This window comes from Mustela lutreola, chromosome 18 (assembly GCF_030435805.1).
Source record: "Mustela lutreola isolate mMusLut2 chromosome 18, mMusLut2.pri, whole genome shotgun sequence".
NCBI classification, from domain to species: domain Eukaryota; kingdom Metazoa; phylum Chordata; class Mammalia; order Carnivora; family Mustelidae; genus Mustela; species Mustela lutreola.
In genome coordinates, this window is record NC_081307.1 from 23,911,827 (window position 1) to 23,982,717 (window position 70,891).

Below are 70,891 nucleotides of genomic sequence, written 5' to 3' on the forward strand. Positions count from 1 at the left end.
ATAAAGCAAAACTCCAAAACCCAATTACGTTGAGCCCTGAATTCAGAGTGATTAATGCTATTTGCCCAACGGAAAATGTGCAGTCTTTATGGAAAAGGTCAACAACCCATGGAGACGAAGGGTGGCAAGTATCCTGTATAGTCCCCCCTGATGGAAATGGGGTGGGACTATGTTACCCACTCGGATTTTGCCAATAGTGAATATAAGAAATTGCCCTGTCTGGGAAAATGTCTTTTAAAAAAACCAAAAACCAAAAAACATCCCTGCTATCGGGGACATTATCCAATGTCTTTAAACAAGGAAACCCTTGACAAATTCCCTTCAGCACCACACATTGGGAAAAGGCCTGTTCCTCATGACGAACTAAACTGCCTCCTACCATCCCACAAAGAATTCCGCAAGCAGCGGTTTTCTGCTTTTTCTGGGTTGGCTGACAGCTCAGAAGTAGGTTCGATCTTTGTTACCATTCTTCTCAATTGGACTTTATCACGATAATTACTTCTCAGCTTTACCTTTGGATTCATTTTGGTTTTAAAACCTTTTCCACGATGTCAAAAATTTTTTCCTGAAGTGGGTGGCATATCCAAAAGATGTCATTGACTCAGAGATCAAAATGTGCCTCCTGAGACGTGCGTTTCCAAGAGGCACTGCATTCCCTTGGCAGAATGTTTGCTTCTTCCCTCCCCACTGTTTATTTCCTTGAAGTGAGAAAAGACGAGAAAGCAAAGACAGCAAATGAAGGGCGGAGAGTGTGCCTGGAAAATTCCCAGGAATAAACCACTGACAAAATATTGCCTCCAAAACAGATAGGTCCTATGAAGAATAATGATTTTCATATCCGAAGGCTCTTTTTGTTGTCTAAATAGAGTTGGAACCTGGCCTATTCAGTTCTTTCCTCAATGCTCAGGCGACAGCCGACAAGTGTACAGGTACTGTCTTCATGGCTGTCACAGGGAAATGGGGGCATACTTACCTGTAGTCTGAAAGGAGTGAAATTAACATGCAGAAGAGGACCTGTGAGATTTCCCTGTCCTGGTTGCTAACCACATCCCTAGATTTCTAGGACATCCGTTAAGATCTTTGCATTTGTTTTACAACTGTCCATAGTTATTAACAAGGTTTTAAGAAATTAATTAGCTCGCAAGGTGGAAGATTACCCTTTAGGTAGAAATCCGAGGGTCTTGGGGCTTTCTCCCTTCAAATGAGTAATTAGTAACATTTTGTATGTCTAGTTTGTGGAGGAAAGATCTGAAGCTAATTTTCTCCATGTGCTTTAAAGGTACAGTGACAAATACTGACTGCAGTAGGGAGTGGGAGCCAGTAAGTGTGTTGAATACAGGAGTTTTATAGATGGAAACTGAGTGGAGCTTAGGACAGCAGGGAGACTACTATCTGGAAGTCTGGAAGCAGGGACACCTCTGTTTTATTCTGGCACCTCTGTTCTCTATCACAGTCAAGGGAAGAGGCAGCATGCTGCCTGCCCCGTGTCCCCAGCCCAGCCTTCCCATTCCCTTCCTGGCGGAGGCCATTCCCACCAACTCCATCCGTGACCCCCTCCCCACCTTGGGCTTGACCTGGGGATGACAGGTCGGAAAGGGAGGGTGAATAGCTAGTTCTCCCACCTCAGCCCCTGCTTCTGCCTCATTTTTTCCTTTTTGTTCTTAACCCTGCCCATGCCTTTCTAAGTGGCCCCGTTAGAGTTTCTTCACTTGAACCATCTGGGGTGGATTCCAATTCAGCCAGGGCTCTGACCCATACAAAGGACAACGCCTTTAGCACACTGGAAACAGATCTGGAGCAGTGGGGTTGAGTTCTGGACCTCTGCTGGGCTCACAGCTGAGTCCGGATTCTTTCCAAGAGACTGCTGGGTGAGGAGGGGAGCAGGGAAGGTTACGTGGTGCCCACACGCCTGGGGGCATGTGGCCTGCCACAGCAGAGTGGCCTGCCTCTATATCTCAGTAGAAGTGTGAGATATGGACACCTCAAGTGCTCTTGAAGCCACTGCTCAGAGGCTTAGATGCAATGTAACCCACCAAGATATTAATGCATCGGTGCCCTTGGCAATAAAAGAGCTTTGCTAATGACTCCATTCCCCATTTTTTTCAAAATGTTTTTTGTTATTTTTTTTTTTTTTAAATAGCCATTTGATTAGAGAGTGAAGCGATCCCATGATGAGGCAGCCGAGCCAGAGTACAGGCTCTGCTCTGTTGGCAGAACCGTCCCCAGGCCCTGGTCCTGAGCCAGAAGTGGCCATAATTGTAGGAGGAAACTGGGGGGAAACGGAGAGGCTAGAGTGGGCAATGAAGGACAGCTGCTGTTTTTCGGATTTAGGTATTTTATATATATATTACATCCAAGTCTGACAGTCGTCGGTACCATTTCCTGGGGGACAGGCAGGTGTGTCCAAGGCAAGGTGGGGCGTTGGGGGAGGGTGGTCTGGGGTCAGGGAAGTGGGCAGCCCAAGGGCGGGGCTGGGGGCTGCGCTCACAGAAGCTGCAGGAGCTTCAGCGACTGTAGGAGGGCCCCTGGCTCGGCGGACGCCAGATACTGGCAGCACAGCCAGTCCTCCAGCTCCACGCCGCGCCTGCGGTCCACCGCCCTCTCGGCAAACTTCATCATCATCAGCGCGCGCTTCATGTCGATCCAGTTGTGCAGCGTGGCGCACAGCAGCTCCTCCGACGCGCCCGGCGGCTCCACCAGCTCCCGCCGCGGCCCCCACAGCAGGCACTGCAGCACCCGCTTGGCCTCGCCGATGCGGATGCGCTTGATGGGGTCGGCCTCCAGCAGCAGGTGCGCGAGCTGCTGCAGGCCTGGCGAGTAGAGGGACAGGGCGGGCAGCGGGGGCAGGTCTTCCTGCCGGTAGTCCTGCTCCCGCAGCTGCGCGCGCACCTCGAAGGGGTTGGGCTGGTGCAGCAGCTCGTAAATGAGGATGCCGGTCTGGAACTCGTCGAACTTGCGGTACTGGGAGGCAGACACGATCTCGGGCGCCAGCCGGGCCTGGCTCTTTTTCTGCTGCAGGTTGGCGCTGCCACCTGGCTTCTGCTTGGCCTTCAGGAAGTTGCTGATGATGAGCCGGGGCAAGCACTTCTCACCGGGCCCGTCCTGGCAGGCGGGGGCCACCGAGAGGCTGGGAGTGCCACTGATGGGGGGAGCGGCAGCCGGGCAAGGGGAGGGAGCGGCAGCAGGGGAAGGGGTTGCGGCGGGGGTGGGGGCACTGGAGGTGGCTGCGGAGACAGGGGGCGTGGGGGTGGCCGTGGCGGGGCGGGGGGAGGCCTGCGGGGAGCAATGCACCAGCAGCAGGTTCTCCAGGCACAGGTCCCGGTGGATGATGCCGTGCTCCTTCAGATGCTCCAGCCCATTGCAGAGCTGCAGGAGCAGGAAGCACACGCGCCTCTCGTAAGCCTCGGGTTCCGACTGATGGCTGGTGGCCGAATTCCGCACAAAGTCAGAGGCGGTCTGGTGGGGCACCTCTGGGGTGATGACCACCACGCAGTCCTGCTCCTGGGCAGGGGGGTGTGAGGGCGGTGCAGGCAGAGGGTCCTTGAGTGCGTCTGGACTGGTGAGCATGCTGGAGGGCACGGAGGCGACAAAGTGGCCACAGTCCTGCTGGATGTTGAAATGCACGGGCACAGAAGGGCTGCAGTAGGAGGCTGTCTTGGGCTCAGGGGTTTTGCAGATCTGCAAGGAAAAGGCAAAGTCAGGTCAGGAGGGGACTCCATCATCCTGTTCAACAAATGGTGTTGGGACATTTGGGGGATCGTTTTGCAAAAAGGTGAACTGAAACCCTTACTCTGTACATGCAATGGATCACGATGACTTAGGCGTATGAGCTCAAAATGCGCATTTTCAAAGAAAACACAGGGATCTTTGATACTCTGGGCTGGGCAAAGAGTTGTCAGATACCACACCAAAAGCATGGTCCACAAAAGAAAAAAAGTAGAAAATGATCAAAATTCTTCTTTTGTGCTTCTAGAGATACCATTAAGGAAAGGAAAAGAGAAGTCACAGGCTGGAGAAAGTCACAGCTACAAAATATGTAGCTGATAAATGATTTCCTTGGTAAAACTGAACAAAACACTCTGACAGCTCAACAATTAGTTGATAAGCTACCCAATCAAAAGGGAGCAAAAGATATTAATGGGCATTTTACCAAAGACATGTATAAATGGCCACAGGCATTTAGAAGATGCTCAGTATCAGTATTCATTAGGGAGATGCAAGTCAAATCCACAGTGAGCTTCTAGTTGACGCCCGCTAGAACGTCTACAATAAGAATGACAGAAAGTAACAAGTGTCTGTAAGGATGTAGAGAAATGGGAGCCCTCCTGCATTGAGGATGGAGTGGAAAAGGGTGCCATCACTTTGGAACACAGTTTGGCAATCTCTTTAGGGGGCGCCTGGGTGGCTCAATCCGTTAAGTGGGTGACTCTTAATTTCAGCTCAGGATGTGATCTCAGGGTTCTGGGATCTAGCCCCAAGCCCCAAGTTGGGCTCCGTGCTCAGCAGGGAGTCTGCTTGCAATGCTTCCTCTCCCCTCCGCTCACCCTCCCCCGCACCCACCTCTTCCCCTGCTTGCTCATCCTCTCTCTAAACTAAATTAATCTCTTGAAAAAAAATTAAACATGAAATTCATAAACAACCCAGCAGGAGTGGGGTTCCTCAGTAGGAAGACATCTGTCTGCTCACAGTGTGACCTGGACAAGTTCTCAGGAAGCCAGACAGGACCATGTGAGGCTGTGAGCCTGACTCCCCATCCCTCGTGCCCGATGGCAGCTACCTGACTGCGAGTATGTCTGACCATGGCGGTGCTCCCTTCTTAGGGAATCTCAGAGACAGAAGCAGACCCCCCCGAGGATGTGGCCTAGGTCCCTCGGGCTGCCCCGGTTTCTCTAGCCAGGTAAATATGCCAGGCCTGCGAGCTGCCATGGCCTGCGGGGCCAGCCGATTTTATTGGCACTGCTCTACGGAAGCTGCACACTATAGCCTCTGAGGCTGAGTCTCAGAGCCCAAAGAAAACAGAAAGCTCTCCAGGGTTAGGGATGCCAACATGCCCAAGGCACCCTCGAAACTGAAGGTAGGAATAAACAAGCAGGTGATCTCGAGCTCCTCTGGGGAACCCCACGAGCGCCTCTCCCCTGCCTCTCAAACATCGTCCAATACTGATGACAGCACCAGCCACCCGAGCATCTCGGGCAACGCTCATTCTCCTCCGGCTGCCACAACCGGAGGGTCTCGAGCCAGACATCATAGCCCTTGTTCAGGCCTCAATGTCCTGTAATGACACGAAAGGGGCAGAAGATGGTCTGCGGTCCCCTCTCCCAAAGGATACGCTGCAGCCTCGGCCACGCTTTATGGCCAGGGTGACGATCGGTGTGCAGGCTCACAGAGAGAGGCCCCTCGCCTCTACCTGTAACGTATTGTCCTGCAGACGACCCAGGATAGCCCCTTGGGCTGCTGCGTTGCCGCACACGAGGGATCACAGGAGTGTCTGTGAAGCGCCACCTGCTTAAGGGGGAGGGACACCTTCAGGAGTCCTGCTGCAAGCATCTTCTCCCAGAGACTTACTGGGACTGCGGCTGTCCACACCTTCTCAGCGTAACAGAGTCCAGCCTCTGAGGAAACTTTTAGAAATGGTCATGGGGAGAGGGGAAGGAGGCAGGGGACGCCCTCAGGTCGTCCTCTCTCTCTCACAGAAGTAAAACGGAAATCAAATGGCAGCACGTTTTTCTCTCAGACGCTGCTTCCTGTTACACTAACAGAAATGATTCTGGAACACCTATCTGAGGGGCCCTGTTGCTGATTCTTCATTTTAGCCCACCTAACTGTATTTGGTTTTTAAATGGAAGTCTTCTGAAACATTATTAAGCAGGGGGGCACCGCGTGGCTCAGTTGCTGGAACATCTGCCGTCGGCTCAGGTCATGATGCCGGGGTCCTGGGATCGAGCCCCTTGTCCCTCTCCCTCTGCCCCTCCCCACTGCTTGTTTTCTCTCTCTCTTCCTCTCAGATAAATACATTTTTAAAACTCTTCCCCCCCCCCAAAAAAAAACCCCCACAAAACACAAAAAACGAAAGGGAATTTACAGTTCTCAAAAAGTGGTCTCACATCTTGATCCCAACTACAGTGCACGGACCTGTTGAGGTCACTCTCCTGTGAGAGCTTCTCGGCCACCAGACAGCAGCCTCATGCTCGCATGTGTGAGGCCCTGTGCCCGCCAAGCATTTCTCACACAGTGTCTCATTACATCTCAACAACCTGAAGAGGAAAGAGGAGGCAGATGCTGCTTCGGAAGAGGAAACAGAGGCTCCGAGGGGTGAAATGATTTGCCCAAGACTGTACAAGTGAGCTGTGTTCCGGCGGCGGGAGTGAAAAAGACCTGGGCTCACCTCCGAGCTCTGCAAACACTGGCAGTGATTCAAGTAGCCACAAACACCATTCCAGTGAACACCGACCCAGTGCTCTGAAGCGAAACAGAAGGCAAAGTTCTGACAAGCGTCCGGTCATGGGATTTTTGCCAACTTGCCAGTACGGAACCTCATTTTGTGGGTGTTTCTGTTTAAAGACTCTTTAGCAGCTGGTAGTGCTGATTCACTAACCGAGAACTCACGGCAAAAAGCACCTAACTCAGTCCCAAACGAAGCTTCTCTAACATTCTCCCAGGGCCCACACCACAGCCCTCTGGCACCCAGGAACTCCAGACAGGACTGCAGCGCCTAGCTTGGTCATTTTCAACAGTGAAATCATCAACCCAAAACACAGACGTGGGAGGAACAAGGCCATCGAGAGACCACAGCAAGGACCCCTAGTTAACAGGTGGGCACTGAGACAGGAAGCCAGGACCTTGCCTTGTCACACCCGGGCCAGGAATTCATCCATTGGGTCACTCAAATCTCCCCCTACTCTGCGCGTGCAGCCACCACAGAAAAGGGTTTAGGGTTATAAATAAATTCTAGAGAGTGGATGCAAAAATACAGAATCCACAAGTAATGAGGACCAACCTGGTGTGTCTCAGTCTGGTTTCTCCTCGGCACTCAGGGCCGTGATAGGTCCCTTTTCCCCGGGGGGGCCACCGTGAGCGGTCCGTGACACAAGGCAGGTGTGGCTCCCAGCACAATGCCTGGCCCGAGGTGATCGCTCACTGGAAAAGGTTGTCATGGTGATTGCTCTGCAGGTCTGGCGGGAGCCACAGGGTGAGGCGACCCAGAGCTGGATGGGGGGGTTACTGTACAGACCTGGAGGGTGCAGCTGGCCAGGGCCTGGGAACTGTTTCCAAGGAGACCTTTTCTCAAGGCTATCAAAGGCCGGCGGGGCCCAGCAAACACGCCGACAGCTTGCACAGACATGTAAATGAAGGAGCAGGGTAAATGGCTAAGGGGCTGGATGCATTTCACAATCTGTGAGCTGGGCCGCTGCTAGGACCCTTGGCTTCCTCGCGGCCCACATCGGCGAGGCGTCAGCACAGTGCAAAGGTGGGGGGGCCTGGGCGGGCGTCCCCCGAGATGGCTTTCACAGCACTGCATGGTGGGGGTGGGAAAAGGAAGGGGCGCGGGGGCGGGGAGGCTTCCTCCCCACCCTCCACCCCCCCCCCACCTCATCTTCAGGGAGTTTATGCTTGGGTTTTGGTGCAAGACCACACAAACCTTTGGTTCAGCTCCAATTTCAAACGTTCTGCTGAGCCAAGTCTCGCTTTTAACTTCGGAGCCACAGCCCGATTCGCGGTTAAAAATCTGGGCGAAGTCACGTTTGTTAAATAAAGAAGGCCCAGCTGGCTTAACACAGGTCCCTAATTACCGAACCGGAGTTAGAGCTGACTGAGGAATAAAGCAGCTCCAGGAACTCGCACACAGCTGATGATTTTTTTTTTCTTTTTCCCCTACCGCATATTCCCGGAGCAGGGCTCCGAGAGCTGGCTTTAATCTCCTTGCTGCTGCAGGGCGCTGAGCCCACAAACAGGGGGCCCGGCGTCTCGTGGGAGCAGGTGCAAGCCTGCTTTTGCTCATGGGGACTCGGCACCAGGCTCCTGCTTCCCAGCCACAGATGAAGTGAGCTGTGGACAGGGAGGCAGCGGCCCAAGAGGGGGCCCACTCCGGCCCCCCGCGTCCAGATGACTGAGTTCCGTCTAGACTGCGGCGTTAATGAAGTAGAACAGCTGCACGTGGGAAAGGATGTTCCAAAAGCCCCCACCCCACAATTACCCAGCCCGGCGTGCTTGCAAATTGATGCCGTTGTTCCCTAGACTCTGAATATTTGAAGCTGTTCTCTGAATTTCCTTCTGGTACATGACCGAGATAGTCCTTGAGCTGCCGAGTCTCTGGCAAAGTCAGATCAGACACCCGGGGCACGGCCTTCCTTAGAGGGCGGGGGCCTATCTTCTGTCTCCTTATGGCTTACATTTCTAATGAGATAAGGAGGAAGGCTTGTTTTTCACCTCCTCTGGGAAAGGGGGTGTTATGCATTGTCCTTCAGAGAATGGGGCTAACTGCATTACTATAGGAGGGCCCAGATATCCCAGCTCTCAGAAATACAAAGCCACCTGGGTGGCTCAGTGGGTTAAGCCTCTGCCTTCAGCTCAGGTCATGATCTCAGGGTCCTGGGATCGAGCCCTGCATGGAAGGTGGGGGGAGGAGGTTCTCTGCTCAGCGGGGAGCCTGCTTCCCCTTCTCTCTCTCTGCCTGCCTCTCTGTCTGCTCGTGATCTCTGTTAAATAAATAAATAAAATCTTAAGAAAAAAAAAGGAAAGAAAGAAATACAAAAACCATGGGGCACCTGGGTGGCTCAGTCAGTGAAGTGTCTGCCTTCGGTTCAGGTTGAACCCAGGGTCCTGGGATCGAGTCCCGCATAGGGCTTTCTGCTCAGCGGGGAGCCTGCTTCTCCTTCTCCCTTTCCTTGCTGCTCCCCCTGCTTGTGCTCTCTTTCTCCTTCGCAACAGCCCTGATCCGGTGGCAAAGATTCAAGAGCTGTGTTACCTTGGGCTAGTCTCTTAACTTCTCGGAACTTCCTTTTTCTTAACTGACAGGATGGTAACAGAGGTGTTGCAGGCAAAACAAAGTACGATTCGCAGCCACCTCAGCTGCTGGCTAGCTGTGGGCAGATTACTTAATCATTTTGTGCCTCCCATCCCCCATCTGTAAAGCCTATTTGCATTGTGACGCTGTGCAGTCATGGAGTGAATACACCCGAGAGGCTTATTGCTGAGCTGTTGCTGAGCGAATGCTTAATTGATACAATTACTCTTATTGCTCAAGATGGTGCTTAGGCCTGGCTCTCTCCAGCTCTAACACGTGCAGAACAGTATCTTCAGTGGCTGTCTCCCTTCCTGAATTACAAGCTCCAGAGGAACCTTATGTTCCCCTCTGTCTACTCAGACCTTTACAAAACACCTGGCACACGACTGGCACTCCGTAAAAATCTGATGAATAAGTGAATCCAATGAACTCTCTGCTGCCTTAAAAAGACAACTTGTCTCCCTAATCCAACTAGACCACATGGGCTCACTCCCAAACGCAGAGGAGGAATTCCACGTTCACACTACAAATCTTCCCACACAGTGCCCCGGGCCGGGCTGAGCGAGAAATCAGCGAGCACTCCGTGTTAGCAAGAACTCTGGCTTTGAGCCTGCTCCGGCGGCCTGGACTGTGAGAGGACTCGCCCGAGCTGCAGCCCTGTCGCAGCCGGGGCCAGATGGCTGCAGTGCAGAATGGAAGGAGGGGGGTGGGTTGGTACCTACTTTCACAGCATAGGTGCTGCCGGGGTCCTCAGAGCAGGTGGCACAGTAGTAGATGGCATCCCCCGAGTCACAACAGGGCTTGTTACAGGTCAGTTTGAAGAGCGACCAGTTATTCTCGTTGAAGTGCAGCTCCTTTTTCTGGCCGCCCATGAAGAGGTCCTCGCACTTGGCCGCAAGGCGGACCAGGGACTGGGCGTAGAGCCCCCCGAGCTTGGCATAGGTGCCCTCCTTGCTGCTGATGCTGCTCAGCAGGCTGTGCAAGTGGAGCTGGGTGCTGCTGGCAGACGCCTGGCTGGACACACTCAGCTGGGAGGAGGTGGCCGAGGGGACCCCTCTGCACCGGAGGCTGGGGCTCCCGCAGCTGCTCTTGCTCCCCGCCAGCCCTGGCACTGGCACCCAGTGGCCGTTGCTTCTGAATGTTTTCTCCAGGGGCTCAGAAGAGGAGAAGATTGGATGATGGCGGCTCCCAGGGCTTGAGGAGTAGCTGAAGTGGGGATCTTCGTGAGCACAGACATTGGTTTCTGAGTGGCTGAGGTTCAGCTTGGGACTTGCCGTTCTTGGCTTGGGGGACCCTTGGGTCCAGAAGAAGCCATCAGGGGAAGAGGCGGCCCGGCTCACTAACTTCTTCTGGGGGAGAGGCGGGGGCTGGAGGGGGCCGCTGGGGGACACATCCTCAGTGGAGCCTGAAGGGAAGGGAACAGGAGCAAAGAGCTTCTTCCCACTGCTGGTGGGTGAGTGCGCCGGCTCAGACGAAGGGCCTGAAACAGAGAAACAGCAACGATCAGGCTAGAGGCCAATGACACTCAGTGAGGGGGCCCGCCAGTCAAAGCAATTTATTTTATTTGTACCTATTTCTTAGAGACAACAGATGCACACCGAACAAAATTCACAATGCAAGAAAGGTATACAGTGCCAGTGGAGTCTTCCCCCTCACCTGTCCCTTAGTACCCAGGCTCCCTCATCAGAGGAAACCACTGCTGGCAACCTCCAGGGATCCTTCCGGAGATCTGCCAAATGACCCAAACAAATGCACAGCACACATTTACTCAAAGAAGGTATTTCACACCAGATGTACAGATCTACCCTAATTCTTTTTAACAGTGACCCATAATATATCATCCTATGCAAGTATCATAATTTAGCTAACCGATCCCCTCATGATGGACACTTAGGTTGTTTCCAACATTTTGCAAGCAGTAATGACAACAGCAAACCTTAATGCTTGCTTTGAATGGACTTATTTTTTTTTTTAAAGTCAGGTTATTAGAGGGTAAATTTACCTACAGCAAAATTCTCCCTTTTTGGTGTGTACTTCTACGAGTTTTGACAAACACCTTGGTGCCTTGAGGGGCAGGGTGGACCCAGAAATATCTTAGAAGGTGGAGGTACGTGATTTGATAAATGACGAAACAGATCTCAAGGGAAAGCGAGTCTTTCCTAGACCCCCAGTTCCCAGAGTGGGGCACACAGGATGCTGACCCTGATGGGGGGCAGGGTGGGGGACTCCATCACGGCCTCAGCCCCTTTGCCCAACCACAAAGCATGGGGATGTTCAGAAGCATCATGAGGAGCTGGAGGGCCAGTCTAGACAGGACGAAAACTGGACTTCACTCTTCATATCAGCGTAGACAATGGAGTTTTCCCAATGAAACAAGAGTTCAGGTAAAAATAGGCAGGAAAAAAGGCATTGCCACTGGGCACGGAAAGGGGCAAACTGAAATAGTCCTCCTTTCCTTCACTCTCAGAACCGACTGGAGGATGTCCCCACTCTTCTGATAGCAGCTTTGAGGGCAGTAACAGAAGCACTCACTGTATTCACAGGTCGTAAAATGCCTCCCAGGATCCCGAAGGTTAAAATGTGGGAGCAATCTGGGTCTTACATTCAAGGACATGGCACGGGGACATGCGCCCCTGCTGGAGTTCCCCAAGCCGTGTCATCCCAAGGGCAGGGCAAGCGGTGTCCCTCTGCACCTCTCCCCACCTCAGCAGCATGACCGGTTCCCAAGAGCTGCAACAAACATGTGGGCCCCGGCGCGCAGGGAAAGGCCCCCAAGGAAGCAAACTAGGAGCTCTGCGTCGACACGCACCATCTTTCCAGGGCTGCTCCCGCAGTGTCAACACCTTTCTCTGCCCACGCTGAGTCTCCCTCTGCTTTCTCCAACCAAAGTGGGGACAGCAGGGGCCCCGAGGGACAAGCACAGGCGCCAGGCTCTTCCGATCAACATGGGGTCTCCTTACTCGGGACACTCCATAGGAAGAGGGTCCCTCTCGGAGCAAGGGGCACACGCACATCCTCGGGGCTCCCCTGGCCCTGGGCAGCGCAGGCACTGACACTGATGCTGCAGCTTCGCCAATAACAGCACAGTCAGGGAGCCAGCCGTGGGGGCCTCCTGTCTGGGACAACCCCAGATGCAAAGCTCACTGCAGGGTAAGGTAGATGCAGGCAGCTTGATGAACACAGGAGCCAGGAACCAACAGGCTCATGGGGAGAGAAGCCCACATAGCACAGCGAGGCCATCAGGCTCCACATCAGCACCTTCCCTGGCTCTGCTGTCTCTCCTCCCAGACCCCAGGGAAAGCACAGTGCTTCTCACGCTCCCACATCTGCACAAGGCAAGCACTCATGCTGCCCAGTGGCTTATCAAGATCACAGTCATTTTCCTTCCCACCTCACCCTGCGTTGCTAATGACAGGTGGGGCCCCGGGCCAGCAAGGCTGCATGACTGATTTATATCCTTGCAGGAGGCCAGGTTGGTGATAAACTAAGCAGCCGTGGCACTTGGTCAGGCCAGTCAATTCTACACACCCGTACCTCCCCTCACAGCCAGAAGTGGGGCAAGCGAGAGCCGGGCAGCCAGAGGACCCGAGACCCTGAGCGCAGTTGATCTCAGCAGGTTCTGAATCCCTGGGTTCTGTGTGTCCCCTACCCCACACTCTCAGAAATTTCTCCTCTCAAGGGTGCAGCCAGCAGTGAAGGCAGCAGAAGGCACTCACTTCCTCCCTCTAGCAGAGGCCGAGAGAGCCGGGGGAGGATCCCTCGCTAGCTCCTGGGCTGAAGAATGGAAGAGCAAGACCCCTCACATATGTGGCTCTCAAAGGACACTAAGCCTTAGCCATCAGGTTCCCAGGTGATGAGCAGGAGGGCAGCCAGGAAGAAAACAGGTCCATCTTCTGCCCTTTCTGCTTTCTGGACAGCAGAATGGGTCTAAGTGTCAGATTCTCCATTTGTTATCAACAGACGCGGGGGTAGGCGGATGTGGGGAGGCAGGGAGCATGTGATCAGAGTCTCCGGTCAATGCTCGAATCAGTGTCTCCAGGGACAGGGACAGCCTGCCTATGGAGAGGACTCCTCCTGGTCCCCAGTCCTGCTGGCCGGGATGTGTCTGACAAATCAACTTCTGGGCTCGCTGCCTCTTTAAGGCCTGTGCTATTTCCCCATCCTTGCCTCCCTGTACAGCTCTCCGGGACACCCCCACCACCGCCTTTTCTGCCTCGACTGCAGTCTGAGGGCGGACAGCAGGACCAGCCCCGAACTCACTGTTGCCCTCACTGGACTGAGTTCCCTCATTTAAAAACTGACTGAATGGCCTCACAGTGGAGGTCCCTTCCAGCAGGGAATAGTCTATAATTTTGGCCGCTTGCTCCATTTTCAACCCCTCCCAACAAGCGTTTTGTCTCAAAGCTGCCCTGGAAATAAAATACCGCTAGACAGAGGGCTCTCTCCCTTCCAAGTTTTCTCTATCTCTAGCTCCCTCAGCTGCCCCTGGGGTCAACTTTTCAATCTGTAGGGATAGCAGGAATCGTAAAAAAATAAAATAAAATAAAATCTGTAACACTTCTTATTCCCTAGATTACCAAAGAGAATCGAGAAGTTCTGCTTCCACACCAAAAATAACTTGTGTGTTCAGGCAGTGGGAAGGAAGTGATTTTCTCCCTTACCCTCTGGGTGTTCCCTTGCTCTCCTGTGTGGCTTTGATCAGATCTATAGGTAAATCCGGAAGGAGGACTGGGTATGAGGTGGAGAACGGTTCATTTTTCCTTGGTTCTTAGATGTTATGTGTCTGTCACCCAACAAAGCATGTACTAGTGGATGGCACTGCCTCTGAGTGACCCCCGACCACACACGTCCCCAGCAGGGCAGGGCTGCCGTCACCCAAACCTCATCCAGGGAAGGGAGGCTTACCCGAAATGTGCACCTCACCCATATAATTGGGGATTTTGTACACATATGGTGATTTTGAGGTTACAAAAAAAAAATTGCCTAATTCTATAACAGGCACAACCACCTTCTAACAAGAGGCATCCTTCTTAAGGTCTTTTCTTTTCTTTCTTTCCTTTCTTCTTTCTTTCTTTTCTCTTCCTCCCCCCTCCCTCTTCCTTTCTTTCTTCCTTCCTACCTTCCCTTCTTCCTTCCCTTCCCTTCCTTCCGGTTTCTGGAAGTTTTCCTCCAGCTTTGGAACCACAACGAGTGAGAAGCCCATCCTTCACTCTGAGAGCCCTGGGCACCCAGGTCCACATAACAGCTCAGCTGGTGGTATCCTGGGGCTACTCCGAAAGAGATGTCAACGTGAGGCCCTTCTCAATGAAACTGCAATTCCTCCACCATGAAACAAGCAGTACCTATTTGCTATGGGGCCAGAGGGCACCCCTAAAGACCCACTCTGATTCCACCAATTTCTTCAGTCTCTCACAGGGGACCCTCCTCATGAACGTGGCTGTAGGCAACATAGCAGCTACATTCTTACTGCAGCAGACCCTTGAGCAACACGGGGTCAGAATGAATGGGTCCACTTATATGTGTTTTCTTTTTTTTAACAAATACAGTGCTGTACTGTACATGTATTTTCTTTTCCTTATGATTTTCCTTTCTCCAGCTTCCTGTACTGTAAGAATGCAGTATATAACACCTACAACATACAACATACGTTTGAGTTGACTCTTCACGTTATCAGGCTTCTGGTCAACAGTAGGCTTATTACTAGTTAACATTTCTGGGGAGGCAGAAGTTATATGTGGATTTTTGACTGTGCGGGGGTTGGTGTTCTAACCCCTATGTTTTGCCAGGGTCCATCCACTGTATTTGCAACAGCTACCACACTCTGCGTTCAGGAGAGCCAGAAAAAAGAGGGGACAGATATGCCTTGATACCTAAAATAGATACAGAAATCACAGGCAAAACACTGGTTCAGGAAAATGTGACTAAAAAAAAAAAGGAAAAAAAAAAACCCAACCCTAAACTCCTGAAAAAACTTTGGCCAAAGCCCACATTCTCAGGACTCAGCTTCAACAGCAATGAGAAGAATTCAAATATATCCTGGTTTTATGCTGGTGCTAGATCACCCTGTTTCCAAATTCTGGCTTACAGTGAAGAGTGTAAAAAGAGGTGAAAATGGAAAATACTTTTCTGGGAAGTTTGCCTTCATCATAGTTACATCACCGGTAGGTTTTGAAATGACTTTTCATACTAATTGGGCCAAAGAGCTCCAAAAGTTCTTCTTCCCATTTCTAACTCTATGTATAAAGCCAGTAGCCAACTATAGAGTAGAACATGTCTGTATCTCTATAGGGTGCGCATTTCAGGGAAGAAAAAAGTGTTTCTGGTGGAAAAGTTACATATCACATACGGGACACCGGGAGGGATCCTAAAAAGACCAAGGGGAAGCAATACGAGTTTGGTGCCATTGTATTTAGAAAGCAGAGAAGAAATCAGGATTTTAGTGGTTGGGATAAACAGCTTAAAGCCAAGGCAGAAAGGGAGGCCAGAAGTTCAAACGTAGTACTGGGATGTTTTCTTTTATTATAGAGTCCTCTCTTCTTGCTGGGTTTTAATAGGTACCTTCATTGTTCTCTTCAGCCAAAATGAGAGGCAGGCTTAAGGAGGAAGTGATCAGTCCAGTTTTGAGCTGTGTGAATGAACCCGTCTGTCTTCCTCGGTGCACAGCTCTGCCTTCTGACAGCAGCTGCCCAGGACAACTGTGGAGGCCGAGCGCAGACTCAGGGCCAGGAGCACCCAAGCTCCAAATTCTTAGCTTTTGGGTCTGGCTATTCTCCAACTGCAGGTAAGGTGAAGCAAATGGAATTTTCTTTTATTTGAAAAACTTGGGAGTGTTCCATGGATTTTTTTTTTTTTTTAATGAGGATATGGACTGTTCAGCTGGAAATGGCTGTAGAGATGTACCTGTTCATTCAATGTTTCCTGAGCACCTACTAAATGCAAGGCACAGGGCAAAAAGCAGATGGATCAAACCTCTCCTACAGCCCATGGCCTCATTCAGAGAAAGCCATCTATGCGGGCCCCTTGCCCATGGCATGCAGAAATGGCACTCTTGATGGTTTCTACTAAAGCCTCTCTTCCTGGCCCTTGATACATGAAGTGGATGGCAGAGGGAATGGTCTAGCCTCACATGTAGCTTTTCCTCCAGGGAAAAACTGTGCAAACTCTTCGGTCCCATAATCAGAAAGACTCAACTCTAAATGTTAAAAAAAAAAAAAGCAGTCAAGTATCCCTTCAAAAAGAACGCTTGCTTTCTCAAGAAGGTAAACGTGGTCTGAAAATGGAAGCACGTTATTAACATTTTACAACTGGCAGGGAGATGTGGCATTGGTGAGGAGTCTCTCCAGAACACTTAATCATCCCAAGAAACAATCATGGAGACGTGAATGCAATTTACATGCAAAAGAGGAGGTCTCAGTTTGGAAACAGGCACATAGCAAACATTCCATGCCCACCGCCCCAGTGCGGCCCTGGACTCCTGGGCTCCCCATCTCCTGTGAGAACACAGTATCATTTAGGGGTCTTCTTCCAAATTAACAGTAAGATTAACAATTAGTTTGAAGCCCTTTCCCATGCTGTTGATGGAAGTGTAAATGGACATTTTACAAGAAAATTTGGAAATGTCTATTTAAAATGTGTCTGTTTTGACATACCGATTCCACTTCTTCTAAGAATTTATCTTACAGATATGCTCACCAAATTATCTTAAGGTGTGTCCCAGGATCTTACCGGAGACTGGTAATGAAGATCACCTAACCGTGCATTGTTTAAGAGAGGGGTTTAACCGCTTTGCACAATGACAAAATACGCAGCATTAACAAAAATGAGATTCTGATTCAAATGAGGTTCAAATCAGAGGTTCTGATTTGAAAGACTTCAAGATATATTAAGTGTAAGAATGTGTCCTATTGAGGTTTATGACATTTTAAATATGGATAAAAGGGGAGACTGCATGGCTCCGTCAGTTAAGTGTCTGCCTTCGGCTCAGCTCATGATCCCAGGGTCCTGGGATGCAGCCCCATATCCAGCTCTATGCTCGGCAGGCAGCCTGCTTCTCCCTCTGCCTCTGCCTGCCACTCCCCCTGCTTGTGCTCTCTCTGTGTGAATAAATAAAATCTTCTTAAAAATTTAAAAAAAAAAAAGTATGGATAGGAATTTCTGATAAGATATAGAAAAATATCCTCAAAATTTCAAAGGTGGGAGCTCATTTAGAGGTTATCTGATGACTCTGACTTTTCCTGTCATATCTTTCCCCATCAAGTGAATTGTTATTCAGAGACACGTACTGACTTTACTAAAGTGATAAAATATATTTTAAAATTCAGTTTAAAGGGAATAGTTTAAGCTAAGGTAAAGCTTCACTTTGGTGATATTGTAAGGGCTCAGGCCACAGACATTCTTAGAAATGACTATCTTTTCCTTTGGGATATCTTCTTCCTCCTTCACTAATCAATCTCCCAGAACAGATCCCATGACTCAGTGTGTCTCCACAGGGGTGGGGGAGGAGGTGGGTCTCATCCCTGTTAGAGCAAAACACCAAATGGAATCTATTAGACCAAACCCGCCAATTTAGGATCAAGCGCTCTGAGGGCCTGTTTGACAGTCAGAACACACTATTTTCAGCCAGGGAGTCTCTGAAAAAGGCCCTGAAAAAGGGCCGCCTTTTCTTCTTACGGAGTCTCAGGTAACAGCCCGAGTCGAGGAGCAAATAAATGCTCAGGGAAGGTCAGGTTGTCACTCCCAACTGATGTCTGATCTGTGTGGACTGACTGTCTCTCCTCTTGACAGATCCGCCCACCCCTTCCCGCCCACTTCCTGGCTTGATTCTTCATAGCATTCACTGCCATCCGACACACTGGCTGTTTTACTTTAGCCCTTTATCTTTCTCCTTGTCCATCTCTCCCCACTGGAATCGGAGAGAAGGAACTGGGCCTTTTTTGTCACTGCTCTACATTCAACATCTAAAATCGTATCCAGCACGAGGTCTGGATTCTACAAGTATCTATCAAGTCAATGACTGAACTAATGCATACATTTAAAAAATCCTCTTGGGGGGCAGGGTGTCTGGGTGGCTCAGTGGGTTCAATGGCTGCCTTCAGCTCAGGTCATGATCCCGGGGAACTGGGATCGAGCCCTGCGTTGGGCTCCCTGCTCAGCGGGGAGCGGGCTTGTCCCTTTCCCTCTGCCCCCTGACCCTGCTCGTGTGTGCTCTCTCTTTTCAATAAATAAGTAAAATCTTAAAAAACAAAACAAAACAAAACAAAACAAAACCCCTTGGCATAACTAATGAGGAAAAGAAGCGGACTACCGTGAGGATATTTCATTAACCTGGCTATATTTCTGGTCTGCTAGCTATAAAAACACGAACACTGACCTTCATGTGAATTCACACCTAAATTCACTGTGTGGCCAGACCTCTTACCTGTTGCTGGTGCCAACAGCTTCGGTTCCACAGAGCACTTTCTAATCTGCCGGACTGTGGGAACCTGGCGTCAGGGATGTGTGTTAAACTGTGGCACTGAATTTTAACGTTACCCTAAATCGAAGAGGAAAATGATCTCCATGGGGCATTAGGTTCACCTATTTGAAAGGAACCATTTACAGCATGAGAGTCTTCTGATGACCATTTGTGGTGATCATTTAGCTGACCTCTGTGCCTCCCGGCTATTCCCCACAGGTCACCTCTCGGCGGCGTGCATGGATCTGTCCTGACACGTGCGGTCTGTCCCTCCAAGCCAAGCACCAACCAAACTGCTTTCATGGATTTTTTTCCTTCCACTGAGTAGACTCACTGTTCAGCTGACTTGCACATCATGGACAGATGGGATAACAGATGTGCTCTGAGGGGTGTGACATGGGGTACAAGCCTGAAGAAGTGACGTGAACAGTGACATAAAGATGACACTTTGTAAAGCTAAAATTTAGACACATCAGTTTTTAAAATTCAACAAAGTAATATATTCCAATTATGTTTGTTTTTCTTATAAAATTTTTTAGAAAGATTTCTTTATTTGAGAAAGAGGGAGAGTACGCTAATGCATGGGAGAAGTGGGGGAGGGGAAGACGGAAGGGGAAAAGAGAGAACCTCAAGCAGACTCCCCGCTGAGCGCAGGGCCCAATGCGGGGCTCCGTCTCATGACCCTGAAGTCAGGACCTGAGCTGAAACCAAGAGTTGGACACTTAACCGGCTGCGCCACCCAGGTGCACCCCCCATTTTAAATGAAATTTAAAACTTTTTTTTTTTTTGTCACAAAACCCAAATAGTAGAAAACTAACTTTAACCACTAACCCTGACAAGCTTCCAAGAAATTTACACAAACTATTATGATACACTCTGGAGTGACCTTGTCCTCAGCTCACTCAGGTCCGTCTTTACTGCAGATACAAAAAGTCTGGAAAATGTGTCTTTTTTCACTAGTGAATTCTTACTGACAAAACAAATAGTCTAATGATATCTTTTGATTTAATATTAAAGAAGACATTACATTCTGGTCTCCAGGAACTTGAGCTTGAACTAACTCTATCTCCCTTCAGATCCACTCTCTCAGCTTCAGGGCTAGATACAGTCACAAAAGGTATGATGGGTAAATAGTTCAATATTCTTTCTATGAGGTAAAAGCGAGTAAGGATTCATGGGATTGAAAGGTAACTGTTTAGGAATAGACCGGAAGCAAGCCACCTTGATTAACGATGAGAAGCAGACTGAAGGCTTCTTCACTTTTCATGACCAGTGTGGTTCTAGACGGTCTCTAGACTGATGTTTAATAGCTATGACAAAGGGAGAGTGGGGAAAGGAAGCATGGTCTAGGGTGTAGAGCCATAAGCAGGTGCCATAAGCAGGAGAAAGCATAAGCGTTCATAAGCAGAATAAAATCTTTCATTCTAAGGGCCCAAATTCTAGTAACAAGGCATACACTTTTTGTTGATCTAGGAATGCCCATTTTGAAGTCCATTCCCATTGAATAACTGGCACATGATAAAGCCAGAACCATGAAAAGGGGAAAATCTGCAGAGTAAAAAAGCCCTCTTTCGCCACATCCTACCCCAATCCAAACTAAGCGATTTGCCGTTTTAAAGTCTGAGCTATCAGAAGTTTCCCAGAAGAACACACCACAGACTGACACAACATATGCTCTAGACTTTGCAGTACTCATCTTTCCAATAGAAATATGTTGGTGACTGCGACTTTACGATGGAAGTCTTGACTCCAAAATTGCCTACTGGGAAGAAATATTTCCACTGGAGTGAGAGAGGTCATGTTAGCACATGTCGAAAACTAACATGCTAAAGCGAGTTTAAGAGAAAAGCAGAAGAAACACACAGATGCACACACACATGCAAAGAATGTTGAAACGGTGAGAGGTGTTAACACTACCCATTACGACTACAGAAACACAAGAGTTCCTTCTCAGGAATGTGCCCAATCAGGACATACCCACATAGTACACCTTAGAGCTTTCTCCACGGAGTGGGATGGCTGGTAGTCTCATGAAGCCTCCATGCTTTAATTCAACAAACATATACGTAAGCACCTGCCGTTTCCAAGTGAGTGTGTGCACGTGTGCATGGGGGTGTGCCCTCATGCACATGAAGGAGTGAAGAAGATAGCGGAGAGGGAGAGAGAGAAACGTGGAGGGTAAAAGCTTGTGGTTGGTGGTACTAATCCCCCAAGAACACATCCCGAGGACAGAAATGGAAGACAGACCTATACATAGATAGCTCATCACCCCAGGAGCCAGTGGACGCACTGTGTGTCCGTAGAAAAAGCAGGGCAGCATGAGGTGCCTCGTCACGTATCCAAAAGGGAATTAATGGCAACTGCCCCTCTCGGTGGAGTCTACCTCAGGGTCAAAGTAGGACCAAGATGGTAGGTCTAGCTCAGCCATTCCAAATCCTAGCAGTGAGACCATGGCTGGCCTTCCAGACTTGGGAGAATCTAAGCCTCTTCGTCAAGGTCAAGTCTGTTACCTCCATCACTGCAGGTCCTGGAGTCTGAGGCCAGGCTGTCCGTGGAGCCCGTGTTGAAGCTGACGTGGACGCCCCTGCAGGGAGGACTGAGGCTCTCTGCAGAGCCCTGGCTTACTTTTTCCAAATCAGAGCTGCTCTTGTTCATTTTTAAAAGGTGCCTGGAAAATGCAAGAACAAACAAGAAAAGTGATTAATTTGGGTTCAGTTCAAAAGCCAGGCAATGGGTCATGAACCTACTATGCTCTGGAAACCTGAAGCACCAGCTAAGTTTTGAAAAAAAGATGATCCTGGGAAGAGAGAACGGGCACACTTTTGAAACCTTATGCACGTGAATGGTAGGAGATTTGTCAAGTACGGTTAGGACGGGTGAGTCTATGAAATTTTGACAAATCCAAAATCATGATTTAGGAGGAACCGCCTTCATATTCTAACCCTGTTGGCCAAAACATATGTCCCCTATTGTAGACTGTACAACATCTCTATGAAGAAAAACACGAACGTTATCATACGAGTCGATTACAGAGATATACGGAGATTGGGTAGCTTCTGCAGGATCACAGGGCAAATGAATTGCAAATTAGGCCTAAAAAGGTGGGATTTCCTCTTGTCTGGTACTCTCTTAACAGAGTTTCAAAGGGTCTAGGTTATTCCTTGGAATTAACGAAAACTTTCTATCAATTTAACCAGACTGCTAGTACAATGCTCAGAAATATGTTAACATAACCCTTCTTCCTGAAGCATAGAATCTGCCCTTAGGCTTTCTATGAAATCTTTTGTTGCATCTCTAAGACACCATTACCAACATATCATGACCGGAATACCAAGTTCAAGAGATAAATAACTTGCCTTGGAGAAAACACTGCCTGTTATCAGGTAAAGCAGTTAGCTTATTGATTTCTCCTTCCCTTTTCCCAAGGACTACATGAATATTCAATCTGACCTGACATTTTTGCCACCAAGTGAGGCAGACCACAATCAATCTAGCTCTCTCCCTGTTGGTGGTAACCCAGATTTGTCCAAACTGGTATTTCCTGATGACAGTCCTGTTCCCACTACAGCAGATCTATATCTCAATATCGGCTGTAGGAAATATACAATGCAGTATTGATCTGGCATCAGAGCTGCCTTATTTAATGCACATGACCTTACAGTCAAGAATGTATCGACTGTTCTTTGTGTTCAACATTGCCAGACCCTCTATTGGTCTTTGCGGTCGTGGGGATGCTGTACTGATCACCAGAAAAGTTTAGAGAAAGTTTGTTAGCTCCCATGAAAATACTCTTCAGGGACACGTCCTTCTCCTCACCCCCAATTCTTAGAACCCACATTGAGAAATAGCTTACAGCTGTCAAGTGTAAGCTGTGACAGTGATGGCCAGGTCACGACCAATAGTATGCCTTACATTTTAATGTCACTGTAGGGCTCTAGGAAATATCAGATCCTCAGGAAGTGCTCTGGCAGTAGATTATTTTACCCTCTGGCAAAATAAAATCATGGAAAGTTTTGTAAAATATTTTTATTCTCATCTGATCTATCAATCATGGCTTTTGCAGATAAAGCCTAGGTATGCAGCTGTGAGTAATGACAACTCCTGGGTCTAGGACAGAAGTCAGCTCTGTGGCAATGCAATGACCCAGCCCCTCCAAAGTGGCCTTTGGAGTCTCTTGCTCCTCAGGCCCAGAAAATTGCCAAGGGAGAAATTCCAGCACCAGAGCTGCTGAGCTGGCAAAGCTCCCCAGTCCATAAACCTAGAAAAACACTGAATGGAATGTATACAAACAGATAAAACTAAAAAAATATGTAAATGTGTGTCTGTGAAGACACACATACATACACACACACACACACACCCCTTGGATAGATGTCCTTGAGAAATGTTATTCAAATCACTAGTAGTGAATGTGCAGCCCAGTCAATTTAGTGAGTCATGGCAATTTACCAGCAGTTTAACAAAATAGGCTCCTATGGGACCAGAAAACACGAAAATATTTCAGTAAGGATTTTTGAAACATTGTTTTGTGAAACTTTCGTTTCAGGTGTGTGCCTACTGGGTCATGATAGCCAACACATTTCTTATTGTGGGTCATTGTTAAAAAATGGCTAAAGATCACTGCTTTAGAATAGGGGTCAACAAGCATTTCCTTAAAAGGCCAGATGGGTGATATTTTAGGATTATGGATCATATGGTCTCTGTTACAACTACTCAACTCTGCTATGGCAACAGGAAAGCAATCATCAACTCTATGTAAATGAATGGACATGTTTTCCAATAAAACTTTATTTACAAACACAGATTACCATACTGTAGATGGTAATTACTGGCCCTGATCTAGACCAGCCTTGTCCAAAAAAATTACAGTGCAAATCATATATATAATCTTAAACTTTTTAGTAGCCAAATAACAGGTGAAATTATTTTAATAATATCTTTTATTTAAACAAAATATATAAAAATACTGTCAACTTAATAGGTAATGAGTATAAAAATCATTAATGAGATATTTTACTTTTTTTTTCATTCTAAATCTTCAAATTCTGGTGTGTATTTTATACACACAGCACAATGCAATTTAGAGTAGCTGCATTTTAAGCTACTGACTATTGTACCAATCAGTGCAGATCTAAAGAAAATCTCATACATGGACAGGTTCTTCATGGTGTTACTAAGAGTAAAAATAATCATAAACAGTCCAGTGTCCATCAATAAAATAATGGATACATTGTGGTATAATCTTATAATGGAAAATGACATATAACTAAAAAACAAATGAACTTGACTTAATGTACTAATACTGAAATGATTCTTAAATGTTGAATGTTAAAAGCAGCTTGGGGAAAATCAAAATTGCAATGAGATAATGACCTCACACCAGTCTGAATAGCTAGTATGAAAAACGTAAGAAATAACAAGTGTTGGCGAGGATGTGGAGAAAAGGGAACCTCGTGCATTGTTGGTGGGAATGCCAACTGGTACAGCCTCTGTGGAAAACAGTGCGGAGGTTCCTCAAAATATTAAAAATAGAAATAACATATGACCCAGTAATTTTACATCTGGGTATTTACCTGAAAAAAAAAAAAAAAAAAAAAAAAGAAAACCCACTAATTTGAAAAGACCGAGGCACCCCTATGTTTACTGTAGTGTAATTTACAACAACCAAGATACGGAAGCAACCAAAGTGTCCACTGCTGGATGAACAGATAAAGAAGAAGTCATAGGTATATACAATGATATCACTCTGTCATAAAAAAGAACGCTCACCATTTCTAACAACCTGGATGCATCTAGAAGGCATCAGACTAAGTGAAATCAGTCAGAGAAAGACAAAAATACCCTAGGAGCCCACATACATGTGGGATCTAAAAAACAAAATGAGCAAATGAACAAAAAAACAGAAAAAGAGACTCATAAAAACAAAGAACAAACTAGTGGTGGCCAGAGGGGAAGAAAGGGGGGAACGGTTGAAATAAGGGAATGGGATTAAGAGGTACAAACTTCCAGTTATAAAATAAGTAAGTCACAAGGATGAAAAGTATAGCACAGGGATTATAGTCAATCATATTATAGTAACTTCACAGGGTAACAGATGGTAACTAGGCATCGTGGTGAGCATTTCATTACGTATGGAATTGTTGCATCACTATGTATACCCGAAACTAATATGATATTGTATGCCAACTATATAGTTCAATTAAAAAAAGAAAGTAATTTGCAACAGGTCTCAAGTACAGTGGGATGCCATTTTAATATATTTTTAAAAATACATAATGATGCTGCAATTTTTTTGTTTATCCTATATATGCAGTCAAATGGAAATAATACTCACCACCTTCAAGTTAGTGAACACTCTGGGTAACAGTGGGAAATGGAAGCAGAAACTAGATATGAAGTCCTTTTCCCCTGAACCTGTAACGTTTTCGTTTTCAAAATCTAAAATGACTAATAACACTTGAAAAATCTTTGGAGGACACATGACAGCTAAGTTATTCTTTGAACTTCCCTGTATGCTTAACATATTTGATAAATGGAGAATGAACATTTCTAGGAGGACAGAAAGTCAGGAGGGCCTGTATGAACCTATGGGTGGCTGTTCTCGTTGACCTGATGCTGAGCCCCAGAAAGGCGACGGACAGAGAGGAGGACCCAACAGGGTTCCCACCAGGCCCCATGGTGGGACGGGCAGATTCAGAGAAGGTTAGTAATACCACAGAAGAGCGTTATAGATGGAAAACGTTATTTTTCGGACCTAAGCAACTCTTCTGAGACTTCAAAAATCAGTTCTTCTGCGTCTAGTCACTAGCAGGGAGAAGTCACAGTTTTGAACTCATCACGTGGATGCAGACAAAGTTATTCTCGGGGTTGCAGGATAAATTTTCGGCAGCATGTGTGTACATGTAGGGACATGGGGAGCCTCAAAATTAGACTTGGGAAATCTCAGTACCTACGCACAGGGGGAATTTTCATGTTTTCATGGCTTCTGGGAAGACGACCATTTCTCTACTAAAAAGACTTGAGCAGCCCAGGCTCCCGCTGGGTAACAAAAGCCCAGTAGGCATCTGGAATGCTCCGGTGTAAACGGGGAAGCAAGGGGTAACCCTTTCTCATCATAGTGAGATCTTGGGAGCGATGACTCTTTTATATGAATTGCATCAAAAACCTTCTTTCTTGGAATCCCGTGGAATCTGTGCTCTTAACGCGTTGCCATTTTAAGTAGGGAATGAGCCAAACTAGCTCAGATTTCAGAGTGAAAGGGGAAGCTGACCGTCAGAGCACACACCTACAATCCAGCTGCTTTTGTGTGCTCCATCGGTGTAAGCAAGACATTGCTTAAGAATCCCAGGGAAAGGCTCACTATTCCAAGGGTGACTTCTCTGAGCACCATTGGGTTGTTCTGTTGGACCTAAGGCCACAGCCAAGACTCTACCAGTTGTTTCTAAAGGCGCTTTCCCCTCATTAACAATAATTTGATCTGCTCTTCATAAAACTGGTGCCAACCATCTAGAATTTGCAATCTGATGTCATGTCATTTAAGGAAGTGGCTTCAACCGGCCGAAACCACAGACTTCGGTCTTTCCTCTCTGGGTGGTGAATAACATTCTTATCAGCGGCAGGGAGAGCACGGCCTGCACAGATGTCTTTGCTCCCGCAGGGTGATAAACGACTTGTTCTTACTCAGACTTCCTTCCCTGCCTCCTGTCGATGAGCTAGAGTCACAGGAGAGGAGGATGAAATACACAGCTTGCGCCCTGTGTCCTTAGAGACTGAGCCCTGCAGCTGCCGCCCGGTGTTTTCAGAATGGCTTTTCCCCCCATTGTCCTTCAAGAAAGAAGCCCTGCCAGTGTTTTCTCCGAACTGTATTGGTAGAAAGCTGGGGGAAAAAAAAAAATAATCCAGGCACAAGAGCCATCTGCCGGACTTCCTCATTCATAGGAACAAGACTCATCTAAAAATACCCACCAAGCTTCCAGAATGTTCAAAATTCTTAGCGGATTCCCAGCCCCAGCTTGCGGCGGGGACCGCGGCTCAAGCTTAGCACATCCACCAGGCTCTCATCGGACATCACGGTTTGTAAAGTGTGACGGAGGCCAAGTGTCCTTCTCACTGTCCTGAACTGGAGTTGAGAAGTTTTTGCCTCCGGAGCAGAAGCTTATGAAACCCCAAAGGATGCTAGAGCGTGATTTCAGACCCAGGACTCCAGACCCAGGTGCACCTGCACACCAAGCCTTTGGGCTGGTCGAATTCACTGCTAAGTTTGGTGATGACTTGGAGAAACCCTCTGAACTAGATCTGAAAGCACACACGGGTTAGAAGACGCTACATCCATTTTTTAAAATTACCCAGAAGAAGTGAAAACAGGCTAGTTTCAGATGCAAATAAGTCGTGCCTAAATCAAAGAAGGAGAACCTCTTACCATCCTAAACTCTGGCGCGTCGCGTCATCCTCATTGGCAAGGCCCCCCAGAGCCCAGGGACGGGCTGGGCCAGGGGCTACAGGGTCCCATGGAGCAGCCCCGAAGAGGAGGGCCAGCTTCGGTGGCAGTGCCGGGAGTGTGTGGTCAGCCGGCTGGGAACTCACGGCTCAGAGCTCTCCTTTCCCCTTAGTTCCTCTCTGACTTTTCTATAAAATGCACTTCCTGCAAAAGCACAGGAAAACAGGGACGGCTCTGCCTCTGACCTGCGGCTCTCAATCTCCAATTGTCTTGTTGGGCTCCAATGTTAGCGGCAATTCAAATATGCTCTGAAACACAGTCAGCCTCACCCCACTCACTCTCTACTATGTAGCCACATCCTAAGGTCAAGATCATTAAATGATTCAAGCTGAGCTTGCTCGGTGAATAAAAGCACCTCGTTTTTGTTTTTGTTTTTGTTTTTACTTATCCTATGCCTCTATTAGCTGCAGCACGTCCCCTGTCCTGTCTGTCCTGAATAGCATTCCCAGGTCTTTCAAGACATAAACTTTGACTGTCTATTCTGTGCTGAGCACTGTGTTAAATACTGCGGTTACAACAGTGAGTAGAGACGATGCCATCCTTGCTTCAACAGACCTATGACCTGGGAGATAAATACTTATCCAGCTCCCCTAAAAAAGTATATAGAGGGTTCAGTCTATACCTTCAGAATACATTTGCAGTCTTGGGAGTTGAGCATCCTGACTCCAAATCTCTCTAAAACACTGCTCTCATAATGACGGCTGAGGCTGATGAGCTCTATACAGAGCTCTTGTTAAGTATGCTTAACCTCGGCCATCATATTGGATCTTGGGTGCTCTGTGGTGACTGAAATACATACCCCAGATATTCTTCACTAATCTCAATTTAAAACATTTTCCCCCACTGTTTATATATTGGAATATATAGCTAGACTTCTTGTTTGGGGAAAAAAAATGATTACCATCTTGTTTATATACTACTACTTCTCCTCCTTAATCCTTTGCTCCAACTGGCCTAATCTTTCATCGTCCCCAAAGCACTCTGCATTACTGTCCCCTGCCTATCTTAGCTCTGAAGAAACATCTGTCTCTTTCTTTCAAAGCTTTATACCCTCAAACCCAGGGTCCATATCACTTACCTACAAATCCCTCCCAAATCCCTGCAGTCTTTTCTGACTGGCCCGTCTCCTCTGGAAAGCACACCGAGCTGAGTCTGATTCACATCACTGGGCATTAGGTTATAATTCTGGTTAGATTATTCTAATTGTTTCATGTGAGACAGGCTTATTACCACGCCCAAATTATAAATTGTTCGAGGAGCTGTGTCCTACTCAGAATATACTGGAACACACAGTAATTACTAAATACTTCTTGACTAAGTTTATCTGCTTCTGTTTCAATAACTTGGTGGCATCTGGGAACATAAATGTTTCCTTTTGGTAAAGAATTACATTTGCCCAGCAAATCTTGCAAAAGGCAGGAACACGGAGCAAACACCCCCAATAAGACTGGATTCAACAGCTGAACCTTTCTCATATTTACAAAATACAACAGTCCCCAAATATCCTGAACTTCTACAAATCTTCTAGTTAAAAAAATTATTTTTTCTAAGAAAAAAAAATTCTTTTCAGGAGATGGGTTGAAAAGGCAGGTAACTACGCCAAAAGGTTTTTATTGTTTTTATTTTTGGCTCTCTTTGATGAAAATGCTAGGGGAGTTATATTCCAAGTATCTCAGTGTCACAGGAAAGGGTTAATAAAGTCCAGTGTACTCGGGGGGCATGCTTCCCCCCTGATTTATTAGCATGTATAAAGATATGAAATCAGTTTCATTTTTGGTCAGAAGACCTCAATGTTCCCCACAATGCAAATTAATAAATTTGCATTTGCAGTTAATGCACTAGTGACTTCGATAGCTCTACAAGCTGAAAAACCCTTTGGTTCAACCTGATGATGAATGCAGTTTGCATTCAATGCAAACCACTTAAAAACAGGAATAAACCCATACTTATTTTTAAAGATAGGGATGTGCACATGTACACATTTAGGTCAGTCTTTAGTTTTAGGGAAGGATAAAAATGCTTGAATTGGTCAAATGGAAATTTGAAGGCGTTTGCCCTGATGATATACAGATCTACTTTGGCAATGAAAGATATGTAGGTTTTTAAAAGATCACCTTTCAGGTCCTCCGTGGCCCCAGGCGGCCATGTTCTTTTGTGTACTTTCCTAGAGAAGGTCCGGGTAGCCTGATGCTGAAGAAGGCAAGCAGAGGTTTGGCGTTACCTGGCCTAGGGAGCTTTGAGCTAAGGCTGAGGACAGGCCAGGAGCTGTCGGGGAGCAGGTAAGAGAGACCCCACCCCCAGTGCACCACCTGTTATCTCCAATAGAGGTAAAGAGGCCCCGAGTCCTGGCCTGGCAAGTCAAGGAGGATGATCTTACAGGTGTTCACACGCGGGCAGAGAGGAAGAGAAGATGAAAAGGAGACGAGGAACAAATGGACGACCAAGCAGCTGCAATCCAGAGGGTTACCCTGACGGCTGGGCCGCCTATGGGCGAGCACCATGTGGGAACACCTGCGGGAGCCTTTGGGAGGAACAGCGTGCAAGCATTTGCGGAACTTTCCAGAAGGATTTCAGAGTCATCTAGGAAGGGTTCTTATGGAGAGGTTATGTGAACCCCAGGGGGCTTTGCTGCCTGGCTTGGATCCTGGCTCCACGGCTTACTGGCTGGGCACCTCAGCTCTCCGTGCTTCAGCTGCCCGTCCAGCCCGTTTCTCCTAATGGGGTAACAATCATACTTATCTCACCGACTGTTAGGCAAGAGGCAATGAGTTAATATTTGCTACGTGCCAAAAACAGTACCAGGTGCACAGAAAGATGGATGGTTGGATGGAGACAGACAGACAGAGGGAGGACTTCAGCAGCCTCTAGTAAACTGAGTAATTCTCTCCCTGGATAGAAGCAGAAAAGGGCACACGGGTCACAGATTTCACTCTGAAATCTCTACTTTTATTATGGTCCTTGAAGAGACTCAAAGGGGGCACTTGGATGGTTCAGTTGGTTGGGTGTCTGATTTCGGCTCAGATCATGATCTTGGGGTCCTGGGAGGGAGCCCCAGGCCTTGGGCTTTGTGCTCAGTGGGGAATCTGCTTCTCCTTCCCTCTCTCTGTACGCTCCTCCCCCCACTTGTGTGCTCTCCCCCCCCCCCCACACACACACACTCTCTCTCTCTCTTTAATTAATAAATAAAATCTTTTAAAAAAGAGAGAGAAAGAGATCAAAGAAGAAAATTCATCAGGATGATGCTTTGAAGATAGGCATTATTCTAAAGTAATGAAGAAGAACCAATCTGTCCATCAACCAGACCTCAGTATGAATCTATGATTCCAGATGTCACTAAATTGTAGTCTGGCCCCAGGCTCAGGGCTAAGGTACTGCACAGATGACCAGGTTGCTTAGCTCCATTACACACAAATTAAGAAACAGACGAACCTCTTTTCTGGTATTAGCCTGTCTCTCCTCTGCAAAAAAGAACCTCACATGGTTCCTTCCCTGTTCACACCACCTCTCCACCCTCTCACCAGGACTCTGGTGACTGAGTAAACCAAAGCAGCAGCAAATTCTTACTCATCAACTTGGGAATTACTGCTCTTCCACTCCTAACCTATCTCTTTTGGAACCCATCCACCAATACAATCTGTGGCTGACCAGAAATCTTTCTGTTTCTAGACTACTGGTTTTGGCAACAACGCTTTCAGAATTATCTTTCCCTCTTTCTCTTGATTCAGCAAATGCTCCAAGTCCACTCTGTTGACCCAATTTCTGAGCCCAACTATTGGCTTAAGAAATCCATGTGTATTTACGTTAGACTTTGTTCTTATCCTCCTGGCTTGGGAGAGTGAGGCTATTTGTAACAAAGCCACTAGATGATCTTTTCCACTCCCTACTCTGGCCCAGTGTGTTGCCCAAAAAGGATGAGGTTTCTTTCCCACTCCCGGGTCACCTCTTCAGCCCTCTGTTAGCTGCGCTCTCCCCCCACCCCCCATCTCCCACAGCCCTGGCTGAAACCTCCGGGTTTCAGGAGGGAGGGTTCCCTACACCACAAATTCTCACCAGCTGGCTGTCCTACCATTGAACTCAGTGCTGACACTAACCATCCAGAGACAGCATCAGATTCTACAGGTTAAGGGCTCAGTCCCCACTAAACTGCCCTCTGTGGCAGATGACAATCCCAGGTCCACGTCATCACCTGTGCTCTGACCGACCAGCTACAGATCGGAGGTTCCAATGATCTCTTCCCTGGGTCCGATTCATTTGCTCGAGCAGCTCAAGGAACTCACAGAAGCACTTCACTAACAGACTATAACCCAGGAGCAGCCAGATGGAAGCCACGCACAGGGCAAGGTGTGGGGAAAGGGCTCGGAACCACCCATGACCTCAGCAGGTCCACACCACTCCACCCGCATCTCCGAGGGTTCACAAACCTCATAGCTCTCCAAACGCCATTCTTTGGTGGTTTTATGGACGCTTCGTTCCAGAGGCACAGCTGATTAAAGCATTGGCCACAGAAGAAGGATTCAACCTCCAGCCCCTCACTGCTCCCCAGAGGCTGGGGGGTGGGGCTGAAAGTTCCAACCCTCAAATCGCAGGGCTGATTTCCTGGCAACCAGCCCCCATACTTAGGCGGGTTCAAAAGTCACCTCATTAACATAATAAAACACACCTTTATGGCTCCTAGGAAATTCATCACCTAGCAAACTCCAGGGGTTTTAGGAGCTCTGTGCCAGAAACAGGGAATGGAGACCAAAAGTTTATTTCTTACAAATCACAATATTGCACCAGGTAAGTTCAAACACTTTCCATCTTCACTCCTGCACCAGGCAGCCCACTGCTTCTCTAGGAAAGTGCATAACCAAGAAGCTGGGGACCTCAATTAATATATGCTTCCTGCCTTCATCGAGCTCTTGGGGCTCCCTGGCAATCCTTGCACTTGACCTCTCACGCAACAAAGCAACTATTTCAAACATTCAACAGGTTTCTTGATAATCTTAGTTGCCTTCCTTCTTTCTTTCTTTTTTTTTTTTTAAGATTTTATTTATTTATTTGATAGAGAGAGATCACAAGTAGGCAGAGAGGCAGGCAGAGAGAGAGAGAGGGAAACAGGCTCCCTGCTGAGCAGAGAGCCCGATGCGGGACTCGATCCCAGGACCCTGAGATCATGACCTGAGCCGATGCGGGACTCGATCCCAGGACCCTGAGATCATGACCTGAGCCGAAGGCAATGGCTTAACCCACTGAGCCACCCAGGCGCCCGCCTTCCTTATTTCTTGCAAGTAAATCCTCGTTCTCCATGATTCAGTCCTTCTTTATGTTCTTACTCACTTCCAGGGCAGAAGGTGAGATCTGGATTATGCTATACACCTTTACACACCTTGTTACACCTTTTACACACCATACACCTTGTTTTGGCTTTTCCCTTCCTCCCCATCTCTACTTCAGTTTCCCACTTGCACGTACTCACTGTGTTTCCTTGGATGTACACCCTTGGATTGATCTTTTAAAAAGACACGTTGTTGCCTTATGTGTTTTCAGTTTATAGAATTACACTGTGTTAGAGATCCTGTTCTGTTTCTTAGTTACTTCTCCCAAAGCTAGTTTAAGTTTCTTCCATGTTTCTGCATATATATCCAGCCCATAATGTCTGACTGCCATTAAGTATTTCATTTCATACTCATGATGTTTTACTTTTCTGTTTTCCTAGACCTTTTACTTTCTGTTTTCCTAGATAGGAATACCTGGGCTTGCCCCACCCACCCTCTACCGGGAACAATGTTGTGATGATCTCCATCATATGTGTTCCTCTACAGACCCAAATGTTTCTCTGAGGCATACAGGGAAAAACGGAGAGTGCAGGACATAATGTATTCGTATACTGAATTTTACTCAGTAACTCATATTAGCTCTACCTACTCTGAGTCCTCAATATTTAGTGACTGATCAACTGTTAAAACCAAGAAAACTTCAGAATCTGAACTGTAAGAAGAGCCTCTTTCATTATGGTTCTCTGCTTTTATAAGAGGCATGGGCAAGCATCGGAAGTAGGATAAGAAGTAGGATCAAGGAGCTGGATTTAGGATTCACTGGTAGAAACAATTTCTGTTTCAAGTTTTGGAGAGGACATAAAGGCGTTTTGAAAGACTGAAAGGGAGGTCACAAAGCAAATGTAACAGATCAGTGAATATTCTTGTCCTGGCTTTCTTGTACTTGCTCCTCGGGAGACATGCTCCATCCCCAAGTTGAACATCTCTGAAACAGACAACCTAGCTCACCACTAGCCCGGAAGATGCAGAAAAATTATATCTACTATGCATTATGAAAACATGTATTTATATTATAATATATTTATGTTATATTTATATGATACATCTATAATATTTACATTTATAATATGGAATTTTCATTTTCAAACTATCTGGACTTTGAGGTCATAATCAAAGAGAGACCACAGTCCGCCAAAGTCTGCTCAGGACGGCCTGAGCTGGACAGAACAGAGATCCTCTCCCAGGTGTAAAACCCTTGAATTAGTGTAGGGAATAGTTGTTAGACCTAAATTAACATGTATCTGGCACACATGTCTACCCCCTGTGCTGGCATAACGTGCTGAGAGTACTGACTGACCACGGTGAACCTTCCTGCAGGGAGGGCCCAGGGTCTCCCTGTTTTCCATGTGGGGCTCAGGCTGTCACTCCTGTTGAGGGGAACTGGTATGGACAGTGCAACCGCACTGCCCTCACGGTTCAAGAATATGCCATCACAGAATCTTCCTTTTGAGCTACACATATGAATAAGCTTTAAGTGACATACCCACTGTGACCAGTTCTAAAATTCCAAAGACTTCCTCCCTTTTTCCCTGATCTTCAAGGTCTTATTACTTACTAATATATCAAGTTATCCCAACTATCCTTGGGTTTATCCAATGTCATTGTATTTTTTTCATTCATTTTGACTACCATCCAAAGCTCCCCAAAGAGCGGAAGCCATTCTGAAGGGCGTTCTATAACCCGGGAACATACATGGTAACACTGCCCATTATTTGCCTAGCTTTCCAACTTCAGATAAGTTTTTATAGTACAAGCATACATGAGCATGAAGTGGCCAAAAACCGAACTACCAGGAAGTCAGGGGATCATCTGACAGTGATAGGTACTAGACAGTAAGATGAGTAAAAAGGGAAGGATTTCTTATAGCTGTCTTCAGTCTAGAAGTTCCCCTTTTCCCCTCAGCAAAGAACAGTTGTTTCTGGGAGTCAGCCTGTTAGAGAAGCACAGAGAGTCCAGCCATCCAAACCAACAGACAAAAGCTCATTGAAACGGAGTTTTACAAACTTGTATGGAAAGAGCATGAACACCCCTAACAACTGACAGCTTTAGGGATGAGACCAAGAGTCAATATAAAAAAACAGTGAGCAATTCTAGTGCAGAGGATGAAGACTGGTCTTAAAACTCTGAAGGTTATCAGCTGCAGAAAGGGCCACGGAGTATTCTCCGTAGTTGGTCTATCAACGCTGATAAGAGAAAATCCCTCCCTGAGCACACCGGAGATCCTAATACAGTGTAACAAACGACTTGCACCACAAATAGATAATTTATCACCAACTGGTGAGTCCTATACCCAAAAAGTAGGCTGGCTATTTTAGGAAAAACTCCGCCGGATCACTTAATGGTCGAAGGGGGCTCGAGCATACGGCCCACCCATGTTTTCCAACCCACCTCAGGAAGCATGAAGAATCTCTTCCTAAGAGCAGTGAAACCACACCCAGACTTCCTTGCGACTCACTGGTGGGGAGAAAGGTGCTTAGGTGATAGCTACCTGAAAGGAACATTCTTATGGCAAGAGAGAGGGCTGGATCCACACACCTGTTCAGCTTGGGAAAAAAAAAAAAAAAAAGAGCAGAGTATGAGCCCAGTTGCAAAACCGAAATGTATAAGTACTGGAGAGAAATTAATCCATGAAAGGATGCATTGTGCCTATAGGGCACCTTGAAATGCCCACCTTGAAGCATTAATAATTATTAACTTCGGCTTCTTCCGCTCAAGGTGACAACATTCTGTTGAGCAAGGCTAGGCACAGAATTATAAGAGGATATCTAGTGAAAAATCAGGCCAAGTTCTGTAGTTCTCTCTGGCCTTTTGCCCCCCCCCCCCCATTCAATAATCCTTTATTGAATACCTACTATGTCCCAGGTATATGCTGAGGCACCCTATGGGAAAGTCAAAGGAAAGCATACAGAACATGGTTCCTACACTTCCAGGAATTTACAAATTCTTGACAAGATACAAATAGGGATCCAATTGAACATGGTGTAAGACATACTGTGTTAACTGCCTAAACAGAGTACTGGGGCAATCCAGAAACCTGGGTTTCAGAAAAAATACTTGGATGTAAGAGTTTAAGGCTACTTCTTCCTTTCTCAACATTTCCTAATGTCAAAGCATAGTGCTTTTGCAGAAAGTGAGATAAGCTGAGCATGTTTCTCTACCTACAATTCAACATGTATTTCTTGAGCATCTATTATGTACCAGACTCCAAAGAGGTTACTGTGTTTTTACAGATGGCTAAGCATGCACTTGACCTTCAAGGAGCATCTGCCTCCCCATTTTGCCTTTTAAAAAATAAATGGTTATCTATAAACTGGTACTAACCTTGATCTTGAATGGGGTCAAAAGGCACTGAAAGGAAGGACTATTCTTTCACTCCTCTGGGACACGGAGCTGCACCTACCTCTGTGTTACCCAACAGAACGAGGATGTGCTGAGACTCCAGTTGCTGTGATAATGAATCTCATCAAAAGGAACCAAAACAACAAGGGCAGAGCCCATGGTGGTCAGGCGACACATCCGCTGATTTAGTTTATACCCACTCAACCCTCGGGGGCCGTGAGGGCCAGAACCCAATCACTGGTGTTTTAGCACCTTACACAGAACATAACGGGAAGTAGACACCTGATGGATTACAGAAAGTATCTAATCCCTACCTAGCCTTACCCATGGATGTATGCTCCATAATGGAGAGAAGTTCCAAATTCTTGATATAGACTACTGTTCAAGCCGGTGATTTTTCTAAATTTCAGAATAGAAATAAAGGAATCAATTTCAATCCTCCCTGGTCCAGACAGCATCATTAGATGTCCAGTGTTTTCAGTTTCTATCCATAAACTCCGGGGAAGAAGCCAACTATTAATTTGCCCCTGGCAGGGAGCAGAATACAAACGTGCCTTGCTGGTGTGCTTTGTTCTGTTTGCCAAACTCTGAGTGTATATGCGGGAGCAGTCTCTCTCCCTGAACTATCCCCCAGTGTTCATTCTTCCCTGGATCGATTCGACCTCCAGCCAACTTATTTCAGCTTTGTCAAAAAGGCTAAACACAGCCAGAAAAGATTCTCAGAGCATACATAGTGCTTTCTAATACAAACTGTGATTCTTAAAATGCCACACAGAAAAGCCCATTACACATCAAGACTATGGGATTTCCTAGTAAATTGTTGCCATTCTACGGTAATCCACTGTAGCAGAAAATGCCTCAGGAATAAAGCATCTGCAGCTTAACTCAGATTGGATATGGAGTCTGGAGATAAATACCGATTTCCATCATTCCATTTCCATCCTTGGGGCTCATGCTGAGAGACCATGTTACTAAGAGACCACACAATGAAGTCATTTTGATTTTGATTCCAATGGCCCAGTGGCCACTTCTGGGGACAGAAAAGTGCTCCATCTGTGACACTGTCACCACCTGTCTGGGGGGCAGTGACATGGGAGAGAGAGCAGGGATTCAAGAATGAGCAGAAGCCCAAAGAGAGACTAGGTCTCTGCTCCCCAGAATCCCTGCAGAGGGCGGAGTATGTAGTTAAGCAGTGGGTTAAAATCACAACGAGCATGAGTAACAACGTCAAAAGTAAACGTCTGTCACTTTCTTGGGGGAAACTCTTTTCTTGTGGTTAGTCTTATCTGGGGCCAGACCCTTGGCCACTAAAACCATATAAACCTGTCTTCGTTCTTATTCACCTGCCGTGCTCTCAATCCTCCTCGGAGCTCAGGCCTCTCATCCTAATTTGGGGTTTCTCTATGAAATTTCTGTCTGTGCTAATCAGAGGATTCTCCCTCAACTGACCTTGTCACTCAAAAGCCGTAAGTCTTTTAAAACCAGGTTTGCATCTGTGAAGAAATAAAAGGCAGAAATAAATTTGATTCTTCTGCATCTTAATTATTTCCCCAGGTGCTGCCACTCTCAATGAAACTGCCTTAAGTCTTGAACGTGACATTGAAACTAAGAGGCCCATGCTTGTTTCCCTCGGTGAGGTCCATTGGTCTAAGTCAGTGAGCGAGAGCGTGAAGGCAGCCACCTTGGTGGACCCAGACCATGCCTCATCTGCTGGGAGGAACACTGGGTGCACTTAAAGACCTCTAAAGGGTATGAAATGGGCATTGAGAGCCTCTAGTCTATATGGCATTGTGGCAAGAGTCTTCTCCAGAACCCTAACGGAAGCTTACAGAGGACAACATCTCAGACAAACAAAAAAGCTACTGCCAAACATCCACAACGAGATCCCAGGAAAGCCAAGTCAAACCGCACCCCCCTTTTTTAACTCCAAGCCATAAAATGATTCTTCGTTCTTCCATAATAGTACAAGAAAGCAGAGGATCTAAGTGAAGGTAAGTGAAAAGTAACACTGTCTTACATGAAACAGCCCCTTTCTCTAGAGTGTTGAGTCATATGAGATTGGCTATTTTTGTTCACGGGTGAGGCTGATTCCTAGAAATAGGACCCATTAACAGATGGGCCATGCAAAGAAATTGAGTTAACCTTCAATGTCATTCACAGACCTTCCAACATTTTCCATCTTGGAAAACTGACATCAGCCTGCCGTAGTTACCAGCGTAGTACTGGTATTGGTCCTGGATCCACCGTGGGCTCTATTCTCATAGAATAGCGTGATCTGCCTTCACCCTGACCTGCTAGATTCAAAGACTATGGGTTTCTGGCACCTTTCTCAGAGGGATTCAGTAAGTACCGAGTTCCAGAATTAAAAGTCAGCTTACGGTCCCAAGCCCACCCTCTTATCTACGAGGGAGATGAGATGACTCAAGAGCTGTCAGTAATGCTTAAAACATCTTCCCCAAATGAAAAAATATCTATGTATATGAGTTTGTTTGAAAAAGTACCAGGCGCTCTTTGCTCTTTTCTAGGTTCCCTTAAGCTATTTTTTTTTGGTTCCCTTAAGCTATTTTTATTTCCTAGATTTTTTTCCCCCAAAAGTCCTGAAAATAAGAACTTTTTTGGTTTGTTTGTTCTTGTTTTTAAGAGCTGGAGCCCAGAACCTCTGAGATTCCCACCTGGTTTGAGCTGTATATAACCCAATGGTTTTATCGTTACAAACTGAGCCAAAAAACTCTCATCTCAACCCAGCCGCTAACACAAACCCTACCTGAGTCACATTGCTGTGGCAACTTGGTTTTGCCAAGTCCTTAATTCTTCCATGAGAAAGGTTTAGTTTCTTCTCCAAGGAACCAGGTGGTGTTCAGACGATATGCCTAGGAGTGGGTCAGAAGGTTCCCATAGGGTACGGGTGTCTCTGCACCGCCAGTAGCCCTATGTGGCTCTTGCCTACATAATAACTAACCTCTCAGGATGCCTGGGTGGCTCAATTGGTTAAGTATCTCCCTTAGGCTCAGGTCAGGATCCCAGGGTCCTGAGATCGAGTCCCATATCGGGCTCCTTGCTCTGCAGGGAGTCTGCTTCTCCCTCTGCCTACTGCTCTCCCTGCTTGTGCTCTCTCTCTCTGACAAATGAATAAATAAATCTTTAAAATTTATAAATAAATACTTTAAAAAGCAATAATAATAGTAGCTAACTTCTCTACTGGAGTCTGTTCATCACACTCGAGTCTTTCAACAACAGGGTGTTATAAAAGCATTGTTATTCCCATCCAATTTTAGGGAGGCTCAGTCACCCCCAAGTGGCTTGCTCAAGATCACTCAGCCCATAGATAAGACAGATGCCGTCTAAACTTGATTTTCTGATCAAGTTCAAAGCGCGTGCATCCCACTAACCTAACGAGGCCTGAGGCAGACAGATCCAATGCCCATGTTTTACTCTCATGCCTTGTTCACTTCCTACACCTGCTGAAGTGCTCTATGTGTTAGGAGCAGAGCTGTCCAGGGACAGCTGTGTAACCTTGGCAGGTGACATCAGCTCCTTTTATCTCTACCTTGTCGTCTATAAATTGGGGGTGGTAATTCCTACCTCCTGGGGCTGTTCTGAGGATCAGATGAGTTAATAGGTCTAATTCCCTTAGCTCTACGCCGGGTCCATAGTGAGCACCATATAAACGAGAGCTATTCTTAGCTGCTGGCTCCCTCATTCACTCAGGAAGTTAAAACTGTGGCCAAAAGGAGTCTGCAACCACCTGAGGACCTGGAGGACGTCTACGCCGCATGGCAGGCGGCCAGTGCAATACCAGAACAAAGCAGCGGTCACGGAAAAAGCCCATGTTAGAGAGAGCATCACAGCCCGAGACGCCTTGATGTTCAAAGTCAAGTGTCACAGCTGCATCTCTCTGTGGACAGCTCCCTGCTTCCGACAGCAGCCCAGAGGCACATGGGCTGAAACAGAATCACTGGGAATGACACAACTAGAAAAGGCCTGTTTGGAAAGGCTGTCAATTTTAAAAACAAAACAATAACAACAACAACAATGAAAAAACACAGCAAGGTTTCTCCTTTCCCTGGTAGAAATCCACTTTGCTGAAATAAGAGGGAAATTATGTTTTCCCAGAATTTATATTCCATGCACAACTCAGTATCTTTAAAAAGGCACTTGTTTTTTCTTAGGCCTTTGAAAGGTACTTTAAACTGGCAGGAGACTGCAGAGAAGCGGTAGAAAAGCTGTACGTTTCAGCGTGCTCAAATGAACTCCTTTTTTTCCCTCCCCGTAAAAACCCACATCTGAAGGTTACTAACCATGTGCAGAGCCTCCTAGTATTCTGCTCTTGGCTCTAAGGCCTGTTTCTGGAACACATCTGGCAGCACCCAGGGGCCTCCCCATCTCTTTGACTCTCCAAATGCTGCCTTGTAGTCTCCCCTGGCCTTCTTTTGCATGGGGCCTTTCCCCAGAAAAGCCTGCTAGAGAGACTTCAGAGAGAGGGGGAGGAAAACAGCACCAGTTTCCACAGCTCTGAGCACTGGGAGAGAGGAGGACCAGCTTGGCAGTGCTTCTTGGAAAGAGTCGTTTCAAAAAGACCAGGCAGGGCCCTCCTGGTAGGCTTGTTTGCTGAGCACAAACATGAACAACTCAGAAGCTTATATAAAGGCACGAGGGCCTTTGGGCTGATGCTGATGCCCAGAGTGCAGGACTCAAGAGCTTGGGCCTGAGGGCTTCTGGTCTAGGACAAGAGCAAAGGTTTCTGGAAGGGCCCCGAGGACACACAGACCATGTACTCACCTCGACTTTGGAGGCGGTGGCGGAGGTGAGAATACCTCAATCCCACTTCTGTCCTTGGGGAACTCGAAGGCAAAAGAGGCCGACTTACTCATCCCAGTCCCAACTTTGCTGCTCTGCGCAGAGGAGCTGTCCGTGGGGCGGAGACGGTGCCAGGTGGAGGAGCTCGAGGGCTCCGCGGTGCCATTTTCCATCTCTCTGCCCCAGCTTTTACTCAACAGCTCGTGCTCTACCTCCTCCTCTTCCTCTATCCGGCACTGGCGGCTCCAGGCTCCCGTCTGGTACCGGGGCCTCCTCTGGTCCAAGGTCGAGGCGGCGGCAGCAGGCGGGGGGCACCGGGCAGAGTCACTGGTGGCGGCGACGCTGTTGGCCCGGCAGGAAGCAGCAGAGTCTGTGGGGGCCCTGGAAGATGCCTGGGGCCCGGGACCACCTGTGGAGCTCCCCTCGCTGAGGTCCGAGAATGGGGAGGTAGAAGGCGCCACGGGGGACCCTCCAGGGCTACTCTTGGACAGCTTGGGGGGAATGGCAGGCTTCCCCTTGGGTGTGTTCTCACTGGCATCGGGACGGGCACCTTCCCTGGAGCTCGTCCCCTGTCCAGCTGAAGCCTCCTCTTCCCCTGCCTCAGAGTCCTGGCTCATGGGCCCGCGTGGCCACTGTACCCCCACGGCGGAGTCAGGGCTGCTCAGGTAGATTGTCCGGTGGTCCTCTTCTGGGTGGGCTGCCATGACTGTGATGGTGGCTGCCACCGGGGGAGCCCTGTCTGGGCCTTCCCGGTCCCGGCCCCAGCCAGATGCTGATTTCTGAGCCCAGGCGTTAGCTGTCCGTACCTGGCCCTGGCCTTGGCCCTGGCCCCGAGCAGCTGCTGCCTGTTCCACTGCAGCCTGTGGCTTGGAAGGTGCCGGAGCCACCTTCTTCCTCTTGGTGCTCTCGGCATAGATGGGTTCAGGCTGTACTGCCTCTTGGGGGTGGGCTGGAGGCTGGGGTTCCCCCGTTAGTCCAAGGCCTCTGTTAGAGGTTGCCAAGTGGCAGCCTGAGTCCTGCGGCTTCCCTGGCACAGGCTCCTTCGTGAGGGAGCAGTAGTCACTGTCCAGATGAGGTGCGAAGGGGCTGCTGGCCCCGCTGCTGGCGCTCCCACAGGAGAGGCCGTCAGAAGAGCTGGCAGCCTCGGAGGTCAGGGATAGCTTCTTGGGGGCCAGGCGGGGCGGGTTCTCTGCGGAACCCTCCCTCCGGAAGCCCAGAGCCCGCTTCTCCTCCTCGGGGGGCCCCGCACACACTTCCTGCGCCCAGCACGGCGGGGAGCGGTCCCCTCTGCCGGGTCTACACCGAGAACTCTCGGCCTGTGACGTGTCCGTGGCAATGGGGCTCCCGGGGCAACAGTCCAGAATGGAGCAATACTCGCCCCCTTCGCTGTCCCCCGAAGGTGAGCACCTCTGATCGCTGTCACCCTCCAAGGGCAGCGACTCTCGCAGGGGCTGCGGGGAGGGGCAGGGCCCAGGGCCCTTGTGACAGCCAGAGGTCATCCCAGCAAAGGCAGCCACCTTCTGGCGGAAGCTCTCCTGAGTGGAGGTCAGCTCTTGGTAGGGAAACATGGGCTTCTCTTCTCGCCCCGCCTTCTCAGGGGAGAAACTCACGGGGTGGAAGGCGGTGGGCCGCTCCCCCCGGGCCTCTAGGCTGTGCAGCCCCACCATGGCATAGGCGGGGGGGCAGCGAGTGTGCCCATCTGTGGAGGCAGAGGGCCCGGCGGCCTTCTGGACGCCTCGGAAGCTGCCCAGGTAAACTATCGGCACGTCGTCCTGCTGCGGGAGGGGGAGCTTGCCGGGGGCTCGTCTCCAGATGACCTACACAGCCCCAAGGTTAAAAGACTTACATTAGACCTTGTCAGAGAAAAAAGGAAGAGAGAAAAAGTGAGAGGGAAGTGCCATGACATTGTGAATGGTCTTCCGTGCGGCAGAGCTCCCTCCCTGCAGAGCACGCCTACCTTCTGATCTCCCCACAGACTCTCTTCATGCCTGGGGACCCCCTGGAGCCAGTGGTCTTCCCAGACACTGAGCTGTGCTTCCCACCCCGGGTCTGTAATTCTTTTGGCTTAAGTCTGTGAGGCAGGGGAAAAAAAAATCTAAAAAAGGACATTCTGCCTTCTCCCTCAAAATGGCCCGATGAGAGAAATTCTCCTAAGAGTTTTGAAAACAGAATTTTGAGTTTAGTTGCATTTTTGTTTTATGTCTGTTAGTTTTTTGATACCCGTGTCACAGTACAATCCTCAAGAAACCAAAGTCATGGGGCTTTTTGAAACAGCTTGGGAGGGTGGTGGGGCAGGAGAGTGAGGGCTGGTTTCTGAACTGGGTCCCCAGTCCCCTTACTGCTCTCTGGGCCATGCCGAAGAGCTACTCCCCCTCCAACTTACAGGCAGCATGACTCAGCCCGAATTGCATAAGGGGTTGGACTAGTTGAGCTCTGAGACAAAGATGCGGGTTGGTCATGGGACACCTGGGTGGCTCCCCTGGTTAAGCGTCCAACTCTTGATTTTAGCTCAGGTCATGATCTTGGGGTCATGAGGTCAAGCCTCATGTGGGGCTCCATACTAAGTATGGAATCTACTTGAGATTCTCTCTCTTCCGCTGCCCCTCCCCCCACTCATGCACACATACACACACACTCTCTCTCTCAAAAAAAAAAAAGAAGTAGATTGGTCATTCCCATTACTGAAGTCACGGTCCCCTTGCCCTCCCCTTCTAAAGCTTCCCCGTACCCCAAAACTTTAAGAAGTTGAGCCACCATTTGCCTCCTTTCCAAGATGATTCTGAACCGAAGGAGTCCCCAGCTTATGTCTGCGAAGACCAAAGGTCCTGAGTGCAGCCTAGTGAATGGGTATAACCAGCTTCCGACTGATGGAGTGGTTCTGGAAGGACATGGAACTAAGTGCAACCACAGGAAATGCCGCTCCTCAGTTAAGCCTCCTCCAATTTAAAACTGACCTCTGATTTCACATAGGCTCAAACACCCTTCCTGATCCACTCAGCATGATGGTTTAGGAAAAGCAGAAGAGGCAAAAAGGTCAAACAAGTCCCCAGAGGTTCTTAGATATCCTAGACTTCCAGCTTCCTGGACCTGTCTAGAGGCAGCAGGCTCTACATGCCCTCTAAATAATTACACTTCTGTAAGGGGGACCTAATCTCTGGGGATATAACGGTCTCTAGGGGTCCCAGGTCAAAACTGCTGAAATCCAAGCTTCACAATGCAAAACATCAACAGCGGCTGGGAAGTTGGTATGAAGGGATGGCCACTCACAGGTCAAGTGTGACCATGGCCTTGTGGTTCCCTTTTTTAGGAAGACTTTATTTTTTAAAGACATGGGCAGAAATGGTGCAATGCCTGGGGTGTGCTTTAAAATCCCAGGGAGGAGAGGGTGGGGCTGGGGGCAGAGAGGAAGCAAGACGGGGTCATGAGTTCATCTGTGGACACTCACGGCCGTGGACGTGGGGCATTCCTTATGCCATCACTGCTCCTCGTGTATGCATTGTAAACTAGCGATAAAAAAAGTTTGAAAACTTTTTCTTTTTAAAGCTGCATTTTTGTGTGCCACCAGTTACATAATTAAGACACTCTCCAATGCCACTTGTGGGACTGGACTGATGGTTCTCAGCCTGAAGGGATAGACGGAAGGGAGCGCAGCTAGGAACAGAGAGCAGGAGGTGGGAAGGAGCAGTCGTGGGGTGGGCCGACCGGAGGCCACCCCTCGGGAGTCATGCTCTAACAGCCCTCCCTGGCCGCCGGCCAGCCATCCCGTTACAGCAAGAGCAGCCCCTGTAAAAATACCACAGGCGTTAGTCAGCCTCACCTGCGAGACGTCGGCGCTCAGGTTTGCCTCTGTCCACACATCGGAGGCGTCGGCGCTCATCATGGTGGGCTTCACGGCGATGGTGGGCTTGGAGTAGGGCGAGCCGTTCACGGCTTCATCTTCCAGGCGGCAGGTGTCAGGCCTGGGGGGCAGGCGAGGCGGAGGGGGCAGGTGGCCGGCTCTGGGCTGGGGCTGGCCAGGCGCCAGCTGATGGTCACTCCTCAGGCAGAAGCAGTTCTTGCAGGACCCGGGCTTCCAGATGTGCTCCACAAAGTCACTGCACGCAGACATCTTCGGGCTCTTGGCGCTCAGGCGGACGGTCTGGTGCATCTTGAGCCCGGGGCGCGCTGGTTCATCTTGCGCTTGGCTCTCCGGCGTGGGCTTCTGGGGGACAGAGGTGGGTCGCAGGGTGGCCTCCTGGAACAGTAGCAGAACACTGGGCTGATCAAAGGGCTGCCCAGCCCAAGGACAGCTGCATTACCAGCCGGAGTCTGATTATTTCGAGGGGGAGTAGAAGGGGAAGAAAGAGGAAAGGAGGAGAAAAAAAAGGGAAAGATTAGCATTCTGCGTTTTCAGAGGCCCTCACCTATTTGCCATAAGGCTCTTAGTCACTCTCCCGTGGGGCGGCCTTATCAGAAGCTGTAAAAACCAAACACAGCTCTGGGACGGGAGTACAGAGCCCAGTCAGCAGTTCAGTCCCCAGGGCCGGAGGGGTCTAGCGCTGGGGACTAGAACTACAAAGCTGTACGGCAAATAAACATGGTGGCTTCCAGAGGACAAGCCACGACTTCACACCAACGACTGTGTGAGTGGGCAGGAAGGCCTGGGCCCTGAGCCTAGCTTTGGAAGCCATACCTCTGGCCCCGCGGACACTGGATGGATGAGAAAGGGGAGAGGTGTGGCGCCGGCCTGCCCCTCAGGGGAACTGCGTTAGGAGGTGCAGCATCTTGGCAATTGGCCCTCCTCCCCTTACTTCAACCCAGTGCTCAGGTCAGCGGAGCGGGGGCTGCAGGCCGAGGAGGGAAACAGAAAGAGAAATGCCTGATGACCACAACCCTCTGATCTAAGGGTGGCCAGGTAAAATATAACAGAGGGAAGAGGTTATCACACAATTATTTTTCCCTACGATAGCCCTGAGGGTAAGGCAGCCTGTTTGTTGCAAGAGTTGTCTCTGGGGGCGCCTGGGTAGCTCAGTGGGTTAAGCCGCTGCCTTAGGCTCCGGTCATGATCCCACGGTCCTGGGATCGAGTCCTGCATCAGGCTCTCTGCTCAGCAGGGAGCCTGCTTCCTCCTCTCTCTCTGCCTGCCTCTCTGCCTACTTGTGATCTCTGTCAAACAAATAAAATCTTTAAAAAAAAAAAAAAAGTTGTTTCTGACAGCGAAACAGGGAGCAGAGGGTTCTCCCAGAGAACCTAGTAAATTCACCTATTGAAGATGAGCTCAAAGGGGTTGCAGACATTAGCCAATTAGCCTGAATAACAGCCGAGCAGGGAGCTGTTATCCCCATTTTACAGATGAGGAAACAACAGCAGTGACATAAACTAAGGCTTGTCCAAAAGACGCAGGGAGTTTGGTGGTTCTAGAAGGCAAAAGGCCAACTGTGCTGGAAGCCCTTCAACTTTCCTCACGTCATTCATGACACACGGTAGCTGCCCACTGCCTGTTTGCCGCTCCTCACTCTCCTTCCCTCATTTAAATGAACTGGCCTCCTCAGAAGGAAAACGTTCGTGAGAAAATCATCTCTACAAACCGCGGGCGATCAGATTCTCATCAAAAAGGGAGTTCTGCCCTGGGGGTTGCTCTCCACTCTCCTCCAGTGAGAACTTGCTTTGGGGCAGATGCCAGACAAATTATCAACAGGACTAACCCGGTGGAATGAGCCAGGAGCGCATTCCAGCATCTGCGGGAAGAGTGCTCTCTTTCCAGTGCTCCACACTCACAGACTGGGGTGTTTAGTCACCAAGGACCAGAGCTAAATTTGCCTCCTTTCCCTCCAAGGATCACCGTGAAGCCACTGCCTCGTGAAGCTAAACGAACACTCTGAAATAAAGGCAAGTGTTTGTCTTTCAGCAACTGCTGGTGGGGGCTTAGGCATCCCTCTCTTTAAGACGGTTGTGGGTTGGGTTCTTCAGCTCCCCTAAATACACCCAAGTAGCAGGTTCACGCCTCACCAAGTTCCCCAGAAGAGGTCACTAAGCTTCAACAAGCAGAGGAGGAGAACAAGGACTTTTCTTTCCTCCCATAATCTTGAGCCACAGAGAGCTTTAGGCTCTGCTGCTGAATTTGGGGGAAGTAGAGGAAGCACGCTGGTATTCAGAGAGCAAGTGTCCATATCCCTGCCTCAAGGCGGGGAGTTGGTCCTCTCCTGGAGAGTGGTTGGCTTCCTGACCACAGGGAAAGAGAGGCTCCCCTTTACTGCAGGCAAAGGCTCCCAAGCCCCGTTGGTGAGATGAGGAAAAAACACTCAGAAGCCAGTTCTGTGGGAGCCTTTCACATTCCTGCAGCTCCTCATAAGGCTGAGCTATCTGTGGAGATGGGCATCCAACTACTTCCTCAGGGCTACCACAAACTCACAGAGAGGCAGTCTGGGGTGGCCGCCCCTCATTTCCTCCCCCCGCAGGCAACCCAGAGCACAAACCTGTCACATCTGCTTGGTGCCAGAGTGCCCCATTCTCTGTCCCCGATGGCCCACAACAGCCCTGGGACTTTGGATCAGCTCTGGCTGACTGAGGTACAGGCAGCTTCCTTCAGAATGTTTGCCTGCTTACGCACACTGTCTGGGCTCCCGTGCCCAGCTCTGAGATTCTCTGACATGGGCACAGCTCTCTACACCACTGCTGAGAGATGCAAAGCTTTTGGGGGGAAGTCTTTGACTACGAGAACAGAATGAAGCTATAGACTTCCACCATCACAGACTCACTGCATCCTGTTAAAACTGGTTTCACAGTTACAGCAAACAGAATTTACCATCACGTCAAGCCAGTTCTGTCTAGAGAGCTCTTTGCCTGGAATTATCACCTATTTGTTTTCAGTGAAAGATGGTGAAAGTGGCGCTCTCAGAGTGGTAACAGTGCTGGGCCCCCTAGTGCCGACTCTCCACAGCCTGGGAATGGCACCTTCCTGCCCACATTCCTTACCTCAGAGGGGAGGCAGCCCCCAGAATTATGCAAATTCCCCCATTTCAGTGGGAGGCAGCAGTGTAAGATTAGAAAAAGATCCCAGCATTCTTTCTGATCCAAGTCATGATAAAATAGCTTTGCCTCTGCAAACTTCTGCACGGGATTTGTGGCTACAGTTTGCAAGACTGAAGTTGTCAGTCGCTCTCCCATCCCATTTTGAAAGAATCTGAAGAATGGTGGCCAGATCCATAAAATTAAATCTTGTGGCTCAAAATGCCCCTCACACTTGCATCAAAGGCTGTTAATGCCTTACTCTGAAGTGACAGAATTCCAGAAAATATTCACCTAATAAATAAATATATATATATCATATCTGTATCTTTATTCATATATCTATATCTACCTCTATATATTTGAAGATTAAATTAATGCAACATTGAAAAAGAAAAGTACATGTGGAAGGTGTCTAGATTTCAATATTCCACTAGCAGGGGTTGCCCAGGCAGAAAGAACAAAATGACAACCTTAACACACCTCCCTAACACCCCCTCAATACCCCCACACACAGGGTGTCACGATATTTGCCCGACTTTTAATTTTATTTTTTCCTTCTGCAATGCTATGTAATCTAATCTCAGTGGTAGGAATGTGATTTTCATGGGTTACACTACAGCCTAAACCAGTAAGAAGGATAGCCGAATTCCACAGGATCCCCTGATAACAAAGTAGCTACAGAATTCCCCAGGGCTTCCTGTCAAATTTCCCTCTCAAAAAGGGAAAAGGCTGCCACCATAGCTCGGGCCAGTGATAATAAGGTCCGTGGAGCCTGCTCTGCCCTGATCTCATTGCAAAACTCCTGGCTGGTAGACCTTTGGGCTTCCCAGCTCTGCAAAGCCATGCCTTCGCCGGCTGAGCTCTACCTGAGAAAAATAAACACATTTAGCCGGCCCTGCCTCCATTCCCTTTTACAGGACGTGAAAGCGGAGAGGTGGAGAGGCTCTGTTTTCTCAGTGTGTGTGTGTGTGTGTGTGTGTGTGTGTGTGTGTGTGTGTGTCCAGCTGGGGACACAAGCAGCAGGAGCAAAGGTTAGGAACATGCCCACAGTACGCCTTTCAGGGGGCTCAGCCAGCGCTCGGGAGAAAGGCATCATCTCGTTCCCTCTGGGGACTCGGAGGCTGACATCTAAGCCGGGGCAGCACACGAGGCGGCTACCCTGGGGCCCCAAACCATCTCGCCCCCGGGGTCCCCGTCCTAGCAGCCCCGGCGGCCTCTCCCTCTCCGCTCCTTTGACAATACTCCTGCCGCAGAAATGAAGTCTTCCCCATTAGCAACTCGCAAAGCGCTTCGGTCTCTTGCCCCAGACAGAACAGCGAGCCCAACAAGACCGGCTGAACAGGCGGCTTCCCCTTCCCGAACTCGAAGGAAAGTTTCCCCGTTTTAAAAAAGCGCGATTCTCGAATGAATCCAAAACACCCTCCGGCTCCCGTGTGCTCCCGGCTCAGCGCCTCCAACCTCGAGCACAACCCCCGGGCGCACGCGGTCCGCACGCTCCACCCTCCGCCAGCGGCCGCCTGTCACCCCCGGGGAAGCCGACAGGGGAGTCGCCCTCTCGGGCACCAAGGCGCTCCCCGCCGCCCCGGAGCTCCCCTCTGCGGCCGCGTTCGCCAGACAAAAAGAGACGGGATTTGGAGAAAGCGTCGCGGGCTCACCTCGGGGCCGCGCTCCACGGCCTCGCCGCCGGTCGCCCAGCCGCCAGCCGCCCCGCCGGGCGCCTCGGAGCATTGTTTGGAGAGTGAGTGCGCGCGGTGCGTGCCCGGCCGCGGGCGGGTGTCCTCTGCCTGGGCCGGGAGGCCGGGTGGCAGCTGCGAGCGCGGCTCCGCCCCCTCCGCCTCGGGTTCCGCCGCGCGCCGGGGCTCCCGCCGCACCTCCGCAGTCCCCGCCGCCGCCCCGCGCGCCCCCCGCCCCCGGTAGGCCCGCGCGCCTCCGGCTCCCTGTGGCGGGGCTGCGGCTCCCCGGCCCCCCAGCGCTCCCAACTCTCCCCGCCCCGCCCCTCCCTCCCGCCCGCCCGGGAGGCCCCGCCCCTGGCCCGGCGCTGGGTGCCTTCCGACCCGCGAGCCGAGCCCCCACCTGCCCCCGCCCCAGAGGCGGCGGTGCGCGCCTCCGCCGCGGCGGCGATCCGGGCTTGCCGCCTTCCTGTGAGCACAATGTGTGTGTAGGTATCAGAGGTGTCCCGCATCCCTTCATCCGGCCGGCTCTGCTACACCCCGGGGCGGTAAAGCCCGACCGCTGGGCGGGGGAACGAGAAAGCGAGGGGTCGGGAGTGGGACAGCGAGGTCGGGAGCCCCCCGGGTCGCGAAAGCTGCGTGACTGTGGCGGGGGAGGAGGCGGGTGGGGGGACGCGAGGGAGCCCGGCTGGGACTCCCGACCGCGGATTCCTGGTCCCGCTCAGTCCCGGGACTGAGCGTCAGGCACGTCGCTTCACCCCCGGGAACTTCAGTTTTCTGGACATAGAAGGAAGGGTTGGGGCTGGGGAGAGCTGGACTAACACCTCGCCTGGACCGTGAGCCAGGGCTTCCGCGGGCCCGAATTACACCTGTGTTTACAGTTTTCCCTGAGTGACTCACGCACTGAGATAGACTGAGTTCGAGAGAGTCCCCGGGCTAAAAACTCTTGTAACAGAGTATGACCGCCTGCCACCTAGTCCTTCTCGTCGCCTCCTCCAGCGGCCCGAACCTTGACCTGGGTGTTTCCTCAGGGAATTAGCGAGCGCCAGGGTCACCACCGTAAGCCTGCCTGGGTAAGGGCAATGTGGTGGAGCGGAATAGAAAGAAGACCCTGGAAAAACACCTGCGGCCTCCGCTCTGGCCCTCCTGCTCCCCAGAGAGGTAAGGTATGGCAACTCCAATTAGGTTCTCTGCCTTGCAGTCCACAGGGATGAGCCCCTGAGCCTCCAGCCAGCTGAGAGGTGCAGGACTGGTTTCCCTTGAGATTCCTGGGCTTGCCATGAGATCTGGCAGTGACAGCAGGACTGAGGGTGAGGAGGTAAGCGGAGGGGAGACCTGTTCTTGAGGTTTGGCTTGGGCGCGGGAAAAGGGGAACAGTAGAGGGAAATAAGGAATACTTCCTCATGCTGCAATGTCTGGATTTCTCCGTAGTGTGAATAGAACTAGGGGGAGGGGAGGTCGCATAGAGGATGGAAGGGGAACTAACATTACTCAAGTGCCTACCCTGTGCCAAGCCACCCTGCGAGAGGGACGCCATCCCCATTTTACAGGGAAGAAACCTGACGCGCAGAGGACCACAGAATTTGCCAGGGCCTGTCAGCTGAACAGCGGTAATACTGGGATCGGAAGCAACAGCCATCTGGTTCCACGGGTGGACAATTCCGGTCTTGCCGTGCTGCCCTCTCCAAGTCCTGGCAGTCCAGCCCGATTTTTCCTTCTTCTCTAAATGAGAGGAAACCATGCGAACAAACAGGGAAGGAAACTCTGGCTAGCCTCCATCAGCATCCAACCAAACAGAAGGGGCCAGGCCTCTCTTTACCAACACCTATTTGTGGAGGGAGGGCGCAGGGGGCCGGGGGGGTTGATAAGCAGGTAGGTACAAAGTGGTCTGTACCAGAGAAATTAAAAAATGGCACAAGGACATGCATGCGCTTCAGTTACAGTGGGAGATGGCACATCCCCGGGGTTTGAGAAGTTCCTTGCTCCCATGATTCAGGCTAGATGCGCCTCTAGTTCTCCCTCTCTAAGGCCTGGCTGGGGACACCCACCTCACAGGATTGAGCTTAGAGAAAGCATTCCCGTTCCCCCTTGATCTTCCTCTCTTTACCTAACGTATCCCTAACACACAAACAGGCGGAAGAACATAAGGGTCAGAAGCAAAGGCAACGGTGGGACGAGATTGGCAGTTCTGTGGCATGAGACAGCAATGGAAGGGTTAATTCAGTCTTTCTGCCAAATAATCCGTGTCCCCAAGTGTTTTGCTGCGCTCACACAAAATAAATGCATTATTCCATAGTTGCTGACATATCACGTGAATCTTTTCATGCCAGCGACATGGCCTTAAAGATGGCTTCATCTTGCCTAATGAAAAGAATCAAAAAATACTTCAAAAGACCCACTTAGAGCCTCATAAAATACCCGTTCTCTCATGCAGGGTTCCACCAGTGACTGTTAAGTATGTTATCTCCTCGGTAAAGCCGCGGTAAGCTCATGCATTTTAATAAACAAGTCTTGCTCGAACTTCCAAAATGCATCCTGCAATGCAATGTCTTTGGTGTGTACACAGCGTTCTGCTTCTAGCTACTTATCAGTGCATTTCATGACACTTCTAACTGCAGGGCTCGGGTTCCCAGGTACAGATCAGACCTTGAAGCAGAGTGATTCCCTTTAGGGTTTTACCAGTCTGTATAAGACAGCCGTGAAATGGAGGGAAATTAGGACAAAGGCCGGGACAGGTAGTGCTTTGGTGGTCGGTAAGCTAGAGTCGTTTGAAATCAGAACGGCAAAAAGGCAGAATGAGGAAGTGTGCACATGAAAATATACTGAGAAGAGGTTAGTTGGGATACTGGAGGGGTTGGACCTTGGGAAGTTTGAACCAAAGTAATCCCATGCCTGATTTCTCTCCAGCCGGACAGTAGAGCTCCAAACAGCAGAGAGGTGCCTCTCCCCTTAAGGGGACAAAGGGGTTCAGGGTTAGTAAACAAACACTTATTGAACACTTCTACTTACAAAGTGCAGGATGAGGTCCTACAGGGAAAAGAGGTCTGTGAGCTGGAGGTAATGCAGCATTAGTGGGGCTCAAAGAACGAAAAGACAGAAACCCAAAAAGTGGTTTCACAGAGGCAGGGGGCTTAGAAGGATGAGAAGGATTTCAATTTGTGGACAATGGGAAATTTCCAGACTGAGAGAATGGTATCCACAAAAGAGTGGTCGGAGGAGAGGCAAGAGACTTTGCAGAGATTCCCCATGCGGTTATGGCTGGAGCGTGGTTATAGGAGATGAGGCTGAAACCTCAGCGTGGGACTGGCAGGAAGGAGCGAACTTACCAACGGGGGAGCACCGACTTTTCTGAGCTACCGAATGACGTCATCCAAGCTAGTTTATCATTGGCTCTACCTGGATCTTCTATCCCAGATAGATTAAGAAGTAGGAGAAGGGGTGAGAGACAAGGAGACTGGCTTGGGGTTTCTATCTTTGGTCCAGATAGGAGGGAAGGGGCGGTGGGAATGGAAAAGCAGGGATGTGGGGTAGATGGTTTGGAAAGATGTGAAGAGGGAGATCTGGGGACTGACTGCTTAGTAATTCACGAGGGCACTAAGATATTTACAAATAGCAGCTTGCATGGCGGAGCATTCGCTCTGTGTCAGGCCCTGTGTGCTATCGGATTTGTATGCCTTTTCTCACAGGAAGCTCACAGAAATTCCCAGGTTGGTGCTGCTATGGGGGAGAGGAAGGAATCAAAGATAACCAGCAGAATTTTAACCTCCAGAGATTGGTAGACTAATGGTTGTGCTAGTACAAGTTGGGAAGTCAAGGTACTTACGCTGTGGGCTCTCGTGTCTGGTGTGTACAGCAGCCAACCGGAGGAGGACGGTATCCTGCCAGCTGTGGCGTTTGGAACCATAGAAAAAAAGGAAGGACATTGGAGAAGAGATGATATGAAGTGGCAAAGCGTTGGCAAACACGTAATCTAGAAGACGCCATGGAGAAAAGGAGCATGGGCCCTCTCTCTGAGACCTTCTGAAACCCAGAGCCGTGTGCAGAGGGAGACTAGCCAGGAAGGAGGGGACATGAAGGAAATTCAGGTTGCAATGAATTGTGTCAGATGGAGAGTGTCTGAGACCAGCTTAAAGTCTTAGTTACTCTGCTTATAACGGCAGGAAGTTCCAGAGGACTCCATAGAAGAAGGAAATCAGGGACAGAGGAACATGGGTTGGAGAAGGTGGGCTCCTCCAGTGGGCTGTTGTCCAGAAAAGGGCGTTTAACGGGGAGAGGAGGTTGGGCCGCTGAAGAGATAGGATGGAATCACTGAAAGCCATAGGCAGGTGCCCAAAGCCACCCCAGAGGGGACTGACTGGTCAGGGAAGAAGCAAAGAAAAAAGTTCTTCTGAAAATTACTGGGAGGGACACATCTGAGCTGGAGGCTGGTTGTCTCAGCGAGCCAGCCAAAGGTTGGTCCAGCACGCGTGCACAGCCCCACTCCCCTCCTTCTTTCTCGCCTAGTGATAATCAGCTCTTTCGGTTGCCAACGCAACTTATCTTTTTCTTCTCTGAGCTGTGGAAACTCAAGGAATCTTATCAGCCAACCCCTGTCCTGTGATTATGACATTACCTCCTTGTGCCCCAGTGTTTTAAAAAACCTTTTCCAACATCCCACTCTCCCCTCCCCCCCGCCCCCGACTCTAGTCCTAGGCAATTCTCCATCGGATAAAATATTCTAAATAATTGACAGTATCATATTCCAAGCACTGAATAGATTTTTTCCACCAAAACTGAAAGCTATTATGTAAATAACTGCTGGATGTCAGAGTCTCAAACCACATGGGACTGAGAGCCAAGGGTTCAAGATTGTTATGATCTTCCTTTGTGCCCAAGTGCTACAGACATCAAGGACTGAAGAAGGAAAACACTTTCTTTTCTTCCTTTTATAGCATAAACATGGTTAGTTGTATATTTGGTGACAGATACCTTATTGCAAACCTCATTTTCTTCAAAAATGTTACTGTTATAGGTTGATTTGTGTTCTCCCACTCCCCCCAGAAAGATAAATTGACATTCTAACCCCAGTTTCTCAGAATGTGACCTTATTTGGAAGTAGGGTCTCTAAAGAGGTAACCAAGTTAAAACGAGGTCATCCAATTGGTCCCTAATCCAATGTGACTGGCGTCCTCATACAAAGGAGGGAAGAGACAGACACCCAAAAAAGGAAGACTGTGTGAGAACACAATAGGAGAAGAGGCCATGTGGCTAAATCGATGCTTCTAGAAGCCCGGGAAGGCCAAGAATTGCCTGCGTACACAGAAGCTAGAAGAGGCGAGAAAAGCTTTTACCCCAGAGCTGTTAGGGAGAGCCTGCCTCTTGCTTCCACCTTGATCTCAGACTTCCAGCTTCCAGAACCTTGAGGCAATACCTTTCTGCTGTTTTAAGCTGCCTGGTTCTTGGTACTTTGTTAGAGCAGCCCTGGGAAAATAATACAGTTACGAAAATGAAATTGTGCCAATGAATGATATACACTCCTGCTTCTAGACAGAAGATAAAGATTTTCAAAAATCAGCTCCTAAGAGCATGACACATGCTCTTTTAATTAATGTCCCCTAAGGATATAAGGCCAAACAGCTTTCTGTAATAAAGTCAGCATGTCCCCTTGTTCAGCCTGCCCTAGGAAGAGAATGGCCATTCTTTCACTGATAGCTCTCTCTTTCTCCGGTTTCAGGACCCATGGTTAGGAGAAAGTCCTGGTTCCCTACCTGGGTTGGCATTTGCATGGTTGAAAAACTCTTTATCTCCACACCCAGGCAGTATGAATCAAGATGAACCTCAAAGCCCATCAAAGGATGGTTCTGGGTCCACGTACATTCCAGAGATATCATTAATGGACAGGAGAGATCATCCAGGTCTTATCCTTCAGGGACAAATGGAGATGTTGAGGTCCTCGATGTCTTGCCCAAGGTCTCCTGAGACATTTCATAACCCTGTCCTTCTGAGATGTCAAGGTTGTTTGGTTTTAATGTGGACTCACTGTGAGTTAAGGGTGTGAAAATGAGAACTATTTGAGGAATTAATTCATGACTCCTGCTGCTTGGCTTTCTGACTGAGCTAGAGCCAGGGTTGGAAAGAAGCAGAATATTTAACATTAGGAAGAGTCACAAAGGAAAAACAAGCCCATTTGAAAGATCTGCTTCATTACTCTAAGAAAACCTCCTAATGCTACAGCCACTTCGCGAAATATAGTTTAACGGCTTCCTAAAAAGTCAACTATAACTTTGTCTTCTGGCCCAGCAATTCCACTCCTAGACATCTACCCAAGAGAAATGTAGCTAACGACACACAGAAACTCCCACACAGCATTATTCGTAATAGCTAAAGCTTATGCTACCTGAAAGAAGACAGGCACAAAAGGTTACTTAACGTGTGATTCCATTTATAGGAAATATCGAGGAGAAATAACTTGACGGAGACAGAAAGTAGAAGAATGGCTGCCTTGGGCTGGGAGTAGGAATGGGCTCTGGAAGCGGGAACTAACTATCAATGGGCACGGGGTTTTCTCACTCCAACGATGGAAGTGTTCTACCAATGGACTGTGAATCATGATCACACAACTTGAAAAATTGACTAAACATCGTTGAATCGTATACTTAAAGAGTCGAACTTAATAGGATGTGAACTATATCTTAATGAAGTTGTTTATGAAAGGAAGAAGAACGGAATACAATTCAGCCTTAAAAACGAGGGAAACGGACACCTGGTACACCACGATGAAACTTGAGGATGTTACGCCAAGTGGGATAAGCCAGTCACAAAAGGAAAATTGCTGTATGATTTTGCTTTATGTGAGGTCCCTAGAGTAGTCAAGTTCACGGAGAGGGCAAGCAGAATGGTGGTTGCAGGGGGGAAATTATGCGTGAGTGGGGAATTATTGCTTAATGGGTGTAGTTTCCGTATAGGAAGATGAAAAGTTTCGGAGACGGGTGGTGCTGAGAGTTGGGCAACAATGTCAATGTGCCTAGCACTTTTTTAAGTAGGCTCCACACCCAGCGTGGAGCCCAACATGGGGCTCGAACTCACAACCCCGAGATCAAGACCTGAATTAACATCAATAGTTGGATGTCCAACCGACTGAATCATCCAGGCACCCCAAATGTCATGTTACCTTTAAGTCAGGGAGCCTTAAAGATCATCAAAAGATCATCAGGGAGCCTCAAAAGATCATCAGTTTTTAAGCTCCTGTAGGAAACAGATCGATCCACAATTCTATAAAGCCACAGAAACTCCAGGCCTATTTGCCGCCTGATAAATCATGGATGAGAAAACATCACACGCTTTACCGTTCAACCATCCCACCGCTGAACATCCTTCTCCTCTTGTCTCCCCCAAGACAGCTTTGGTTTTACATTTTACTAGGTCAGTAGGCTTCTGAGTGTCCTGACCCCTGCCTGCGTTGTTTTTGTTGACTTCCGCGACCTAGTCATCATTCGTCAAAACCCAGCCGTGAGACTGTCATTATATGGACTGTCTCTAAGGGGTTTTACTTAAAACGTAAGCCAATGCTCTGAATCATGTTTTCCCAAGGAATGTTTAATGGTAGAAGAAGAGAAAGTTTTTTATTTTTCTAGAAAGATACATCATTCACCATCTATTGCAAAGTTGTATAAGCCCATTGAAAAGCAAACTGTTTCCTTTACTTATTCACCCTGAAAGTGAGGTGGTCTGTGCTCTTTCCTTCTTTTTTCCTTAGGGTTCTCATAGGAAATCTACTACAAAAAGATTGAAAGACCATCTTTTGGACACTTACAGCATTTTACTAATAACCAGCATCGGCCCTTTCTAGGAGTAAAATCCCATTTTGGTACAGCCCAAGTGACTCTGAGGACATCTTACTTCTCTCGATGGTCCACCACATGAGGAAACCAAAAATACTTTTACCTGCTTCCTCCTTTCATGCTTCTGAGAGCATGAACTGAGTGAAGGGACAGATGGTGCCGGGTTTCTGCGCTGGGTGGAGTAGGGTGACATGGGGGGAAGCAAACAAACCTTCCTCTCTAGGACCTGCAGATCCATGCAGGCGTCCTTCAATTTCAGGCCCACACTATGTAATTGACATAGATTATCTAGAACCTTCTATCCAACCCCAGAGCCTTCGCCAGACACTGGCGCTTACCAGTAAATGAATTCTCCCCAAGTCAGAACCTCCTAGAATTAGCATTCCTATATGGGGTGGATTTACATGGTCAAAACAGTCAATAATCATGTATAGGAGACTGGCGGGGTCGGGGGGAGTGGTTTATTTATTTGGTTGAAGCCCTGTTTAAACTCCCAGATAGCACTGCCCACAATATTCCCCTTGCTGTACTTTGTGTAGGTTAGGCTAATCTGCTTGTGGATTTACAGTCCTAACTGGTTCTGACCTATCAAGAGAGTAGCTGAGAGGCTCCGGGAAGAATGCTTGGTAGAATGTCCGGTGGTCACCGAGCTTTGCAAGTGACCAATGATGGGGGGAGGGGACCACCCTATCTCGAAAGGGGGAGGCGAGCAAAACCTTCAACTAATTTACTGGAAAGCCCCAGGCTTTGTTAAGGAGGCCTTAGGATAATGGTCCTTTTGACCGACTGTTCAGTTTTTTTCCTCCTTTTAGAAGTGGCAGTGGTGGCTGGCAGGGAGAGACGTGAAGCGAGCAGGGCAGGAAAGGGGTCAAAAGACACGTGATGGGGCTGATTAACAAGCAGGCTTTTTAAACAGTGGCCAGGGGACACCTGCAGCTCTTCCAGACTTGCTGGCCCTGTAGGGGTTGTTTGAATGGGAAAACAGCTTCCAAAAAGATGTAACACAAGAGCATAAAAGGGAAAAAGAAAAACGTGCGTTTGTGAGATGAGGGAATTGTAGAGTTTTACCTCTGATTCTTCTCAAGAGAAACCTTTGATTATCTAATATCCTCATCCGTAGGTCAAGGCTCACAAGATGAGGAGAGAGGACTCATCACCAGGGCACGTTGCTGGTGTTTTGCTCCAAGAGGAATTTGCTTTCAAACAGACATGCATTCACTCATCTCTTTTCTTAAAAAAAAAAAAAAAGAAAAGAAAAGAAAACCACAAACACAAAATCTCTTCCAACTCAGCTGACTGAGTCCAAGTGGGGACGACAGCACCATTCAGTTGCATGATCCCACAGAGCCAGTGTCCAGAATGAAAATAAATGTGACTTTTCAAATCAGGGCATAGTGTCGCTTTGTTTGTAATTCAATTAAAAGACAAGCATCACAATGTTATTGTATGAGAGGGAAGATAATACAGAGATCCACATCTTTTGAGCTGTAATACACCAAACCTGGGCTTGACAGATGGGCATCAGTATCTTGAGAAAGCCAGAAGGGGACAGTTCTTGATCTCCAAAGGGCTATACTGAGTGTGGTGGCAGGTGGTGGGGAAGGGGGGGGGCGGGGAGCAAAAGGACAAAACCTACATACCTTCCATAGTTAACCAGCTTAGCCCGGATCTACACCAGATGGTTATGTCTCATATTTATTAATATTTCCTATAGTTGATAGAACCTTCCTTGATAAATATCAATTATGTGAGCATATACATGAGATACTTATCTGTCTGTCTATCTTTCTCTCCCTATTAAGATGCTAACCTGCCAGAGAAACTCAGCCACTTAAATTTGGTTTGGGCTGGACTTGGAAGGGATTAAATTATCATAAATCTTATCATTGTCACCTTTGGAAAGCCTTTGCTGACTCTGGAAGCAGATTTGGATGTTCCCTCTTGGTGCTTTTCCTGGACTCAATTTCCTTGTCTGTAAAACACAGGAAGTGATACCTTCCTCAAGAGATTGTTTTGAAAATTAAGCAAGCTTTGTAAACCACCTAGTTCAGAACCTGGTGTCTTAGCACCCTTGAGCTATTACAGCAAAGTACCATAAACAACAAACATCTATTTCTCACAGTTCTGGAGGCTGGAAAGTCTAAGATCAAGGCAGGTTCAATGTCTGGTGAGAACCCCCTTCCTGGTTCACAGAAGGCTGTTTTTTTTTGCTTTGTCCTTATATGGCAGAAGGCATGAAGGAACCCCCAGGGTCTACTTTATAAAGGCACTAATCCCATTCGGGAGTGTTCCCCTCTCATGATCTAATCAGCTCCCAAAGAGCTCCGCCTCCTAATACCATCCCCTTGCGGGGTAGGTTTCAATATCTGAATTTTGGGGTGAACCAAACGATTAATCTACAGTTCCCAGAATATACTATACTCCGTGAGTGATGGGTGTTGTTAGAGCAGGCATCATCACTCATTCAGCACTTTGTTACTGAGGACACACCCTGTGCCAGGCTCCAGGCAAGGCCCCGATGATACAGTGATGAGCTAAACAGATAAGCTTCCTGACTTTCTGAGCTGGACAGTAGAGCAGAGAGTGGGGAAGTGGGGGGATGGGGGATGACCCGGCCAAACAGGACCATGCGTTCTTTTTAATTATATTCCCTTCTTTAAAATTTTTCTTATTGAGGTGTAATTAACATATAGTATTATGTCAGTTTCAGGTGTAGGGATGGTGCATTTTTGATGGCAAATAATGACATCCTTCCATGTTGGAAGGAACAATACTCTAAGGTCGCAGAGCAGGGGAACCCCACTCCCAGGGAGTTAACGAGGTCTTCCCTAGGATGGATGCTGTGGCTTGGGTTGCAAGCACGACGGGTGGCCACTTGGAAAGTGAAGCAGGATACGGAAGCAGGATGTGGCTAAGGGCATCTGTTCTGTTGTGGTTGTGTTGTGGTTCTCTATCAGTCTTGTAGGATTAGGGTATTTATTGGGATGGATTTGGAAGAACCAAGTTCCAGCCCTTTTCCTGGCATGTGAGTTGTTCCCTCTGGCATCACAGGGAATGCAGACGAGCAAAGGAACAGAGGCCAAGGGGTCTGCAGGGAAAACACCTGGGGGAGAATTATGGAGGCAAATACAAAGGCACCAGTAAGATCCTGAAGTAAACCCATAGAGCGCTGGACTGAGTCAGGTGAGCTGAATCCCATTTCTGGCTAGGAGTTCCAGCTTACAGATGAGAAAACTGGGATTCACAAAACTATATTCACCCAGAATATACACCCAGTAGGTGGTGGAACTTAGACTATAATCCAGTCCTTTTTATTCCAGGTCTTTCTTTCTTTCTTTCTTTTTAAGATTTTATTTACTTTTTTGACAGACAGCGATCACTAGTAGGCAGAGAGGCAGGCAGAGAGAGAGGAGGAAGCAGGCTCCCTGCTGAGCAGAGAGCCCAATGCGGGGCTCGATCCCAGGACCCTGGGATCATGACCTGAGCCGAAGGCAGAGGCTTTAACCCACTGAGCCACCCAGGTGCCTCCCAAGTCTTTCTTTAATAAGGCTCAAAATTATGAGAGATCCCCATGGTGTTTCCTTAACAGGGTAACAAAAAACAAGAAGGAGGAAGAGGAAGGGTAAGGTAAGGAAGGAGAGGAAACGGGAGGGGGGAAGAGGCAGAGAGAAAGAAATAATAAAAGAAAAGAAAGGGGAAAAAATCTTAAATTTTATTTACGACTTTTCCCCTTTGGAAGATGCCCAATTTAATCATTTATGAAACCATGAAAATCCACATCAGAGCGATCACCAGTTGAAGGCTCTGTCTCCCTCTCATCGTGAGGGCAATCACTGGGAAAGACACGGGACTCTCCACCGTATTATCAGAACGGCTGTTCCAGCCAAGGCTCGGTTATCTGTGCCAAATGCGGGGCAAGCCGTGGAGACGTGAACCCCGCCGAGAGTTCAAAACTGTTCTGAGTCATTAGCTCCAATAAACTCGCAGCTCCCAAAGCAGCCAAGCTGGAGGTCTCCGCGGAGCCTCATTCCCGGCTCTCCTTCCGAGTCCAGGGGTTAAGAAATTGAAGGCAGCACACAGCAAAAGGAAAGGTTTCCTTTGCCCTCGGGGTAGACAGCAAGTTCAGCCGCCCAGCTGACATCGGCATCTGGAGTCTGGGCAATTCCTGGTCCTTTCATTGCTTGCCCCAGACCTTCTTGTGGCTGCTCCAAGTGTAAGGCAAATACGTTTCTCCTGAAGGCCTTTTTGGCATTTCCTTACTGCCCTTAGCCACAGTGACTGAAGATGCTGTTCTTGGTGCCAATGTCTGTCTGCCTCGGCCGTCCTCCCCCGCCAGGCACACTGGGTTTCTGTTTACACTTTTGTGAAAAACGCAAATGTGTTGTCCTTTAAGCATCATTTCAAAGCCTCCAAGGTGTCTATTTTCTGTTTATTAGAATCGTGACAAAAAATTGTGCTTTGTGGTTCTCGTGGCATTTAAGTATTTTAAAAACAAAATGTTAGTGAGAGACGCGTATCTCCTGTTCACCAACCAACAAACAAATAAACAAACAACCCCAAACCTTCATCTGATAAAATGAATGTTTAAAAAAGGAGAATCTGGGGTGCCCATGGCTTGGTGGGTAGAGGATATGACTCTTGATCTCAGGGTTGTACGTTTGAGCCCCATATTGGGTATAAAGATTACTTATGTAAATAAATAAATGAACAAACAAACAAACAGATAAATAAATAAACTTCAAAGATTAAAAAGCAGAATTTGCTTTTTTTTTTTTTTTTTTTTTTTTTTTGGTGGAATAGTTACTCAGGAGTGACAGGAATTTGTTATTAGTATTATGTAGCAACAACTCCTGGGCTCTCTGTGGTGTAGAAGGAGAAAGTACCTAAAACTGAGGTACTCTGAGGTGACACTCCAGATAAAAAGTTAACCATCTATAAAAACAGCATCTTAATAGTACACTTATTTTTAACCAATGTTACAGTACAACAGAAAGATCTCAACATTTATCCCAAATTCCACCATCCGAGACTTTTCTTTTTTTTTTTTTTTAAAGATTTTATTTATTTATTTGGCAGAGAGAGAGATCATAAGTAGGCAGAGAGGCAGGCAGAGAGAGAGAGAGGAGGAAGCAGGCTCCCTGCTGAGCAGAGAGCCCGACGCGGGGCTCGATCCCAGGACCCTGGGATCACGACCCGAGCCGAAGGCAGCGGCTTAACCCACTGAGCCACCCAGGCGCCCCCATCCGAGACTTTTCAAGAGGAATAGGTAGAAATGTACAGACCAGAAAGTTAATGGCTTTCCAAGACCACTGAGAAAGAAAATAAAGCCAGTCCCTCTTAGCACACAAACTATTTCAAAGAAAACCAGACACTTTTAAGCAGTGAACGACCCTGTTTTGGGGATGAGGCTATTAGAAAACGTTTGTGTTCAGAAATATCATCTGTGTGTCATGGGATCTCGGGTCTAAGATCTAAGTCAAGACCACTTATGTTGGGTTTTATCGTTAGAGATTAATCTCATGGACTTGAGAAAAGAAAAGATATTGCTGCCTTTTGTGATGCTAACGTCAGATCAGGATGTAGACACATCCCTAGTTTCTCTTAGCAACCTATCCATTGTGTATAAACTGCAGGGTTGTAGTCACACTTTTGAAATACATGTTTATTTAGTCTGTATCTTTTAAAGTTAACAAGTTCTATAAGGTTTCCAACTATTCTGCAAAGTAATACTTATTTTGTTTTGTCCAAATGCTGTCATTTTCTACCTCCAAAGGGTAATTTGACTTCCCCTCTGGGCTCCAGAAAAGCAGTTCAGACTCTCCTCCCCCTCTGATTCCCTCAGATCTCTCTGGGTCTTCCCTTCAGCTTCTGTACCTAGTTCTCGTCGACGTGCCTCCTTAAATCTGTCTTCTGTGACACATGCGTTCACCCTACTGATGAGTGTTTCCTTCCAATTTTTTTATTTTAATCAGTTCTACCTATAAAGCTCTTTTCTCACCCCCCACCAACCCATCTAAATTCTATTCATCTTGCAAAGTTCATTTTGGGGTCATTGCCCCCTGCCCCGCACCTGCACCATGTCCTTTTGCTCTTAGCACCATCTACTGTGACCTCCAATACCATTTATGTTGGTCCCCTTTCGTCACTTCCATGCCTCCTAAGATGGTTCTTAACCATTTTACAAGTTTCTTTCAAAGGTCAGAAACCTTGATTCACACTCATGTCACATCCTGCTTCTCCTGTAGGAGTGAACTTCCCATAGAAGAAGAGTCATACGTGCGTCTCAGAGTCTTTGATGGTTTCCCTGCCAGTCCTTGTCAAGAAAATATTTAGTGGAAGTCTTGTCTTCTTTTCAGGTTTGTTCTCGGTCAGGATCATTGTCTTGCTGTCTATGCACACAGGATACTGGAGGGAAAAGCAGAAACTCATTATTTCAATATGAAGAAGCAGAAAAGAGATTCAGTGGACCATCAGGCTGATAGATGAAGACCATGCAGTCTATGGTGCACCTACAGACTCCATGGAGGCATTTGATGAAGAATTCCAGGACATCTTTGTGTGAGAGAGAGAAAAATAAATTGTGTGTGTCCAAGTCATTTCTGGATCCTGAAGCAGTGATCGCTCACTCTCAATGAACCCACTGGCCTCCTGGATTTTATACAGTGTATCAGTTTCATAGGCTTGTCCTGCCACACACTGCAGGGCTGACATTCAGGGTGCTGAGAAGAATCTGGGTTCTCTGACTTGGTCAAGTCCACAACACCTGGTTCTCATCACCACTTTCATGAGCCAAGGGCCTCACCTTTTCCTTTGCAGTCTCTTACATTACAGGCTTGATGTTAAGCCAACCACAGACTGATGAGTTGCCAAAAAGTCAAGACAATGTTAGCCCCAATGTAAGGGTGGGCGATGGGGTACTGGGCAGAGCTAAGGCCTAGCAGAGTCAAGAGTCTGGAAACTGTACTCCCCAGAAAAGAGGATTTGATAGAAAGAGGAGGCAGCAGGGTTATATTTCACTGATACATGATAGAAGGATAATATGGAACTGGGCCTTCATTTATACGAAAGCTAGGACTAGTGAGGGTAGATCATAGGGAGGGGCAGTAAGTTTACGGACCCTGACAGCAAGCTCCCCACCTTGGTAAGATGTAAGGACTTGAGTTCAGATAATTCATCAAGGTATTATGGAAGAGATTCCTGCATTACAGGGAACTAAAAAGTAGGTGTTCCCTAATGCTATATACAAATTACTCTAACTCCAAACTTCTTTCAGTGTATTATGGTTTTCAGTTCACTTACATCTTTCTAGGGGTGGAGCACCTATAAACAAGTAAGATTGCAATTTCAGATGTACAGATAAATCAAGATTTCATGCAAGGGCAGGATTTGGAAAGCTGGGGGGGAGGGTGTATGGGAAGGTTTGTCCAACTTCCCAAGAGTAAGTCTTTCTTGAGAACATGGTGGTTTTGCAAAAGGCAATACTATTTCTGTTTCTGCCTTCACATCCAGGATACCACTCAATATATTCTCCAGGTTTTAAGCATGCTAAAACCTCCAAAAGTTTGAAAAACACAGATCGGTTGCTTTAAATGTGTCCAGCCTTCTTCCCATGTCCCTTTACCATGGGTAAGAATAGCAAATAATTAAACTTTGGGGGGGATTATTCTTTGGAGGAAAAAATGTGATTTGTAGCGTTATTTTCATACATACGATCCCATTTATTTTCCAAGATGATTCTGTAAGATAAGTGTCATCATTCCAATTTTACAGTTAACAGAATTGGGGAAAGCATGCGACTCACATGAGTTCCCACAACCATGAGGTTGTAGAGCTTGTATTTGACTCTCTTGGACAGCCCTAGTCACACATCCCGCATGTTTTTGAAAGATAGAAGGCGATGTTTAGCGATGCCCATTTCTTCTGAAAGGAATGGCTTGGCTTTGCAACGATAGAGCAGTCTTTGCTTAGTGGGCAGGAACTCTGGCTTTGGCATTGGTGTGGGTATGACTGTGACTGTCAGCTTTGCCCTCTAAATAGCTGGGCACCCTTCAGCAAGTTCATTAATTTCTCTAGATTGCTGTATCCTCATTTGAAAAATGGGAGTGCTCACAGTACCTTCCTCATAGGGCTGTTTTTGATAGTCCGTGAAATAATACACGGAAAGCACCGAGCACAGTGTGAACACAGAAAGTAAGTTCCAGACATTGCGAAGAATATATATTCTTTACCTTCTGTCTCTCTACTTGGAAGGGGGCTGGTAGGGGTCAATAGAGATCAGTGAAGAACTAAGTTACAGGGAATCACCATAGGAGAGAGAGACGGGACAGCAGATTGCCCCTTAGAAGTGAGACTTACTGATAACACGCTCTTATAGGCTTGAGTAATTCCTTTGCTAACTTACTCTAGTAGCACCCCTCCCCCATGCACCTCGCTTTTGTAGCCCTTCAAGGCAAATGAAAAAATGTCTTTCTTTTTTCTTTTTTCCTTTTTTTTTTTTTTTTTTTGGCCTCCCTGCTATACCTGCTGAGATGCAGTCCAGACACGGAAAGAGGGAAACCAGACTCCCTTGGCTGCTGTCCCTTTAGTGCCCTTAAGAAGCCAGAGCGGGAAGAAGGCTTCCCATCCCGGGGTGGGTCATGATTTCAGTCTCTTCGTGCACCGAGAAGGTCAACACCGACTTGATGTTTTCCACCTTCAAGCAGATAGTGAGAGTGTTTGGTAATAAACCAAAGCACTGGCAAGTCTTAGTAGAAGCATCTAGAATGCAGTGGAGAATAAGGTTTGCCCTCTGCTTGCTCCCTTAGTCTTCCTTCTTCACTGTTCCCCTGAGGTCTGGGAGAGCATGAGAGGTTAGCAATGGCCATTCTTTCCTGTGCCATTCTGCATGTGTTGGGCATCCTTGTCTTTGGCTCTCTCCAGATGTTTGCATTATCCTACATCTTTTTTTTTTTTTTTTGACGTCACGTTTATTGAGGCATAACTTATATACAGGAAGTTCACCCTTTCGAGGTGTTGCCGGTCTATGAATGTCGGCAAATGTACGCAGTCCTGTGACCACCGCTACAATCAAGATATAGAATAGTTTCATCACCCCAAAAAGGTCACTCATGCCCCTTTGCGATCAGTTCCTTCCTGCCACCTCTGGCCCCTGGAAGTTGCAAATCTGATTTCCGTCCCTAGAGTTTCTCCTTTTCTGTAATATCATATTAGGAGAATCATACATTGTGTAGTATGTTGTATCTGGCTCCTTTCACTTAGTATTAGGCTTCTGAGATTTATCCATGTCGCCCCACATAGTAGCAATTTGTTCTTTTTTCACTTCTCAGCAGTATCCATTCTGTGGCTATACTGCAACTTCTTTATCCCTTCGCCAGTGGATGGATATTTGATTTATATGTCCATTTTCGCAGCTTCGAATAAAAATTGATTTCAAAAGGGGTTTTTGCAAGTTAAGTCAATATATATATTTTGTAAGATTTTATTTATTTATTTGACACAGAGAGAGAGCAAGAGAGCACAGGCAGGGGGAGCAGCAGGCAGAGGGAGAGTGAGAGGCAGGCTGCCTACTGAGCAGGGAACCTGATGCAGGGCTCCATCCCAGGACCCTGGGGTCATGACCTGAGCTGAAGGCAAATGCTTAACTGACTGAGCCACCCAGGTGCCCCTCAATATTGTTTTTAATAACTTATTATAACTTACTCATATAGCAATTAGCAATTTGCCTTTTCAGCAGAAGCATTTGTATGAAATAGGATGAGAACCAAGGCCACGGGAACCTGTCACAGACATTGCAATAGGCAGCCTTCTTTCTATACTTGTCATTCCAGGCCCATGACTCCCCACAGGGAGAGCAGAACACGGCTTTCTCTCCATATATGAATAGGTAAATGTGCTGCTGGCTGAAGGGACTGAGAAAGTGGTGGCTGCAGCTGCCTGAGATCCCCTGGTCCCTTTTGCAATAAAGCTATGATGTGAATAATCATACATGAGCAGGTTTGCAATTTCACCCAGAGAAAACTAGGGACTCGACTTTGATTCTTCAAACTCTGCTACGTGTTGAAAAATGCATACCTGAGAAGAGAGGAGAAAAGCACCCATAAAGACTTCAAAGTACCAAGATATGTTAAGTGCTGAATTATTATATAGTGTAGGCACTTAAAATGGAATTTGTCTTTTAGATACATTTGCCTCAAGCATCACGGTGTTGCGACACGCTATGGTATTGGATTGCAAAACTATCCCTGTTGAAACTTCTCTCTCTCTCTCCCCAACCTCCTTCTTTTCCCAGAAGAAGGGGGTGCGGAAAAGGCAGATAAAAGGGGGTAGGGAGTGCAGAAGGAAGTAGAAAACCTGAGTAATTGTACAGCGCTTTTTATCTTAGCATCTCGAGAATTCTTTTCAGAATCAACTCACTTGCTCTATTACCTGATTGCCAGGACATGGAAAGCTAGGGAGGAATCGGAGTGGATTTTTGTGGAGAACCACAACATGGTGGTTAATTTGATGTGTCAACTTGGCTGGGCCATGGGTGGACCAGATATTTGGTCAAACATTATTCTGGATGTTTCTGTGAAAATATTTTGGTGATGAGATGAACATTGAAATCTGTAGACTTGGAGTAAAGTGGATTACTTCCATAAGGTGGGTGGGCCTCGTCTAGTCAGCAGGCAAAAGGGAGTAAAACCTTGACCTCAGGAACAAGAAGAAATTCTGCCAGCCAGCTGCCTTTGGACTTGAACTGCAGCTTTCTCCTGGTTTCCAGCTGGCCCTGCAAATGTTAGATTTATCACCCCTCCACAATTACATGAGCCAGTTCCTTAAAATCTCTCTCTCCCCTCTAACTTTCCCTTTCCTCACACACATACGTACATATATACACATACCCTGTTGGTTCTCTGGAGAACTTGACTAATATAGACTGCAAGTCAGTGGCAGACGGAGTGCAGTGGTTGATGACAGAAGCTCTGGAGCCAATTATCTGACTTCAAAGGAAGGTTCTGCCAGTCATCAGCTCTGGGCTCAGTCTCCTTATCTGGGTGACAATTCCGCCTACCTTACGGAAATGTGGAGGAGCAAGGGCTCTGGGAACCTAGCTGCAATTATCATTATAATTAATATCTGAGTCCGAGTCTGTCTGTCAAAATTGGCCCACAAGAGGTGTACTGTTTCTAGAAACCCTGAAGATAGCAGAGTTCAAAAGTTTTGGGAGGGCCAAATAGTTTTATCTAGGTCCTCGTTTCTATCAAGATTTATCTACTTGTTATCAAATATTCAAAATGCATCAGTGACTCTGCAAAGAGTTTTACCCAATGTAATCGGTCCTCCGAATACACAAGAAGCATGGTTATCCCAAGTTTATAGGTGAGGAAACAAGCAGGTTGGGGAAGAACCTTCTCTGAGGTCATACAACAAGAAAATAGCACAGCTCTTAGGGGACTTGTCGCCATGATGTCAAACCAAAAGCAGACACACACACACACACACACACACACTCACAAACTCCTAAAGAATCACAAAACTCGCACAGCTGGGAATATATTAAAGACCATTTCCAACCCTCCCTGAAGCTGTAAATCTCTTCTCTGGCATCCACTTAAACAAGCACTGAGCTTCCGCTGACCGTTTCCTGCCCAGGAACCGAATGGCTACTGAGGCAGCTCTTTGTATCTGTGGCTTGTTCTAAATGCATCACATTTTGAGGCTTTATTTGTTTCCAAGACAAGCCCCATCTATGTAGCAATGTCTTCTCCCCTTTGGCACAATCCTGTACCCGGGGGCTAGGCAGGCTATTTGCACACAGGTGTGCATCCCTCTTGTCCAATTCATCTTAATTTGAACGATCTATGTGGCAGAGCAATTTCGCAATATTAACTAGTTTTGTGGGTGTGTTTGCCTCCACCACATTTCTATGTACCTGCTGTGTCCTTCCTTCATAAATCACCTAGGACATTCCTGCCTACTGCCTCGAGGAAGGAAAACAGTGGAACACTGAGCACAGAGTCTGTTCTGGGACACGGCAGAAAGAAAAGAACGCTGCATTGGAAGGAATGGGCCTCTGTAGTAAGGTGGAAGGGGACACGGATGTGCCCGATGAGCAAAACTCACACAGCTGCCTCCCCAGATAGGCAGTGGCCAAGGAGGAGATGAATCCCAGACTCCACCAGGCCCTAGACACAAAAATGAGGCACAAGAGGGCACCTGGTATTAACTGGATTAAAGTCCCTACCACTGAGAAAAGGTACGAAACAAAATTTTAGCTGGGTTATAGGAAAATCTAGTTACATTCCTTGCTCAGCTAAGTGTATAGAATAAGATCTACATTCGCTTTGATCCATCACTGGAAAAGAAACTAGAGAAAGTGATTCTTTGCTTTGAGACTAGTCTTATCCCTGGACGGGTCTGGATATAAAGTTAGGAAATCACGATTCCAAGGAAAGAATACCCCAAGAGTCACGGACATGTAGTTTTATCTTCTGTTGGTTCCTCATTCTTTCCGGTTGACAATATCCCTTCAAAAAGCATTTAGTAAGTGCTTGGTGCATGCTCGTCAGTGCGCTAATCACTGGGAAGATCAAAGACAAGGGGGCCCTTGTGACCAGGAGGAAAGCTAAACTGTGAAGAAGCAGAACTGAATGACAGTACGACATTGGTTTAAAAACATGTAAAGGGCGGCACCTGGGTGGCTCAGTGGGTTAAGCCTCTGCCTTCCGCCCAGGTCATGATCTCAGGGTCCCCATATCAGGCTCCTTGCTGAGCAGAGAACTTGCTCTGTCCTCTCTCTCTCTGCTTGCTTCTCTGCCTACTTGTGATCTCCATCTGTCAAATAAGTAAATAAAATTAAAAAAAAAAAAAAAAGTAAAGGTCTCAGTTTCCCTTCCTCGGCAGACCTGAAGTTTTATCCTTGAAAAGTGACTATTAGGTAACCTGAATCTATCTCCTGAAGTTTGTGAGACCCTGAAAAGGTAGAAATTCTGAGGAGCTGAGCTTTATAACGGTCTGAATCACCCTGTAGCGTGTAACTCTCCTAAAGGTTCACAGGCAGGCATGCGAGGCAGCGCTGGACTTTCTTGCTGATGGTCGTGGCCTTTTCCAGGACAATGTAAATGCATGAGATAGATAACATTATGCAGCAGTGGCACTCGGGCCTTGACACATATTATTTGTGTAATATCTATATGTGGGTGACATATTTTAATCCTCAAAGCAAACCATGAAGTCAGTATCATAATATCATAACTGGTATTACTGACAGGGAAATAAAGGTTTAGAAGGTAAAGTAACATGCTTAGTGTCACACAGGTAATTAGGGGCAGGGCAAAAATTCAAATCCGGGTCTGATCCAGAACAAAATCATTAACCTGCTCTATACTATTGTACCTTAAAAAAATGCAGAACAGGCGTTTTAAAAGCTGAAGGGTTACAAATCTTTTTTGTATTTCTGCTGTATCATCAACTCTAACAGGAATCAGCAAACCCTGCACCTGTTTTTGTAAATAAAGTTTTACTGAAACACAGTCAGGAGCATGGACACATGTCCATTTGTTTACGTCTGTCCTGTGGCTACTTTCATGCTACAAAGGCAGAGTTGAGTAGTTGTGCCAGAGACAGGATAGCCTGTAGTCCTGAAAATATCTACCATCTGGCTCATTCTAGAAAATGTTTGCTGACCTGTAATACAGACAAAATATGACAGTAATATCACATGTAATTTGACCAGGTCATATTTTCCTTAATCAGGACGCCCTGTCTTCCACATCTGTCTGGAAGTTGGCCTCCTTGTATTAGATGTAAAGGATTTGAGAAACATCAGACAATCTTGCTAGGTCTCTGTAACCCAGCTTACCATATTTGAGCAGAAGTCAGTCTTCCTATGTAGCATCTTTCTGGATCTCTTTCGAGTGCCAATATCATGAGTAACAGACTTCTCAAGGATCTGATTTTTTATCAGTTTGGGAATTAGTCATATGACCCAACCACCTTTGAGAGAAGGACAACAAATATT

The 70,891-nt window shown here is 47.8% G+C and overlaps 1 protein-coding gene and 1 long non-coding RNA gene across 6 annotated transcripts; one reads left to right on the top strand and one right to left on the bottom strand.

The window, feature by feature from the left end:
* Positions 1–2,311: 2,311 nt before the first annotated feature.
* PRAG1 (PEAK1 related, kinase-activating pseudokinase 1) lies at positions 2,312–49,266 on the bottom strand. 2 transcript variants are annotated; one of them, XM_059156041.1, is made up of 6 exons: positions 49,055–49,266; positions 44,227–44,717; positions 40,392–42,226; positions 20,969–21,126; positions 9,727–10,484; positions 2,313–3,678 (listed from the first exon to the last, which is right to left on the bottom strand). In XM_059156041.1, exons 2-6 carry the CDS (start codon positions 44,554–44,556, stop codon positions 2,485–2,487), a joined length of 4,275 nt encoding a protein of 1,424 aa, XP_059012024.1. In that variant the 5' UTR covers positions 44,557–44,717; positions 49,055–49,266; the 3' UTR covers positions 2,313–2,484. The 2 variants fall into 2 exon arrangements, with proteins under 2 accessions (XP_059012025.1, XP_059012024.1); XM_059156042.1 differs by lacking the exon at positions 49,055–49,266 and having other exon boundaries at positions 2,312–3,678; positions 40,392–42,262; positions 44,227–44,343.
* Positions 48,623–58,271, top strand: LOC131820446 (uncharacterized). Of its 4 annotated transcripts, none has more exons than XR_009349644.1 (5): positions 48,623–49,137; positions 49,951–50,142; positions 50,271–50,387; positions 50,620–51,551; positions 58,010–58,271. It is a non-coding gene; the product is annotated as an uncharacterized LOC131820446 (long non-coding RNA). The 4 variants fall into 4 exon arrangements; XR_009349643.1 differs by lacking the exon at positions 48,623–49,137 and adding an exon at positions 49,427–49,557; XR_009349642.1 differs by lacking the exons at positions 48,623–49,137; positions 49,951–50,142 and adding an exon at positions 49,427–49,557.
* Positions 58,272–70,891: the final 12,620 nt, after the last annotated feature.

Coding starts and splice junctions, on each gene's coding strand:
- PRAG1 (XM_059156041.1), bottom strand. CDS start 44,556: ATGCACCAGACCGTCCGCCTGAGCGCCAAGAGCCCGAAGATGTCTGCG. Junction 42,227..44,226: donor TGAGCGCCGACGTCTCGCAG/GTGAGGCTGACT, acceptor GGGGCTGTGTAG/GTCATCTGGAGACGAGCCCC. Junction 21,127..40,391: donor CCACCGCCTCCAAAGTCGAG/GTGAGTACATGG, acceptor TGCATTTTCCAG/GCACCTTTTAAAAATGAACA.